This window comes from Silene latifolia, chromosome 10 (genome assembly GCF_048544455.1).
Source record: "Silene latifolia isolate original U9 population chromosome 10, ASM4854445v1, whole genome shotgun sequence".
NCBI lineage: Eukaryota > Viridiplantae > Streptophyta > Magnoliopsida > Caryophyllales > Caryophyllaceae > Silene > Silene latifolia.
Window position 1 is genome coordinate 31342316 of NC_133535.1, and position 72089 is coordinate 31414404.

Consider the following 72089-nt stretch of genomic DNA (forward strand, 5'->3'; position numbering starts at 1 on the left):
TCATGGTAATAGCCACGTCGATCTTCACGATATTCTGATGTCTTCGTAGGATTATCATCTATAGTTTTTTAAACTTGTAATTTAACTTTGTTGAAACTTATTTAGTAGTAGTTGTAGTCGTTTAATTCAGTGTGTTTGTTTCGTATGGACACAAATTCTATTAGTTTATGGTTGTATTTATGATGAGATTTAAAAGATGTGTCATAGTCATGGTTTATTGCAATTTAGCGTATTAAATTACCGAGCTCGAAATCTTTCTTACGCAGCTCAAATTCTTTCTTGCGGTCTTGCGGAGCTCGAAAAGTAGTCATGGTTTATGCAATCTAGCGTAAAAAATTACAGAGCTCGACATCTTTCTTAAGTAGCTCGAATAGTTACATACGTAGCTCGACATCTTTCTTAAGTAGCTCGAATAGTTACATACGTAGCTCGAAACCTTTCTTACAAAAATTTGTACGTAGTCATGTTTATTTCAATTTAGCGTATAAAATTACAGAGTTCAAACCTTTCTTTTTAGCTCTAATAGTTACATACGAAACCTTTCTTGCAAAAATTTATACATAGTCATGGTTTATTGCAATTTTTAACGTATAAAATTACAGAGTTCGAAACCTTACTTACGAAGCTCGAAACCTTTCTTTCGGAAATTTGTATATAGTTATTGTTTATTGCAATTTTAGCGTATAAAATTACAGAGCTCGAAACATTTCTTACGAAGCTCGAAACCTTTGTTACGGAGCTCGAAAAGAAAGCCCAAATTGTATCATATAAAACTCGAAATCTTAGAATATGCCCAAAAATACAAATCATGTAATTCCAATCTTGTACCTCAAACATGAAATAGTTATTATCTTAAAAAACAACATACATAGTTACGATCTATAAGAAAATTTCGTATAATAAATCACTTGGAGACTTTTTGAACTAGCTCATCGATCAAAGAACATGCTTTTGATTTAACTTCATTTCCCACATAGTTGACAATCTCGGAGGCGTATTTGATTCTAAAGTTATGCAGCGACTTGAACTTTCTTTTTGAGTGGGTGATAATTTGTTGATGAGTTTCACTACTTTTGCCGGAGACATCCTTGTCTCCAAGCGAGGAAACATTTTCAGATCATTGTCGTCGTCAGTGTCTTCTTCTTCATCATTTTTTGATCTTTTCAAAGGTCTAATAAAAAGAATAGACAAAACCAATTAGGAAATAAACTAAAACAAACCTAGTTTGTAGTATTAAATTGTGAACTCAAAATCTTTGCATGAAAACTCGTAATCTTTACACCATAGCTCTACATGTTTATGTAATTTCAACATTTTTACATAATAAATAAAAGATACTATACATTAAAGCTAATAGCTCAATAAATTGCACAGAAGAATGCGTGTGACCTGCAAACTCAATATGAGGAGCAAAAGAAACTCGAAGACCGAAACTCACATTAAATTTTAAACTCAAAATCTTTGTATGAAAACTCGTAATCTTTACACAACAGCTCTCTACATCTTTTATGTAATTGAACATTTTTACATACTAACTAAAAGATACTATATATTAAAACTAATAGGTCAATAATTGCACAAAAGAATGCGTGTGCCCAAAGAAACTCAGTATGAGGAGCAAAAGAAACTCGAAGACCGAAACGAGATTAATAGACAAAAATTCCATCCGCTAATGACGAAAAATTCCATGTGCTTAACAGATTTAAAAATTCAATCGTGCCCTGCAAACTCAAATTAACATGGTTGTGGAGTCATAAGTTCATATGTTTCAATGTCAATGTAGTTGCTTCATTTTTCATTATTGATTTCCTATGTAATTAACCCAATCAGACTAGAGTCGTAATCTTCATAACTAGCATATAGACATAAAGTATTGTGCAGCCAATATTCCACTTATACTATTTTAGTATTTCATTAAAGCCCTACCAATTTCTTTGCTCGTAATTAAAAACGATTATACGCAACATACTACCATTACTGACAACAACCATTCATTGTTTATGATTTTTAATACAACCTTCAACCATTATCACAAAATTAAAATGGACCAGATTCGAACAAGATGTGTTACTTGTACAATTTCAATTCGTTACTGATCATAAACATGAAAACAATCATGAAACATCAAACAAATATGAAAATTGGGGAAAACGGTATCAAACACAAAAATTAGGGTTCTAATAATTTGGGTAAAAATGATAAAATACATATCAATAGTACAAATTGATGAAGAACTTACCTTTGAATATTGTTACATGCATTCTTCCTTCTTGATGGAATTGTCAATTGGTCTTTTTTCTCCATTTTTAGGTTGAAGTTGAGAGGGTTTTTGAGTTTGATTTTGGGAGAGGTGTGTATCGTCTGATTTGTTTGAGGTTTAGTTGTTTTTTTTTTTAAAAAATAAGTATTAAATTGGGCTGTGAGATGTAAAGTGGGCCTGTTGTATACTATTATCATACAACAGGTTGTACAATGTTATTTGCGAATAAAATCTGAAAAATACAAAACAAAGACCCACAAAAAAAATAAACCCAAAACAAAGACAACAAACACAAAACAAAGACCCATTAAAAAAAAAACCAAAATAACAATGAAAGCAGCAAAGTAACAAAAAAAAGACAAAAAAACAAAACCAACGACATCAACACCAATGACAACACCAACGACAACGACAACACCAACGACAACGACAACACCAACGACAACACCAACAACATCAACACCAACGACAACACCAACGTCAACGACAACACCAACGACATCAACACCAATGACAACACCAACGAAAAAAGCAAACGAAATCTAAAATAAAAATTCAAAAACGAAAATGGTGGTGGTGAGTGTTGGTGCGTGCGGTTCAGAGGAGGCGGGATCGACCAAGGAGGAAAGGAGGTGCGGGACTGGAGGGAGAAAGGTGGTACGGGTGGCCGTGGGGTTGTCGGGTGTGCGAGTAAGTTGTGTTGTCGGGTAGAGGGAGGTGGCCGTGGGGTTGTCGGGTGAGGTAGTCGGGGGTAGTGGGGGTCGAACTGGTGCGGAGGTGGGGTGGTTGGCGGCAGGAGGTGGGGTGGTTGGCGGCAGGAGGAAGGACGGAGGGTATATTGGTGGTGTTTTGTTTTTGTTTGGTTTTTTTTGAATGGTTTTTTTTTTTTGGTTTATGAAATGAGAGAAGTGAGATAGAGAGGAGTGTGGTTGTGATAAAGAGAGGAGAGGAATGATTAATGAGGAGAATAATTGAGTTGAGGAGGAAATTAGAGTAATAAGCATTTTGTTTAGTGAGATTAGTTTGTAGCCTTTCATTTTGATTGAATCTCATCCCTCCATCCACTATATCCAAAGGCTTCTATAAAGATTTAGGGACTCATTATATATGAGGGCCTTACAAGAACCTCTCTCTCTCTCTCTCTCTCTCTCTCTCTCTATATATACATATATATATATATATATATATATATATATAGGATCCTATGAGAACCTCAGGTTCAGAACCTTTGTACCAAAGGTACAGAGGGTTGCACTATATTATACTCCATTGTCCATACTCATTTGTTTATCTTTGATTAAAGTATTTCTTATAAATAATAATAAAAAAAATGATTAAAACAAAGGGAGTACATATATATAGCGTAAAAATGAGCAATGCAATCCATAAATTTTTATGAATATTCTGTTTCACAAGATATGACTCCTCTGGATGCTCTAATTTGTACCCAACGAATAATTTTGCTTTATACATGGAACATTTATTGAGATAAAATATACATTTATGATTTTCAAATCCAAGTTAATCGTGTGTTAAGTGAATGAAAAGATAAAATAAAGATCAACCCTTTTGCAATTATCGTCAATTCTTAGAGGAAATAAATTGTTGCTTTTTAATGGAGTTGTCCACCACTGTTTCCCCTATTTAGAATGTGAAACAATGCAAACTTTCATAGTTATAGACATACTGTTGTGTAAAAATGACGAGATTTGCAACTATCTCTAGCATACTTGTATTTTTGTCAGCCTTCTAAGTCATGGTATCAAACTCGAAGTACATGATTTCATTGGTAATAGCTCAGATACAAGAAGTGGGTTGATAACGCAAAACTAGGTGTCGTAAAATATTAGAATTAACCTATCAAATTAACAATTTATAAACCAAACTCAACTCTACGCTATGCTATTAAGGATAGTAGTAAAGGGAGGTAAGGGTCGAACCCAAGAGAAGGGATTTAAGACTAAAAACTTGAATTGTTAACTATTGACTACTAAGTAGGTCTCTACTACTAATTAAGATCCTAATGACAATTTAAACTTAACAAAAGGCACTAATCACAAACAATGGGTATTAACAAAGATCAACTAGTAGGAAACATAGATGAAAAAGGATTGGTTTTGGGAAACAAACATGGGAATATGAGTAAAGATTGAAGATCTTCCTATTGAGACAATTCCACAAATAACTAGTATGCAAGATTCAATATAAAGGGGAAAACTTGATGTAATTCTCTCTTAGTAACCCAACAATGGTAAAGTTTGACTCTTTTTACTCTCTTACAAATTTCTACCCAATACTATCACCTCAAGATGTTGATACATGCAAATTAAACCATCTACACATATCCTTCAAACTTAGACAACAAGTCATTAAACCATGAAAAGAGACTAAGCATGAGCATTAAGAATTTACCAAAAGATGAAGCTAGGATCAATTCCTCATAAGATTAAACCATACAAATGAGCAAAAGACATGGACTTTCCTATTTGTTGTATGAATCCTTTAAACCAAATCAACAAACAACAAACTTGCTTCAACAATCCCAACTAAATTAAACCATTTCCTTAGGATTTGCACTAGTCAAGTAAATAACATGCAAGGATGGCCGACCCAAACATTCAATTACTCAACATAAGAAATTAAGCACAAGAAAAGAGCATTAGATAAATTAAGAGAGGTTTAAGAGTCTTACAATACCAAATTTGGATACTTTGATCAAATTACATCAAGTAAAGGGAAGATTAGTCTTCCATCTTCTTAGAAAAACCCAAGAAATGAGGAAAGATTAACATCCAAAGCTAAAAGATTACAACTTACCCAAAATAAAGTGTTCTTCCTACTACAAGTTTCTAGAGATTATTCAATAATTAGATGATAACTAGGTCTTCAAAATGAGGAGTATATATAGGGGTGCACTCCTTTCTAGGTTAAACCCTCCAAAAACAAGCCCAAAAACTGATTTGCTTAACAAAGCCCGTCTTTAAAACAACCTGGCGCAGGAAACTCTGAAAGCGGCGCAGGCTGCGCAGGAGTGTGGCGCAGGCTGCGCACTACCTCGGGACTCTTCTATCAACTTCCAAGTTTTGCTTGCTTCTTTACTTTCCAAACTTCACTCGTCATTGCTTGCTTGAGCCGGACTTCTTATCTTGGTTGAAACAACATGAAATCTTCACTTTGACTCTTTGATACGGTTGCTTCCTTTGCCTCAAAAGGTGATCAATTCAAGACTAAGTCCTTTGTGACCCAAACTACAAGGAAATAGAGTAAGCCGATATGTCCGAGATTAACGCAAAACTTGGCTCCAACATTTGAATAAACAACCTAATATTATCATACTAGACACGACATATTTGACACTATCAAATACTCCCACACTTAGACTTTTGCTCGTCCCGAGCAAAACCCGAAACAAGCAATTGCACAAGCCCAAAGGTGAGTACGAGGGTAAATGACTGCTCTTCCCTTACCACGGCCTTCTTATTTCTCCCTCATTGACAACCACTTATGAAAAGAAAAACAAAGACTCAAAGTTGACACACACTCTCTCTTCTCTCACACGCCCTCCTTATATCATCCCTCTAAACAAGACACAACACACCTCCTTCTCCGACTCATTACACAACTCCACCCTTCTTATATCACCCAAGTAGTAATGGTCGCCTTATCCCAAGGCCAAAGCAAAGTGACCTACACAATCCTCCAATTCATTCATGCTCCCCTTATATCACCCCCTTATCACTCCAAGCAATGCAAGTCATGCTACTAAGTTGGCCAAACACCAATAAAGATCAACAACTTAGTAGCCAACATGAAAACCACCAATTTGAAACAATTTTCATTTGACTCAAAAATAAATTAAATCCTAAATCTAGCCTCCTTCCTAAATCCTCCTTATCGCTCCCTTCTTATCCCTCCATCTTTTTGATGTTGCAATTTTTCAATTTTTCAATTTTTTTGGTGAAAATCCCTCATTTTGCCTAAGGTGCCCTTTCGGGTTTTCACCTTAGCTTTTCCTTTCCTCTCATCGGTGGCTCACAACTCGATTCTTCATTTTGCCCGGAATGCCCTTTCGGGTTTTCATTCCGTCCTCCGCCACCTTTCCCAATCTTGCCTAGGCGCCCACCCTTGTAGGTTTTCACCTAGCCGGGATTTTTGTTTTTTTTTTTAGCGCACATTAAATGGAAACGTAAAGAAATGTACATATATTACAACTTCAATCATCTTACTCCCCCACACTTAGATTCCACATTGTCCTCAATGTGGAGGAGTACTCTCATCCTCTCATGGTTGGTAGTTGGAGGGACCCGAGCCTTCCCCTTGCTCATATGTCCCTTGATTTCTCCTTCTCCTTTCTCTTGCTTGCCTCACTCTCTTGGCCCTCTCATAGGCCTCCTCAACTTGTGGCTCGGTGATGGTTGGTTCGTAGTGGGGGCCATTTTGGTGGAGGGTCATGCCGAAAAGGCCACGGATGCGCCCAAAAGAATCCTCTTGAGCTTGAGCATCTTCAAAAGAGTCTTCAACATATTGGTGGTGCCTCTCATTTTGCACCCCGAATTGTTGAGTTGCTTCCTCTCTCCATGCATTTTGGGCCTTCCACATGGCTTGTTGTTCTTCCATATACTTGGCTTGTTGTTGTTGCCAAGCATAGGCCTCATCTTGCCTTTTAGCCATCTCTTGAAGCATCTTCATTTGGGCCTTTTCGGCCTCCGCACTCAATCTTTGGTGCTCCATACTCGCTACCCTCCATTGATCCAAACTCTCAAGTCTTGGCGTTTGTTGTTGTTGCCAAGCATGAGAGCTATCAACTCTCCCACTAATTGCCTCTAAAGTCCCTCGGGTCTCCGTGAAGTATTCAAACATTTGTTGTTGCCATGGGGCAATTGGTGGATTAGAGCTTCCCCTCGCCTCAAACATCGGTGTGTCATGGATGGGCGGGTCGTGCTCTATGTTCCCTATCTCCCTCTCCTCTTCACTATCAAGATGGACAACCGAGGGTGATTCTAGCCTTCTCCTTTGTACCCCTCTTTGCTCCGGCGTGTCGGCCGGGCAAAAGAAATGAATGGCATGGGTACCATGAGGAATCGGGCCATCCTTTGGTAGAATCATGTAAGGAGCTTTCCCCACTCCCAACCAATTGCATCGAAAATTCACTTTATCTAGGACTTTGATCATGTGAGTCTCCTCAAGTCCTTGCTCATTATAAAAATGATTTCCCCAAACGGGGAGTTGGTCGTCCGAAGTCGAGCCCACAAAGTTTTCCACAAAAAGGGTGATTAAACCCCCACTATTGATGTTACCTCCCCTCCTCTTTTTATGCTTCAAACAAGAATCAACAAAAAGCCTTGCCCAATCCGGCACACCACTCCCTTCCGGGAGCATAGCCCAAATGCACTCCCTCACCGCATCGCTAACTTTTGTTGACTCGCCCATGGAGAAGAACCAACAAGCCAAACATCTTGTCAAAAGACGGATTGCGGGATTGGTGATGGCGGAAAGCTTGTCATTATGATCTTGTGCTCGTCTCCCCGTGAGATGACACCACACCTCATTAAGCTTGCCCTTGGGTGGGTTAACCGGGGAAGGCAATTTTGTGATCCGTAATATCTCTCTCACCTCATCAAAAGAAATAGAGTGCCACACTTTATGAAGACGGAAATTCACTCTCTCATTTGCCCCCTCCCCCGTTTTTGAGATGGTGGACAAGAATTCATAAGTGAAAGATCGGTAGGTGTCATCATGAAGGTCCATGTATTGCTCTAACCCTACCCGACTCAAAAGTTGAAAGGTGAGTTCCTCTATTCCTAGTTCTTGAAGGGTGTCACAGTGGAGAAATTTTGTGATGGGGACGGGGTTTTCTTTTTCAAGTTTTGCAAAAATTTTCTTTTGTTCGGCATTAAGCCCCTCGTTTCCATTAAACACTTTGGGGTTACTTCCCTCCCCTTGTTGATTTTTCCTCTTACCAAAAACCATGGTACCTAGCAAGCAAGAGTACAAATAGACCAACAAAAACACTCAAAACAGTTTTGCTCACTTTGAGGCAATTCAACAAACACCTTCTAGGTACAAACTCAAGAAGGTAGAATTAAGTGATGTTTGTTGAATACCTCTCCCCTTTCTCAGAAAATAAGTTTATCCCAGCAATTATAGACTACAATCAATCAAAAATATCCAAAAATTCAATGTAAAAACACCAAATTCCGGATTAAAGCAAAGTAAGTAAAGAGAAAGATTGGAAAAGTTGTTATACCTCCCCGAATCCACTTAAAATGCTAGGTGATCGAAGTATAATGCTAAAAACCCCTCCAAGAATGCTCCAATGGCCCAGAAATCTCTTGAAACGAACTTGAATCCAAAGCTTTGAAAGTTAGGGTTTGGGATGAAATTGGGGAAAATCAGAATTTTGAAGAGTAAAGTGAGTATTTGAGTTGTTGTGTTGGGTTGAGAGATGATTTTGATGAAAGAAGGGAGTTTGTTGAAGGTTTGATGGTGTATTTGATGAAGGTTGATGGAGTTTGAGATGGGTATTTGGGAGTTGAGAGTGGTGTGTGTCGACAATAATGAAGGGTAAGTGCATTTTGGGTTGTAAAAAGCCTTTTCTTTATCCAATGCATCGCTACTGCAGCAGTCGCGCAAGATTCAAATCGCGCAGTCGCGCTTTTTGGCGCAGGCTGCGCTTCCTGGCGGGTTGTCGTGTAAATTGCTAGCCTTCAACTTCTTTCTTGTCGGGATTTTTGGCCTTCCTTTGGTGCTTTTCCTTCATTTGACTCGTATAGATGGTGTCCCGAGTCATTTCACCTCCCATTACGACTTGGGGCACGCTTCCCAAGGAACTTCATCCTACTTCCTTCAAACACTTCAACAAACTATCAAAAGAATCCATAATGCATGCTTCTAAAACGCGTTAAGAGTAAATAAATTGACAAGAAAGCGGTAAATTCTATGCTATAAAGAGAGAATATTTACAAAAGTTGCCGTATGTTTAACGTCGATGGCTCGACTTAGTGCTTCTCATGATCAAGCTTGGTAAATGGGGTCTTCCAAATTGACTTGTTCAACGATTTATGCTTCCATGCCTTCATGATACTCTTTAAGTCGTTGTCCATTCACCTTGATTGTCTTTCCCGTGCTTGGGTTTTCAACTTCGACCGCTCCATGAGGGTGGACTTTGCTCACAATAAATGGTCCAACCCATCTTGATCGTAGCGTCCCGGATAACAACTTCAACCGGTTTTGAAAAACAAGAACCTTGGTGCCTTCCTTGAAAACCCGCCGACTTATCATTCGATCATGCCATATTCTAGCTTTCTCTTTGTATATGGCGGCATTATCATAAGAGTCAAGACGGATTTCTTCAATTTCTTGAAGTTGAAGCTTCCGATGGAGGCCCGCATCATCTATGCTTTGGTTGAAGGATTTGATGGCCCAATAGGCTCTATGCTCCACTTCCAAAGGGAGATGACATGCCTTCCCATAAATGAGTCGGTATGGGGACATACCAATTGGTGTCTTGTAAGCGGTGCGGTACGCCCAAAGAGCATCATTTAACCTTTGACTCCAATCTTTCCTATCGGGGTTCACTGTTTTTTGTAAGATGTTCTTGATCTCCCGATTGGATACTTCCGCTTGCCCATTGGTTTGTGGGTGGTAGGCGGTGGAGACTTTGTTCATGACCTCATACTTCTTCAACAACCCTTCCAAAATCCGATTGCAAAAATGAGTCCCCCGGTCACTTATCAACGCCCTAGAATAGCCAAACCTCGAGAAGATATTGTTGTGAACAAAGCTTAAGACCGTCCTTGCGTCATCATTCCTAGTTGGTATAGCCTCGACCCATTTTGAAACATAGTCCACCGCCAATAGGATATAGAGATACCCATCCGACTTGGGAAATGGACCCATGAAATCTATCCCCTACACATCAAAAACCTCCAAGTAAAGCATCGGTTGTTGGGGCATTTCGTTTCGTCGTGAGATGTTGCCAACCCGTTGGCATTTGTCACAAGTATTGACGAAAACGTGAGCATCTTTGAACAATTTGGGCCAATAGAACCCGCACTCAAGGATCTTACGTGCCGTTCTATGAGGCCCAAAGTGACCCCCACAAGCGTACTCATGGCAATGTTTGAGGATGGATGGGATTTCTACATCCGGTACACAACGTCGGATGACTTAATCTTGACACATTTTCCATAGATATGGGTCATCCCATATATAGAATCTAGAATCAGACTTGATCTTATTTCTTTGACTTGATGAGAGTGAGGTGGGAAACTTCTTGGTTACCATGTAGTTGGCAAGGTTAGCATACCAAGGCTCAACGACCTTCATGGAATATAGAGATTCATGGGGTAAGCTACCGTCCACTACTCCCATGGTCTTCACGAGATCCTCATTGATGTGAAGCCTACTCAAATAGTCGGCTACCACATTAGCACTTCCTTGCTTGTCCTTGATCTCGATGTCAAACTTGCTCAACAAAAGCACCCATCTCATTAGCCTTGCCTTGGTGTCTTTCTTGTCTACAAGTTGCCTTATAGACTTGTGATCGGTATAGATGATGACCTTGGCACCCAAGAGATAAGCCCGGAACTTTTCAATGGCATACATCACCGCTAAGAATTCCTTTTCCGTGACGGTGTAGTTCCGTTGAGCATCATTCAAGAGTGAAGAAGCATATTGTATCACATGAGCAATCTTCCCGTCCCTTTGGCCTAAAACCGTGCCAAGGGCATAATCACTAGCATCGGTCATGATTTCAAACGGGAGGTCCCATTTTGGAGCTTGAATTATCGGGGCCGTCACAAGCTTTTCCTTCAAAGAATCGAATGCCAACCTACAAGCATCATCAAAAACAAACTCCACATCCTTGTGCAAAAGCTTGCACAAAGGGTAAGCAATCTTGGAAAAGTCTTTAATAAATCGACGGTAGAAGCCCGCGTGTCCTAGGAACAACCGTATCTCCCGAGTATTAGTAGGATATGGCAAGGTTTTTATCACTTCAACCTTAACCACATCCACCTCAATCCCTCTCTTTGAGACTATGTGACCTAACACGATGCCGCTTTTAACCATAAAGTGACATTTTTCGGAATTCAACACAAGGTGTGACTCCGTGCATCGTGATAGGACCATAGTTAGGTGGTCCAAGCAAGCTTCAAAATTGTCTCCATGGACAGTGAAGTCGTCCATGAAGACCTCTAAGACTCTTTCTACAAGATCCGAGAAAAGACTCACCATGCAACGTTGAAATGTACCCGGAGCATTACATAGACCGAAAGGCATCCTTCGGTATGCATATGTTCTAAAAGGGCATGTGAATGTTGTCTTGGATTGATCCTCCGGACGTATGGGAATTTGAAAGTATCCGGAATATCCGTCCAAGAAACAATAAAATTCCTTTCCCCCTAGCCTCTCTAGCATTTGGTCTAGAAAGGGTAGAGGAAAATGATCTTTGAAAGTCACGGCATTTAGGCGGCGATAATCGATGCAAACTCTCCATCCGGTTTGAATCCGGGTGGGAATTAAAGATCCTTCTTTGCCCTCGATTACCGTCACACCACCCTTTTTAGGTACACATTGAGTGGGACTTACCCATTGAGAGTCGCTAGTGGGGTAAATGATTCCCATTTGGAGTAGTTTGATGATCTCTTCCTTCACCACTTCCATCATTGGTGGGTTCAATCTTCTTTGTGGTTGCCGAACCGGCTTTGCTTCCCCTTCCAACCGGATCTTGTGCATGCAAACGCTTGGGCTTATCCCTTTTAGATCCGCAATGCTCCACCCAAAAGCTTCCTTGTACTTGTGCAAAACCTCCACCAATCTCCTTTCTTGATCACCCTCAAGTTGGTCGGGGAGTGGTTTTAGATTGGGGGTGGGTGGCTTAATGATGGATGGAAGTGGTATTTCAAGGGAGGCCTCTAGAGGAAGAAATTTAGCTTGATAATCATAAGAGGAAGAAGAAAAACAATCTTGGGTGGCGCTGGGAACTACGCAGGCTGCGCTGGAGGGCTGCGCCGTTCTGCGCAGGCTGCGCCCTAGCTCGGGATTTCCTCCTCAATTTCCCTCATTTATTCCCCCCCCCCCCCCAGATTCTTCTAAGGGTTCTTCCTTCTCCAATTCCTCTATACTTTCCTGCACATCATGAGACAACAAAAACCGCAACCCTTCTTTCTCGACATTGTTAGTGAGGGCCACTTCAAGTGGGTCCCTATTATGCAATTGGTAAACTCGATTTGCCAAAGGTTCAATTTTATCAAGAAAGTAGCAAAAGCTAAAATCATCGTTCTTCTTCATTGTCTCATACACATTATACTTCAAGGTTTTTCCTTTAAATTCCATGGTCAAATTTCCATCATACATGTCAAGTTTGGTTTTGGAGGTTCTCATGAAAGGCCTCCCTAGTAAAAGGGGTGTAGCCTTGGAGTCCGGTTCCATGTCCAAAACATAAAAGTCGGCCGGGAAAATGAATTTATCAACCTCTACCAACATATCTTCTACAAGACCTTTTGGGTGAATCGTAGAGCGATCCGCCAATTGGATCACAACATTGGTCTTAGACAAGGGAGGCAATTCTAAGGTCTCATAAATGGAATAAGGCATGACATTAATAGAGGACCCCAAATCTAGCATAGCTCTAGCAAAAGCTTTGCCTCCAATTGAGCACGGTATAGTTAGCATGCCCGAATCATCGCACTTTTTGGGAAGATTTTGTTTGAAAATTGCCGAGACATGCCTACTAACCGTGACTCTTTCAACTCCTTTCCTTGGCTTCCGTTTAGGGGTGCAAAGTTCTTTGAGGAACTTTGCATACCTAGGAATGGTGTTAATGATAGTAAAAAGAGGAATGTTGACCTCACATTTCCTAAAAGTCTCATAAAGATCGGAGTCTTTATCAAACTTCTTGGGACTTGTGAGAGCACTAGGAAATGGTACCTGCGGTTCATATTCTTTTTCAATCTCTTCGAGTTGATCCTTTGTGTTGGTGCTTCCTTCCTTTCCTTTGTCAATGCTCAAAGGACTCTTTTCTTTTTCCTCATTAGCTTTTGAAGATGATCTTTTCTCTTGTTCAACCACAAGCTCTTCTTCAATTTGCTCCTCAATCTCAATAACCCTTTCTTGTGACTTGCCCCTTCTCTTCTTCTTGGGAGGGGATTCTAAAGTTCTCCCCTTCCTCAATGTCATAGCACTAGCATTCTCTCTAGGAGGAAATGTAGTGGAGGGAATGGAAGTTGAGTTCCTTTGATTTTTCTTGGCAAGTTCTTGGGCAATTTGGCTAAGTTGGACTTCAAGGTTGGCAACCTTGGCATCACTAACACTCTTGTCGGCATCAATCTTATCAAACCTCTTGTTCGTTTTGACTTGATCTTGCAAAATGTTTTTGAGCAAGTCTTGAACACTTGGTTCCTTTTGAGAATTGTTGTTGTTATCTTGATTGCCAAATTGAGATGATTGACCTTGGTTTTGGTTTCTACCTTGGTTGTTGAAATTCCCATTCCTATTTCCTTGAGAATTTGAACCTTGACCTTGTCGGGAATTTTGGTCCCTCAAGTGGTTGAATTGGCCATTCACAAAGCTCTTTAAGGTGTCACCACCCCAACCAAGTCGAGGGTTGTCTCTACTCCTAACATTGTAAGTGTTGCCACTAGGATCATAGTTGTAATATCCTCCCTCGGAAGGATTCCTAGCATTGTAATTCCCATAGCCCATAGCACTCACATTTTCCACACCAATTCTTTCCTCAATCATAATGGGGCGAGCTTCCTCCAAATCAGGACCTTGGCAATAGTTGCACTCCACTTGATTCCCTTTTCCCCCATCTTTGTTTGGATTGTTCACCAACATATTCTTCACTAAGTGAGTCAAATCATTCACACTTTGCTCAAGGTTTTGAGTAGATGAGGAAGAGGTTCCCATTGAAGAAGTATTCCTTGTTCCTCTTTGAGTTCTTCCATAGTTCCTCGTAGTTGAGGCAAGTCTCTCTATGATTTCCTTGGCATCCACTATGGAGAAATTCTCCAATCCTCCTCCGGTAGCGGAATTGGCCATTCTTTGATCATCTTGCCCCAACCCTTCATAAAAGTTCACAAGGAGATCATCATCACTCAACCCATGGTATGGGCAATGGGCTACCAACTTCTTGAACCTCTCCCAATACTCATACATGGTTTCACCATTGAGGTCTTGTTCTATGGTGGTAATGGCCTTCTTAGCACGGTTGTGGCGTGAATCGGGGTAGTACTTCTCAAGGAAAGCCGCCTTCATTTCCTTCCAAGTTCTTATAGATCCCGGAGCAAGATAAAAGAGCAAATCTTTGGCCGAATCCAACAAAGAAAATGGGAAGGCTCGTAGTTTGAATTGATCCTCCGTCACCCAATTCGGAATGGCACCTTCACACATCATGTGAAATTCCGAAAGGTGGCGGTTTGGGTCATTCCCCACATGGCCTTGGAACTTAGGCAAGTTATGAATAAAGAAGCCTTTGAGTTCGAAATTTGCATTGGCTCCTAAAGGGGGATAGGTGATACACAAGGATTGCTCATCATAATTCCTTGCTCGTATTTCCCGGATGGTTCTTGTGTCATTCGCCATAGCGGGATACTCTACTTCAATCGGATTTACTTCAATAGGATCTTCCGAAATTGCTTCTTCTACTAGATGTTCCCTTTGTGCTCTTTGGTACCAAGGATTGGTAAATAACCACGAATATGCACCAAAAGAGTCCTCTTCAACGGGGGTTGATTCACCGTTGTGTGGAGAACTATACATAAACCTTTGCACTACACACACAAGTTAGAACTTCCACTTACTTTCAAAAACAAAGAGAAGAAAAATAACTAACATGCAATTAACAATCAAGCCTTTAACTATGTTGCCCTTCCCCGGCAACGGCGCCAAAATTTGATAACGCAAAACTAGGTGTCGTAAAATACTAGAATTAACCTATCAAATTAACAATTTATAAACCAAACTCAACTCTACACTATGCTATTAAGGATAGTAGTAAAGGGAGGTAAGGGTTGAATCCAAGAGAAGGGATTTAAGACTAAAAACTTGAATTGTAAACTATTGACTACTAAGTAGGTCTCTACTACTAATTAAGATCCTAATGACAATTTAAACTTAACAAAAGGCACTAATCACAAACAATGGGTATTAACAAAGATCAACTAGTAGGAAACATAGATGTAAAAGGATTTGTTTTGGGAAACAAACATGGGAATATGAGTAAAGATTGAAGATCTTCCTATTGAGACAATTCCACAAACAACTAGTATGCAAGATTCAATATAAAGGGGAAAACTTGATATAATTCTCTCTTAGTAACCCAACAATGGTAAAGCTTGACTCTTTTTATTCTCTTACAAATTTCTACCCAATACTATCACCTCAAGATGTTGATACATACATGCAAATTAAACCATCTACACATATCCTTCAAACTTAGACAACTAGTCATTAAACCATGAAAAGAGACTAAGCATGAGCATTAAGAATTTACCAAAAGATGAAGCTAGGATCAATTCCTCATAAGATTAAACCATACAAATGAGCAAAAGACATGGACTTTCCTATTTGTTGTATGAATCCTTTAAACCAAATCAACAAACAACAAACTTGCTTCAACAATCCCAACTAAATTAAACCATTTCCTTAGGATTTGCACTAGTCAAGTAAATAACATGCAAGGATGGCCGACCCAAACATTCAATTACTCAACATAAGAAATTAAGCACAAGAAAAGAGCATTAGATAAATTAAGAGAGGTTTAAGAGTCTTACAATACCAAAGTTGGATACTTTGATCAAATTACATCAAGTAAAGGGAAGATTAGTCTTCCATCTTCTTAGAAAAACCCAAGAAATGAGGAAAGATTAACATCCAAAGCTAAAAGATTACAACTTTTACCCAAAATAAAGTGTTCTTCCTACTACAAGTTTCTAGAGATTATTCAATAATTAGATGATAACTAGGTCTTCAAAATGAGGACTATATATAGGAGTGCACTCCTTTCTAGGTTAAACCCTCCAAAAACAAGCCCAAAAACTGATTTACTTAACAAAGCCCGTCTTTAAAACAACCTAGCGTAGGAAACTCTGAAAGCGGCGCAGGCTGCGCAGGAGTGGCGCAGGCTGCGCACCAGCTCGGGACTTTTCTATCAACTTCCAAGTTTTGCTTGCTTCTTTACTTTCCAAACTTCCCTCGTCATTACTTGCTTGAGCCGGACTTCTTATCTTGGTTGAAACAACATGAAATCTTCACCTTGACTCTTTGATACGGTTGCTTCCTTTGCCTCAAAAGGTGATCAATTCAAGATTAAGTCCTTTGTGACCCAAACTACAAGGAAATAGAGTAAGCTGATATGTCCGAGATTAACGCAAAACTTGGCTCCAACATTTGAATAAAAAACCTAATATTATCATACTAGACACGACATATTTGACACTATCATGGGTGATCAATGATATTTGCTTATTAAGTTTGATTTTAATTTCTAAGACCAATTAACAGCGGAACAGAGGAACTTTCGTTTCTAAGACCATATAAAGCCAAAGAGGCACGCGGTCAGTTCCAAGTACCTTTGCTATAAAGGTTCTGAACCTTTAATATAATATTGTTGTACTTTTAGTTTAAAAGTTCTAAACTCAAGGTTCTCATGCTAAAGAGGTTCTCATAGGATCTCAACTCTATATATATATATATATATATATATATATATATAGAGAGAGAGAGAGAGAGTCCGGATCCGGTGAGGCCGTTAATTATGGCGAGGCGGCTCACCAAATTACTTCATGGTTTTGTGAACCCTGGACTTAATTTCGTGAATCCTAGACCCGATTTTGTGAATCTGACACATAAACAAGTGACATTAGGCATATATTAACATTGATAAATATATTATAATCGTATATTTATATTTGTTCATCTATGTGGGACTCGAACCCACACCTTGCGCAATAGCACAATGCGCTACTTTTTGAGCTAATAGATGATAAGTACAAACAGTGCATCAAAAAATAACAAACACATGAAACATGATACATCAACCTCATATAGTTATTTATTACTAGGAAATTAACCAATTTAAGTCCTAAGTTCACATAACCGGGTCCAAGCTTCATAAAGTCAGGTCTAGATTTCACAAAATCAAGCCTATGTTTGACAAAATCAAGTCTCACAAAATCAGGTCTAGGGTTTACATAATCTAGTCCAAGCTTCACAAAATCAAGTCCAGGTTTCACAAAATCAGGTCTATGTTTGCCAAAATCAAGTTTCACATAATCAGGTCTAGGGTTCACATAATATACTCCAAGCTTCACAAAATCAAGTCTGGATTTCACAAAATCGGGTCTATGTGTGAACTTTATTTTGTGAACCTTGGACCTAATCTTGTGAATCTCGGGCCTGATCTTGTGAACTCTAAACCCAATTTTGTGAATCTTAGACCTAATCTTGTGAATCTTGGAGCTAATCTTATAAATCCTGAACCTAATTTTGTGAACCCTGGACCTAATCTTGCGAATCTTGGACCTGATTATGTGACTTGGGGATTATCTTGTGAATTCTGTGACGTAAGCTCTTTTTTTGATAATTAATGGGTGTACTCAAGTAAGATCGGGATAAATCAAACAACTATCATTGATGTCATATAATACCTCGAGTAAAAAGGATATGTGGAAACAAACTGAACGTACAATAGCATGCTGGATCAAGAATAACAGGCTCCCCATTCTTATCATAGGTTATATTTCCACTCCATAAGTCTCCATGTAGCAAACACGGCTCTATCACAAGATCCTCAAATAGTGGTGTCAAGTTCTTTGCCAGCCTTTGTTCTGTCAAAAATTATGCATCAACGCCAATCCTTTGCATAAGAAGCATAGCTAAAAATTTTGGGAGAATGATCACCTTTTTCATAAATAGATGAATCCCCATATCGATCTTGTGCCAATTTAAGTTGATAACCCAGCCTATGCTCAGTGTAAAACGAAATCCAATCTGAGGTCCATGTATTGATCTGTGGAGTACGGTCGAACAATTGGAGCAGAGGGTAACATCAATTAGTGACAAGATGTAGACATTCAATTATGATTACATTCCATTAACGACACCACTCCTGAGACCAAATCACCTCGGGAAAGCAATATCAAAACTCTAACACCAATTGGAGCAACTAGTTTCATTTCCACAGGGTAATATTTTGTTCCTACAGCTTTAGGCTTCCAGAATATGGTCAACCAGCCAAGCAATATCACGACTCTAACACCAACAGTCAAAATAGCAAAATAACTTATTTACACAAATTACAACTAACAATAGAAGATGCTATCTCTTCATCTTCAACTCCATTTCAAGTTTCAACTCTACCTAAAACCCACTTTACACAGAAATCCATTCCTTATACCAGTTACCGCAACATTGTCGTGATACACAGGCAAAAAAATTAAATGCTTTGTTAGGGACATTTTACATTTTTTGCTCTGCACACACCGTTTCATCATCCAGACCAGCCTCGATCACACCTGCCCTTGGATCATGCTCAAGATTTGTGCCTTGAGCTCTTGCAACATCATCAATGCCACTTGAGTAGGCCTCTCAAAGCCTAAAACACTCACCCGAGCCTGGTTCCTAGCAACAATATATGATAATACATCGCCACTATGTTTCCACACCAAGAACATAAATCTACAGCCATCTTAGAACAACATAAACACAGTCTCAAGACAGAATGCAAAAAAGATGCTAGTGTGAGCATAAATCAATGCTAAGCAAAAATCACAGGTGGGCGTGTTAATCATCGCATATTAAAATTTTAATATAACACAGCAACTATTTGATATAAATACCCAAATAAAAGACTTACCTAATCATCAATGTTATACATTCGGAGGTCTGCAATTGAGTATATCATTCTTATCGACATTTTTCCTAAAATATAGTTAGACAAAAGAATCGAACATTGCCGGCTACACTATTTAAGCACAAGTATAACAATGATATAAAAAACACAAGTAGTTATAATTTGAAAGTACCTCTAAAGAAAAAAGACAACAAAGAGACTAAAAGTATCGCCAATTTGCCAAGAATTAGCTTGTAAATATTTTTACATCAGAAACATATTTGAAGTCCTATGACATAGAGCATGTGCAACAACCCACAAAGATGAATCCTTTGTAATGACATCCTATTAGAAATTAAGAAATTCAACATCATAAACATTAAGCTAAATATAACTGCTAGCTGAAGAGAATATTTTCACAAACGAAAACCATCCTACAGGTAGCATAAAGCTTCTTGATCCATGATAAAAAGAAAATAAAAAAGTAGTAATTAATTATACAAACAAGAAAATAAAAATAAAAATAAATGAGTTGGTCACAATAAGCTCTGAATAATCATGTGGTTCACTAATCCAAACATTCCTCTAATGTTTGAGGTGATATTTTGGCAATATAGAGAGGTAACTAATTACATTAAACACTATCAAGGCTCTTCTGAATCAATTATAAGCATTTATGTCATGATGAAACGAAAGAGTATACAGCGTATGAAATAATCCCAAAACCAAAACCTCCTACCGTCCCATGCACAAGAATGAGACATTAATTCAAACACAACAGAGCTTCAATATGAACATGATGCAACAAGCCTATACATAATAATTAAATAACAAAACAACTAAAATGACGACAACTCAATAGGAAATGAATAAAAACTAAGACGATTTATAGAAGAAATTGATCCCTCATTGTTATCTTAGGAGAAATCAGCATGATAACGGAATGCCTAAATTGAATCCCTTGTTGACTGTTGGGTTTATAATTTTGGGAAAATCGGAGAACTTTACTTTGAAAATATGAAGTTAGAAGAGATGCATGCACGAAACTCATGTTCTGGTGGGAAACATATTCCAACAAGACTCATCTAACTGCATAAAACTCATCCTTTACTAAGACGAACATGAGTTATACCTTTCGCTTCAATCACAACCTTAATTTTGACCAATTCGTCATGAAAATCGCAAGAGATGGCAACAATCCTACTGTTTTTTTCATCTTTAAATAACAATTCACATCATTACTCATGATTAACCACCAATCCATATCAGTCCTGCTAGTTAATTTAACTGCTTAAACTCCAGACCTCGCAGTAGAATTAAAAGCAAAAGCGTAATAACCAGAAAGAGGAAATAAAAGATGATGCTTAATTTAGTACTCCATAATAGAAAATGTACATTACGCTTAATCAAAGAAAATTGTAAAATATAATAACTAGGCTTATGTACAGACATCCAACGACTATACTTCTTCTATTACATCAACAAGAACAACCAAAACCAGAAGATAACATTCTATTACATCCAAATAACAAACAAATTTAGGGTTATACCTCTTCTCGTTTTTGTTATAAGCCCAGTTCTCCTAATATTCCAGCACACTGATGCATAAAATTTCAAAGCATTGCCTTCGTTAAATACCTTGCTCGTGCAAATACTCAACCTCATTTAAGACCGTCCTAAACTTATCCGACTCATTTTCACCTACATGATTTGTGTTACACATTTACCGAAAATCTAAACAATGTTCGATCCGTAATAAAGCAACAAAGGCATGCGAAGTTAAAATAAATTGACATCGAAAATCAAATCAAAATCAGTAAAAATGACGAGATTTGCGAAATTAAAGCGAAGGAAGGAGAGAATCACCTGCACATCTGAGCGAAAACAGCGGAAAATTAACAAGAAATCGAAAGATAATGCGCTATAACGACGATTGATAGAGAGATAATCGATCTTCCATGGAATTTTCTTCGCTTGGAAAAATCGACTTCAATTGATTTTATGCGTTCCTACTGTGCTCGATTATGCTCAGAAAACGATTAAAACTTGGATAAGAACATGATAATTTAACGAATTAAATAAGTCGAATGAAAATTAGTGTGAAAAATACGGAATGAAAGCGGGATGAAACGAAATTAAAATTAGTTGATCGAAAATACGTAATTTGCGGATGATAATGGCGGTCGAAAAGCTCTGTGATAATGGCGGTCTAAAAGCTCTGTGATAATGGCGAAGATGTAGCTCAGCTGAATGTTGAAGAAAGAGATAGTGGACGAGGTAAATGAACGGAGTTAATGATTGAGTACGAGGGGAAATGTGTGTTAGTTAGAATTATATAGGGACATGTGGCATCATCTGGTGAGTCTATAGTTATTAGATCCAACGGTTTAGGATTGTTACAGCTGCCTCACCCTAAGAAGGGTGCCTCACATGATTCAATTTATATATATATATATATATATATATATATATATATATATATATATATATATATATATATATATATATATATATATATAGAGAGAGAGAGAGAGAGAGAGAGAGTAAAGTTCAAATGAGTCCCTTGTATCTTTTGAGTCCATAAGTCCCTCCCACAACCCTTGGATCATGCATGGTGGAAGGTTGAGATTGAAAGCAAGAAACACACTTAACACTAATTAATTGACTTCTCTCTCTAGTTTTAGTAATACAAACACTAATTCATTATCATACACAATTAACACCACCTTTTGTCTTATATTTCAAAGTTTGTGAAAATTTTGTTAACATTTTTCCTTGTTCGGTTTTTTCATTTTTTTTTTTCGAGACAAGTTTTCGACATTTTAGGATTTTACGAGTGTAATTCTAACAGCAAAAAGTGTAATTTTAAGGAATATTTTCGAGAATTTTGCGTTTTACAAGTTTAACTTCAATCTTTTCCGAGTGATTTTAACGAATAATATTTTGAATTTTTGTAATTTTATCACAAGTTATTGAAATTTAGCATTTTACGAGTGTTATTTTAATGACAAAAAGTGTTATTTTAGTCCAGATAAGTGTAATTTCAGTCCAATGAGATTGTTATTTTTAGTCAAGGAGAATGTAATTTTAGTCCAGAAAAGTGTAATTTTAGTCCAGAAAAGTATAATTTCAGTCCAATGAGAATGTAATTTTAGTCCATTGAGAGTGTAACATTAGTCCAATAGAAGTAAGTGTAATTCTAGCAGAAAAAGTGTAATTTTAGCCGAAAAAAGTGTTATTCTAGCAGAAAAAATTGTAATTTTACTAGAAAAAAGTGTAATTTTAGCGGAGAAAAGTGTAATTTTAACAGAAAAAAGTGTAATTTTAACAACAACAAAAAGTGTAATTTTAGCAGAAAAAGTGTAATTTTAGCCGAAAAAAATGTTATTCTAGCAGAAAAAAGTACTCCCTCCACTTTTTTTTGTTCACCCCATTTCTTTTTACACGGATATTAAGAAAAGTTATTAAAGAATGAAAAAGTAATAAAAGAGTTGTAAGTGGGGTGAAAAGAATGATTAAATAATGAAAAAAGTAATAAAAGAGTTGTAAGTGGGGTGAAAAGAATGATTAAATAATGAAAAAAGTAATAAAAGAGATGTAGATAGGGTGAAAAGAATGATTAAATAATGAAAAAGGTAGTCCAAATAAGGAAAGAAGAGAAATGGGGTGAAAATAGATAATTTGCCAAAAAGGGGAAATGGGGTGAAAATAAGAAAGTGGAGGGAGTATAATTTTAACAGAAAAAGTGTAATTTTAACGAAGAAAAGTGTAATTTTAAAAGAAAAAAGTGTAATTCTAACAACAACAAAAAGTGTAATTTTAGCAGAAAAAGTGTAATTTTAGCCGAAAAAAGTGTTATTCTAGCAGAAAAAAAGTATAATTTTAACAGAAAAAAGTGTAATTTTAATGGAGAAAAGTGTAATTTTAACAGAAAAAAGTGTAATTCTAACAACCCTTAGCCCAATTTCATAACCCACTCGAAATATAATCTGCATGGCGAAGGCGCGAAGCTAAGATTATAACAGAAAAGTAGATTATATATGTTGAATACCACATGCTCAAGAGTCAAAAGTGAAAAAATAAATGGTTCGGAGAAAAGACTTAGTAAGGCCAAGTACTAGATCTTCGTCATTGTTTTCCTGATATGAAAAAAGGACAATGTCAAGTCTATTTTTTGAAAATTTGATATTACAGTTTACAAAATGTAAAAGCAAAAGGAAGAATATGCAACAATCAAAATCTTTGAAATAGACGCATATTCTTATGGACACAGATATTCATGGAGTTTTTAATGGTTCTACTGTTGGGAGATTATGCAACTCTCCCTCTCGATTTCTAATATCTACACTACTTCTACTGTCCTTGTCGTTTACTCAATACCCATTTAAACACCAAAAACAACCAACAACACAAACGAAAAAAAAAAAAGACCAAAAAAAAAACTAGATCTGGAAAATATTACCAACTCAAAATTTATTTTATTTTTTTAAAAAAAAAAAAAAAAAAAAAAAAAAAAAAAAAAAAAAAAAAAAAGCCCAGATCTGGAAAACGGGGAAAGGGAAAGGGAAGAAGGGGAAGGAGGAGCATGCGGCGGCGTGAAGGAGGAGCCAGGCGTGAGGGTTGTTGGCTATATGCGGCTGGGGTCGTGGATCTTTGGTGGTGGTGGAAGTGGAGGCGTGGTGGTGGAAGTGGAGGCGTGGTGGTGGGAGGGTTGGTGACGGTTGTGGTGGGTGGTGTGGTGGTGGTGTCGGGTGGAGAGGAGAGGAGAGGTGGTCCTGTGGGGGTGCGGGTGCGGCTGGTGGGTGGCGGGGTGGTGGGTGGTGGTGAGTGGGAGAGGGTGAATTATTTGGGGTGATTTTTTTGGTTTTTTTGGATTGTAGATTTTTGTAGGGTATTTGATTTAATTGGGATTTTAGAGAGATGAATGGATGAAATTGTGAGGGATGAGTGAGAAGTTATTGTGAGAAAAAATCTTATATAGCTGATTAGTATTTAATTAATGTTGATTAGTAAAGTAGAGAGGGAGAGTGTTTAGTTAGGCATTAATCCTCTTATTTTTGCTTTTAATCTCAGCCCTTTAACTCCCTCATCCAAAGGCTCACAATGAGACTTATGGACTCACATGTAAGAGGATGACTTACATGATCCTAATACTATATATATATAGAATTAGGATCACATGAGTCCACCCTATCTTTTTGAGTCCGTGAGTCCATGATACAATATCACACTTTATATTAAACAATATCACAGCTTATATTCAAAAAAAAAAAATCGAAAAAAAAAATTTGAAAAAAAAAAATCCAAAAAAAGTCAAACAATATCACACGTTACACTAAACAATATCACAGCTTACATAAAAAAAAAAAAAAAAAAAAAAAAAAAACCTTTTTCAAAAAAAAAATTGAAACAAAAAATCGTGATATTGTTTTGTAATACAATATCAGACGTTATACTAAACAATATCACATCTTACATAAAAAAAAAAAAAAAAAAAAAAAAAAAAAAAAAAAAACTTTTTGAAAAAAAAATTCGGAAAAAAATCGTGATATTGTTTTGTAATACAATATCACACGTTATACTAAACAATATCACAGCTTAAAAAAAAAAAAAAAAAAAAAAAAAAAACCTTTTTCGAAAAAAAAATCGAAAAAAAAATTTTGAAAAAAAAAATTTCGAAAAAAAATTTGAAAAAAAAAATTCGTGATATTGTTTTGTATAGTGCGTGATATTGTTTTATGGACTCATGGACTCAAATATATAGGTGGACTCACCGGATCTTGCCTCTATATATATATATATATATATATATATATATATATATATATATATATATATATATATATATATATATATATATATATATATATATATATATATAGAAGAGATCAACTAAGGTCCACATTTATATTGAGTTCATAAGTTCTATTATGAGCCATTGGATGGAGGAAAATGGAGGGATGAGATCAACCCCAAAAAGTGTGTTTATAAGCTAATCTCACCATCTCTCTCCTCCTTCACTAATCCACTCTAATTAATCACTAATTTACTATATATTTGTTTTTCACTCATCCATTTCTCTTTCATCTTACACATTTCATTTCTCTCTTCTCTCAAACTCTAAAAAAAAAAAAACCCAAATAAATAAAAAAAACCCAAAAATCCAAATAAATAAAAAACCCAAAAATCCAAATAAATCAAAAAACCCAAATAAATCACCCACTCCTCTCATCTTCATTCACCACCACCCACCACCACCCCACCCGACACCAACTAACCACCCACCACCCCCCCCGCCGCCGCCTCACCGCCGCTGCATTTTTTTTTTTTTTTTCAACTCGTTTTTTTTTTTTTTTTTTTTTTTTTTTCTCGTTTTGTGTTAATTTGTATGTTTTGAGTTGTTTTTTCCATTCATTATTTTTTTTGTCTTTTATTTTATTTTAGTTGTCTTTTATTTTGTTAGTTCTCATTTTTTATTCATTTTCTTAAATCGATTTCTTGTTTTAAATCTTGTTTTTTTTTTGTGAGATACTTTTTTTCATCTAAGACAAAAATGGTCTAAAGTTATACAAAAATGAACCAAAGTTATACAAAAACAGACTAAAGTTATACAAAAATTGGACTAAAGTTATACAAAAATTGGACTAAAGTTATACAAAAATGAACCAAAGTTATACAAAAATGAACCAAAGTTATACAGAAATGGACCAAAGTTATGCAAATATGGATTAAAGTTATACAAATATGGACCAAAGTTATACAAAGAAAGACTAAAGTTATACAAAAATTGGACGAAAGTCATACAACAATGGACTAAAGTTATACAAAAATGAACCAAAATTATACAAAAATGAACCAAAGTTATACAAAAAATTGGACTAAAGTTATACAAAAATGCACCAAAGTTATACAAAAATGAACCAAAGTTATACAAAAATAGACCAGAGTTATACAAAAATGCACCAAAGTTATACAAAAAATGCAGTAAAGTTATACAAAAAATTGGACTAAAGTTATACAAAAATTGGACTAAAGTTATACAAAAATGAACCAAAGTTATACAAAAATGAACCAAAGTTATACAAAAATTGACTAAAGTTAGTCCATATTTGTATAACTTTATTCCATATTTGTACAACTTTAGTCCATTTTTGTATAACTTTGGTTCATTTTTGTATAACTTTGGTTCATTTTTGTATAACTTTGGTTCATTTTTGTATAACTTTAGTCCAATTTTTTGTATAACTTTAGTCCAATTTTTGTATAACTTTAGTCCAATTTTTGTATAACTTTAGTCAATTTTTGTATAACTTTGGTTCATTTTTGTATAACTTTAGTCCAATTTTTGTATAACTTTAGTCCAATTTTTTGTATAACTTTAGTCCATTTTTTGTATAACTTTTGTGCATTTTTGTATAACTCTGGTCTATTTTTGTATAACTTTGGTTCATTTTTGTATAACTTTGGTGCATTTTTGTATAACTCTGGTCTATTTTTGTATAACTTTGGCTCATTTTTGTATAACTTTAGTCCATTGTTGTATGACTTTAGTCCAATTTTTGTATAACTTTAGTCTTTTTTTTGTATAACTTTGATCTATTTTTGTATAACTTCAGTCCTTTTTTGTATAACTTTAGTCCATTTTTGTATAACTTTAGTCCTTATTTGAATAACTTTTGTCCTTATTTGTATAACTTCAATCATTTTTTGTATAATTGTAGTCCAAAATTGTATAACTTTAGTCCAAAATTGTATAACTTTAATGCACGCAGTGTATAACTTTAATAGACAAGATGTATAACTTTAATGCACCCAGTGTATAACTTTAATGTTTTAAGTGTATAACTTTAGTCGTAAATAGTATAACTTTTATAAAAACCAAATAAATATGAAAAATCGTAATTAATCAACAAATATTAAATCTGAAAAAAAATTAAATAATAACAAAAACCAAAAAAACTCATAATAACAAAAACAAAAAACCAAATAACAATAATAAAACCAAAAAACCAACAACCCAACCCAACCCGAAATCTGAAATAAACCAAATAACAATAAAAAAAACCAAATTTAAATATCGTGTGTATAACTCTAATGCACGCAGTGTATAACTTTAATAGACAAGATGTATAACTTTAGTCCAAAAAATCAAATAACAATAACAACCAAATAAAAAAATAACAACCAAATAAAACCAAATATGTAACACTAACAAAAAAAATACCAACAATAATAAATAACATTAAAATACCAAATCAGAAAAAAAAAAATTAAAAAAAATAGATCTAAAAAAAACACCACACAAAATTAATACCAAATCTCAAATAATAACAAAATAACAAAAACCAAAAAACAAAGAACAAAATCTGGAAAAAAAGACAAAACTAAAACTATAATAATCAATAAACAAAATCAAACAACAAAATTTATAGATCTAAAACCGAAACAAAACAATATAAGTAACAAAAAAAAACCAGATCTACAAGATACTTGTACAAACAAAAAAACAAAAAAAGAAGAAGAATAAGGTAGAGGATCGAGAAGGGAGGACGGACAAACAAAAAAAGAAAAAAAAAGGAGAAGAACAAGGTAGAGGAGCGAGAAGGGAGGACGGAGGAGGGAGGTGGCGGCATGAGGGGAGGTGTGAGGGCGGCAGATCTGGAGTGGCGGATGATTTGGTGAATGTCGTGTTGGCGTGAGGGTGATATGGTGGTGGTGTCGGGTTGTAGGTGTGGGTTTTTATTTAATAACAACATCCACCACGCACCACCGTGATAATGGTGGTATAGGCGGCTTTCACAGATGGTGGTATTGGCGACGGTGGTGGCGGATCTCGAGGCGTTCGTGGAGTAAGGTGGTGTCGGGTTGTTGGTGGTTGTGTGTGGCGGGTTGTTGTCGGGTGCGTGGTGGGAGGCGTTTATGGGGGGAGGATGACGGTGGTGGGCGTAGTGTGGTGGTGTAGTGGAAAGAGGTCGGGGGAGGAGGTGGGTGGTGGTTTCGGGTGAGGGGTGGTGGTGGGAGATGAGAGAGATTGGTTTATTTTATTGGTTTTTTGTTTGTGTTTTGGTTTTTTTTAGTTTGTGTTTTATTTGGTTTTTTTTTTTTTTGAGAGAATGAGAGGAAAAATGAGAGAGAAAGAAGGATGAGAGAAGTGTGAGAGAGTGAATAATGAGTGAGTGAGTTGGGAGAATTAGAATGAGGATGGAGTTATACAAATTAGGATGGAGTTGTACAAGATTAGTGAGGGAGATTAGTGAGGGAGATTTATGGCCCTCCATCAAGATGAAATCTCATCCCTCCATCCCTTCCATCCAAAGGCCCTTATAAGGACTTAGGGACTCAATGGATGTAAGGACCTTAGAAGAACCCCTCTCTCTCTCTCTCTCTCTCTCTCTCTCTCTATATATATATATATATATATATATATATATATATATATATATATATATATATATATATATATATATATATATATATATATATATATATATATATAGAGAGAGAGAGAGAGAGATTGGATTTGGTGATTTTGGTTCTTATGGTGAGTTGTGAGTTGGGGAATCTCAACCATTAGATTAAATTAGAGATGAGTGGCCAAGATTAATCTTAGTTGTCATATAAAAGCATTGTTATTTAGTTTATTTTCTCTATTTTCTAGTGCTACTTTTTTTTTTTTTTACTTTAATTTTTTTATCTCTTTTTTTTTTACCTCGTGTTATTATGCTTTTATTTACAACTTTGATTTTTTTTCTCTTATGTTTTTCTTTAATTTTCTCATTATGTTACCTTTTTTTCTTTTTCTTTTTGTACCAAATTTTTTTTTGCTTGAATTTTTTTTCACTCTTATTTTTTTTTACCTCGTGTTATTATCTTCATTATTGTGCTTTTTTAACTTGATTTTTTAACGACTTTGATTTTTTTCTCTTTTTTTTTACCACATGTTATTGTCTTTGTTATTGTTATTCCGCCGTCATTGTGATGCTATTCTCATTACTTACTTTGATTTTTTTACGACTTTGATTTTTTTCTTTTTTTACCACGTGTTATTGTGTTGTTATTGTTACTCTTATTGTTTATTGTGATGTTATTCTCATTTGTCACTTTAATTTTTTTTACGAATTTGATTTTTTTTTTCTTTACCACGTGTTATTGTGCTGTTATTCTACTATTATTCTGCTACTATTGTGATGTTATTCCGGTTTCACTTTTGATTTTTTTTACTACTTTGATTTTTTTACTTTTTTTTACCGCATGTTATTGTGCTGTTATTCTTGTGTTATTGTGATGCTATTCCAGTGTCACTTTGATTTTTTTTACTACTTTTGATTTTTTTACTTTTTTCTACCACATGTTATTATGCTGTTATTCTGGTGTTATTGTGATGTTATTCCGATGTCACTTACATTTTTTTACTACTTTGATTTTTTTACCCTTTCTTTTACCACATGTTATTGTGCTATTATTTTGGTGTCATTGTTATTCTGGTGTTATTGTGATGTTAATCCGATGTTACTTTGATTTGTTTGCTACTTTGATATTTTTACTCTTTTTTAACACGTGCTATTGTGCTGTTATTCTGGTGTTATTGTGATGTTATTCCGGTGTCAACTTCAATAGTAACTCCAGTCCAATTCTTTTGAAGTCCATATCCCTTTGGAATTATTTGAAGTCCATATCCCTTCGGAATTGATCTGAATCATTTCATAAACCACATAACAATTAACTCCACCAATTCGAGCACCATCAATTTATAATCAAGAATAGTAATACTAAACAATCAAGCCCATCTCCTTTCCTCGCTAAATCACCACGCTCGACCAAATCAAAGTCGCACTGACAATAATAGACCACCATAAGGCCAATTTTGAGCACCACCAAAGACTGCAAAACTTACGAAAGATGATAGTATGTAATGACGCATAAACAACGATAGTATGTCATGACGCATAAACAAAGAATAGTATGTACGAAAGATGATTATAATCCAAATTTAATCATTTCACCAATACTTGAAAGGTCAGAATAAAAGCGTCATGAGCTAATAGAAGCACCGACAAGAACTTTACTTAGCTTAGCCAAGACAGTAACAATGCCTCAAAAATGGCCTAGACCTCTTATAGACACAAACAGACACTTGGATAATCATTGCAAAAGATGCAATGTTCAATTGTCGAATTCGACAATGCTAGATAGATCATATCGATAAATTTATTGTCCTGCACCATACACAATAAAACTCGATTGAGAAGAACAACATTTGTCTCGGCACCTTTGGCTAATCAAGCATGAAGTAAGGGCGATAAAACAAAAAGCATGTGTACAAATACGAGAAATTGAACTTGAGATAAGAACAATAAAAAGCTTGCACAGATAAATTCAACAAGTTCGAGCACAGATCACCACAGCCGAGCTAAGACCACAAGTAATAATTGAACTTGAACAATTATTACTGTACTTGAACAGCCGAGCACAGTTCGAACAATAAATTGAACTTGAGATAAGAACAATTTCCGATGAACTTACCAAAACTAGTAATAATTGATTGCCGAGCTCAGACCACCGCAGCCATTCACCACAAGTCCAGAGCGACGCCGAGCTTCTGCCACGGTCACTACTCTCCTCCTTTCTTCAAGTTCGAGCACAGATCCGACCACCACCAAATTTGCATCGACTCAGGTTGACATCCGCTCAATTTCAGTCACCAAATCGGTGAAATTAAGATGATATAAATGTTCGAATTTGAGCATCGAATTTGTGAAAGTGCGATGATATCAATGTTGCAGTGTTTTTTTGCGAGAATTTCTTGATTTTAATTGAATTTTTGGGTTTAGAGGGAGGTTAAAGGGATGATTATAAAGTGTGTTTGAGTTTGATATTCAAATGGCGTATGTTTTTATTGTGTTAGCTGTTATTATATGGTTCAATCCCAGCCATTTATTTTCTTATATTTAATGGTTGAGATTTTTCAAACTCACAACTCACCGTAAGAACCAAACTCACGAGATCCCGCCTCTATATATATATATATATATATATATATATATATATATATATATATATATATATATATATATATATATATATATATATATATAGAAATAGGATCCTGTGCGAACTTACGAACTAACTTAACACCCAAACACACGCGCATACAACCATTCCCGTACTCCCCTTTCACATTATCCCTATACAAAGTATTATTCCCCACATTAATACTTTGTATCATCCTCACCCACCAACCACCACCACCTTTCGCCGGTGGCCTCACCGTTGATTGTTCTGCCGGCGTTTCGTCGGAACTACTCTTGTCTACCCAATCTGCCTTTATTTCTCCATTTGTCCTCTCATTCACCGACGATCAAATCGTAGGTTTTCCGGCGATGCCAACTTTGGCCTGTGATCGATTCTCAATAATCTGACAACATCTTTGGTGCAGTTGATTTTTAGGTATTTTACCTTGAATTTTGCGGATCTATCATTTAAATCTGAAATGAGAACAACAAATTAAAAACAATAGCCTTAATATTTTTGGTTGGGAACTTTGCGGGAGCCACTACCATGTGCATTTGCTCCATGATTATAAGGAATTGTGGGGAAACACGAGCACTGGTACAACGAAACTATTGGGAATGAGGGTTGAAGTAGATACAGAAGGAACTCCAGAATGCAAAGCGTTTTGCAAATTTAACAAGTTATATTTCCGTCAATATTCCAGTACTTAGCATATCCACTTTCATACGAGCTGTTTGCAAATTATTTCTCTGTTTGAAAGATCATAATTTGCTTCTGGAGCTTGTCAATCTCCGTAAGGGCTTCGGATTTGGACAAACCAGATTTGGGCACTTTGTTAGCATGAGCCGTTGACTTAGGCGCTGACATTGTATGACGTGCCTCAATGGTATGGTATTCTTTGTGCATTGTACTTGCTTTCCGTTATATGTAAGCATTCATTTTTTCGAGCTGTGCTGACATTGTTATCGATCATTTTTATTGTGAATATTCAGTTAATAGCAGAACCCAAAAATGTGCCGACAAAAGCACATCCGAAATTAACCCGAAACGAAATGTATAACGTGCCTCAGATGGACCGATCTAGACCCGACTCAATTGACCCTTTTACCTTGCTAGATACACTCCTTTACCTTGTTAGATACACATATTTAACAAGTTAGATACACTCTTTTTGCCTTGTAGATACACTCCTTTAACAAGCTAGATACACTCCTTTACCTTGCTAGATACAAAACTTTGCTAAGCTAGATATACTCATTTACCTTGTTAGATACACATATTTGACAAGCTAGATACACTTTTTAACCTTTGCTATATACACTCATTTGACAAGCAAGATACACTCTTTTACCTTGCTAGATACACAACTTTGCCAAGCTAGATACACTCTTTTACCTTACTAGATACACTTATTTACCTTGTTAGATACGCATCTTAGGCAAGCTAGATACACTCATTTGCTAAATACACTCATGTACCTTGCTAGATACACATCTCTGGCAAGCTAGATACATTTGACTCACCTACAAAATCATTGTTTTGATTTGTCTGATTTATCTGAATGTTGTTTTGATTTGTCGATCGGTGGTTTTTCAAGATATGAGGATGATGTGGATAGAGATAGCAAAGTACTTAGACGGAAAGTCACTGGTGAAGCTCGCATGTACCTGCAAATGGTTCTACAAAGTTTTCACAGAAGAATGCGTCTGGAAATACGCTTGCCTACGTTATCTTGGCATGCCTGATCCAGGGGATGTGTCTTTCAAGTGGAAAAACATCTATGCATCAGCTTTTGGTAAATGATCAGAATTCTATTGGATTTCGCTCGTGTTGTTATACAGTGTTTTACTATGCCGTGAATATAATTGTGTTACTGACTGCATCTGCGGTGTTTGATAAGTTCGATTTATAATTCTATTGCAGATGGTACTCACTCATACCTTTTTCGCCAGCACTAGAAACACATTGGTATGTATGACATTCGTCCTTCATCAACATCCTGTCAGTCCATCAAATTCATTATGTGCTAACTGCTATTCCACTCTAAAAGTTATGTTATGGCTTACTGTATGATTTAATGAATGTCTCTAAAATTAATTCGGTTGCAAGTTCAGTAGTGAATGAAAATTTGATCGCCAAGTCTTGGTAGAAGGGTAAAAAATCGTAACTAGTTCTCTTATCAAAAATTTAATTACAATACTAATACCCGATATGTCTCTTTGCTTGAAAACCATAGAACGGATGCGTATTGGTGCCTTTTTCCTGGAGTCACCTGCAGCACTCTTAACCGGAAAGCTGATGTTTCCAAGAAGAATTGAGGATACTATCGAAAAGATGCTGGAATCCAGTGGCTTATGTGAGATCACCAACATCAAAACTGAATCGGATTGCTTTGGTAGTTCATCTTCAATACCATATTAGATACGGCTATTTTGGGAGACTTATCCTGGTATATAAGCTTCAGTAAAATAACTATAAGCATGAATTTTGCAGATCTGCAGCTCCTTCATTGCCCTGTGTGTGGCCTCAACTCATGTGATGGTGAGTACCCTTAGATTATTTGCCACCAGATAATACTCGTATTGTTAATGATTTAATACTTCGCTACTGATGATCATGATCACAGGTTTCATTATGTCATGAATGTGCTCTGCAACCAGTCCGTGATAGAAATCTTTTTCTGTAGAATACGTATGTGTCGATATTAATACATGATTGTGTCGTAAAGTTATGGTTGAGAAAGAATGATTCGAGTTCAGAACTAGGACTTGGTTGTTGAGAAATTACACTTATGCAGGGACGATGCTAGTGTTAGATACAAGGCACTTCGAGCTCTTTCTAACAGGGTTACCAAAATGGAAGTGGGAACTTCGGACAAGTCGGTTCACACGAGATCGAAGGAGTTGTTGATGTAGCTTCCAGGGCAATCATATTGATTCAGAGCACCTAAAGGACGCTGCAACTGCAGGTAAAAACTAGAGATTTTCCGCAACAGCTGCTGAGTATTCTTTCTTATTCATAAATTTGTTAGTAGACCAAACAATACTAATGGTGATGTGCAGAAATGCAATAGAACTGTTGGGAGATGGCTGAGTAGAGATTTTAAAATTTTCCGGTCTACAAATGTGTGCGCCACAGTGAACTGCTAAACCTACGATTTCCCAAACTTGAGATAGTGAAGGTTACCAGAAAACGTAGTAGGTTTCGGGAATTTTGATTAGGAGGGGAGAAATATTGTCTGATGCCCTTAATTCTGATTAGGAGGGTAGAAATAAAACTGCAAGCATAGAAATATTATCTGATGCTTGGTATATTGCAGAGATATTCAAGACTGAAACATGGTTCAGGAAAGATAAAGACTTGAAACCAAAGGCCAATACCACCCTTCATCCTCAATTTTTATCTTTTCTTTTTTAAACTTCAGCGTTTAATTTCGCTCGTATTTGTACTCTAGGCAAAAGATACATTTATTTAAGTTGCTACATACACTCCTTTAAATTACTAGATACATATCTACTAGATATATTTATTTAAGTGAAAATACCCTCACTTGTACAGGTTGATGTTTCAATTTATGTTTGTTATCAGGGGATTACATGTTTGATTATCAGATAATAAATTGACCTTCCATTGCTGTCTCCCATCTGTCGAAAATTCTGCAACACATTCAAGTTGTGGGTTTATTCTACCCTCTTAATTTTGGATCAAGTAATTTCATTAATTCTGCAACACATTCAAGTTATGGGTTTATTCTGTTGCTTGGTAATAGAAGTAAAAATGTACATGCTTCAATGCTAATTGGTTTAGTATTTACTTGAGCTATTGTATCAAGTATCAACCACGGGAGTGATGTTCTCCCGTTAGGTGTTTGCACTTCTCTTGCTGTTTCGGATAGATTTATCAATCTTCTCTGATGTTTGATTTCAACTCGCTCTCGTCTATAGTGTCTTTACCTACTCGTCTCTATAACACCATAATATTTCTCAACTATCGTGTTAAGGGAATGCAAAGGGTGCGATTGCGATTGTAGTCTCATTTTTTATCTTCGAAACCCGCTCGATTCTTGGCATGCTTGGGTATTCACTCACGCTTTTGGGAGTCATCCTCTATAGTGAAGCAAAGAAAAGAAGCAAGTGATACTAGAAGCCCGCTTAAAGTACTGTGAACCGGTTTTTCTTTTACTTTTGCCACCTGTGACTCTGCAAGGAAGAACGCCGACTTGAATAGAGTAAACGGTTGATAATGCACTTTGAAATCAGTGCCTTATTTTGCTCTCCATTTCTCTCTCTGATTCCCTCCTTGTAACCCTGAGGACGGTTTTTTTTTTATCTACCGGCAGCTTAACCAATGAGTTAAAAAATGTTGGAAATTTAAGAGAAAAACAATAACCGACTGCTGCTGTTTTTATATAATTTTTTAGATGAGGTAAATTTGGGGAAGTATTTGAATTCTTTTAGTAAAAAAGGTTGTAGATTTGAATCTCCTATTACAATTTTTCTTTTCAACAGTTGAAAGATAGACTAATCATTGACCATATTGATAAAATTTATGGAAGATTTTGCCTTTTGTTTACACACTGCAGTCTGTTGAATTTGTGTGAATGTTGATAGTGCATTCACAATGTGTTTGCATCCCCTCGGATTTTTTTCAACTTCCATTTGTTCTAATAGAACAATATTTCGATATTAAATTATTACTCCTCAACTGCTGGAGCACCTTGGAACAAAATCGAGGGTTGAGAGAAAATGGTGATGATCACAATTTTGTCACAATGTATGCTGCAGATCTAAATTATGGCTACTGATGCATCACAATTTGATATCTTTATGTTCTTATTTAGTTGGAACCTTTTCTTTCTTTTCTCGGTGTTACCTGTTGACTATACTAATTACTAAGCTTGTGCAAAATAGAGTTTCTACCAACGAACTTGATAACAAATTCCTGAACAAGACTAAAAATAAACCATCACAACTTTGAGCAAGCCAAAAGTGGAGGGTACACTCGTTCAAAAAAGCCCTAAACCGTTACTAAACTAACTAATACTCCGTACCAATCTACATAAAAATGATTCCAGGACCCCAAACAGTTTCCATGCCAGTCAAAAATGGCTCTAATAATGTACCCCAAACAAGATAAGAAGGGTGGCTATGTCTCAATCAAGATTTACTAGTAATTTCAAGGTGCTACTGAATTTCCATGACTTCAATTTCAGCCTTTGGTTCTGTTGCATCCACTTCCGGCTTTATTTCCTCTCCGAACTCAGTTTCCATCATACATTCATCTTCCTCTGCTATTACTTCTGCTTTCACGGACTTTTTCTCTACTTTAGGTTTCATCTCAGCTTCAGTCTCGGTTTCCATCTTGACCTGGGAATCTTCGACAACTTCATCTTCAACCCCATTTTCCTCCTTTGTGCCTGTAATAGCCAAAGGCATTGCTTCTTCCTGTGGTTCAGCCCGGGTTTCAGTTCTAGTTTCACGTCTAGTGGTGGTTTCAGGCTGAGTGTTGGTCTCCAAGTCCTCTTCCTCTATCTTGGGAGCAAGGTAGTACCTGATGTGGCCCATTTCAGCAATCTTTTATTCCACACAACGGGCATATCCGAGGATAAGCTTATGGTCACTTGGCTAGAGAGAGACGTCGCTTTAGCGAATGTAGTCATGTACTTCAAGGCAAAGGTCAATACCACTGGTTCCTTCATCTCAACAATAACAACATCCTCTGGCTGCAAAATTATCAACTAAATTGTCAAAACTCCTAACATCATGAGAAAACTGTAAAGCCCCTCCCATTAACATCAATGACTGAGACTGAACGATGATTAAGTACCCCAAAGAGAAATTCAATCATATAGTACCTTTTCGATGGAGGTGTTCTGTCAAAGGTAGTGTTTCCAGATCCAATGTCACCTCTGGTAGAGAAAGTCACACCTTCCTTTCATACGGTAATGGTAATCGTCACAAAACATTAGCTCGATTATTCTCACTATTTTGGTTTCGATATAAGAGTGTTAACTGCAGGTAGTATGAGTATATACACAGTTCTATAGTGAGTGAAACAACTCACCAGTATCCCCAATTGTGACAAAGTGTGAACATAGAGTAGCGAAATCAGATGATGGCATTTTAACAATGGCATCATATTCAGCCTCTGGAATACCCAAATGATCACTGTCAATGTCCATTAGCTTCATCTCGATATCCGATATCTTATTTTGAGCTACACATCAATCGATACATACATACATACATACATACATACATACATACATACATACATACATACATACATACATACATACATACATACATCAGTCACACCTCGATATCCACAGTTCACCCAAATATAACATGCATTCTCATTACAAGAACCACAAAGCCAGTCATATAATCATATGGACATAACAAATGCAATTAGTTCCTATATTCAGTCAATCCAAATTATAACCCATCAAAAATTCTTGAAAGACGCTGAAGAGAAAACCCAGGGATAAAGGATGGATATATAAATCAGTTTTTAAAATCTTCGATTACAGATACAGCAAATACATATGTTATTACCAGATACACATGGTATTACCCTGATAATTTCAATACGAGGTTGGCTTGTCATGAGAGTCTTAAGACGTGCCAACTTGGGGTACTCTCGGAGATTTAAAACTCACATTTTGTGGCTTACATGACATTTAGATAGTCTACCAGCGGCACTGTAGTCTTCCATTGAACTACTCATACATAGTCCCATAGCAAAGAAAATCCCTTGTTCTCACAATCTCCGACTTCTCACAATCTCCGACATTTGCTGTTTGCTAGTCGTATGGCAGCAACATGATGAAGGAAAAATTGAAGGATAAACGCCAAAGCATCAGTTAAAGCCAAAAAGAAACACATCGACACATTCATTTCGTAGCTTCCACCTGCATTAAAAACCATAAGACTTCCCTTCTTCTCACGATGATCGACATTGAAGCAACATGATCTAGACAAAAATTAATGCAGGTGGAAGCAACATGATCTAGACAAAAATTAAAGGATAAACCGCCAAAGGGCTAGTTAAAGGCTAGTAGAAAAGCATAAACTCATTCATATCATAGCTTTTACCTGCATAAAAAAACCACCAACGATATATTTACGAGAAAATTACTAAAAGGTAAAACCCACGAAGCGTGAAACAATTTTCAGTGGTACGTGAACTTAGATACGAAAAGGTAACTATAACAAATATATTAAGAGGCTATAAGTAAACAAAGCAATGAAAGCAAGATATAAGGCAACCAGATGACAACCAACTCAATGAAAGGGTAAGGGTATTGTAAGACTTCACCAGAAGACCCTTATATAAATTAGTCTCTCAAATAAGGGGTGGGTCGGGATAAGGCTTCACTAGATACATATCTTTGGGTAGCTATATAGAGTTCTTTAAATTACTAGATACATATCCTTAACTAGCTAGATACACTCCTTTAAGTTACTAGATACATTCCTTTAAGTAGCTAGATACACTTCTTTAAATTACTAGATACATATCTTTGGGTAGCTAGATACACTTCTTTAAATTACTAGATACATATCCTTAACTAGCTTTATACACTCCTTTAACTTACTAGATACATTCCTTTAAGTAGCTAGATACACTTCTTTAAATTACTAGATACATATCTTTGGGTAGCTAGATACACTTCTTTAAATTACTAGATACATATCCTTAACTAGCTAGATACACTCCTTTATGTTACTAGATACATTTCTTTAAGTGGCTAGATACACTTCTGTATATTACTAGATACATATCTTTGGGTAGCTAGATACACTTCTTTAAATTACTAGATACATATCTTTGGCTAGCTAGATACACTACTTTCAGTTAGTAGATACGTTACTTTAAGTTGCTAGATACACTTTTTTAAATTACTATATACATACCTTTAACTAGCTAGATACACTCATAATGACATAACTTATACCTTTAGTCCGTGACACGAGTCAACGATAAATACAAGCACACATAATGACATAACTGTAATTCAATCTACTTTGGTTTCCTTATACCCTTATCCTAAAAAAAGTCAACCGAAAAGATCCTTGTATGTGCAGTTATCGACACAATCAGAGAACTCTCCCTTATGAAGATGAATATTTTATACAAATCTCCTACGAGCTCCTCGGTTAGTTAAAACTTACTTGTGCCAAATCCTAAGAAATTCCTACCTAGAATCAAAGGGAACAAACGAACAAATGGGAATCTTTTGCTACTACTACTACTACTAGTCAGATGAATGGAACGACTTTGGTATAGATTGGATGGACCAACTTTTTCTGTGAAATAAGATAGAATTACAAATGAACGAGATTTCTAGAGATAACCCATATCAAAGACCTAACTTATCGACCACAACAAGTCTTAACCAAAATTAATAAACCTCAATTACAGTTATCGTATTTATCAAATCTAATCTATTTAGAATCACACATAAAGCACAATAGCAATTATGTCCTATTTATCATCAAACGACATCAATAAGTTCATTCAATGACCTGAAGCACTAATCTAACACGAATATGAATAAACAAACTGGTTTAAATAACTAAAATCAAACAATTCAATAGAAAAATTGATGATGAAATATTGCAATATGCGGCGAGCACTGTTATACCATTAACTAAGAAACAAAATCCAAGCATTTTGGATAAAAATGACACGATTGCATCAACAGAGAACAAGAACAAACAAATAGCATATCAGATATATAGCTTGATTGAATCAATCAAAGCAAACAAAGAAAACCCCCAATTCTAATCAAGTTAACAAAATAATGCAAGAAATTACAATTAATCCAAATAGAAGATCTTACTTGAAACGGAAATGCAGCCATGTTTATCGTCATCGCCACTTTTCTTTTTGTACCAATCGATCCCATGGCTAATTTAGAGCCGAAAACTACCATTAATAGAAGTTCTCAGAAAATCCATAACTTGGTTGCTGGCAATAGAAGCGACAAAAGAAGAACGGCGGCTTGCTAGCTTGGTCAACGTGGCCGGTGAAGGATAACACCATCTACGGCGGGTGGTGGATGAGGGAGATGGGAAAGTCAGCTGGGGGTGTGGATGAACATAAAGGATAAGGGAGACGCTAGATATGCGATGGGTTTGGTTTTGCTTTTTTTTTTTTTTTAATTAGTTAGATACAGTTCAGATTAACTTTAGTTAAATCTTTTATTTCATATATATATATATATATATATATATATATATATATATATATATATATATATATATATATATATATATATATATATATATAGAAATCGAGATCCTGGTGAACTAACACTTTTCAGGTGAATCGGTGAAACGACCCTCCTCCCTTGGATAAGAATAAGATGAACGGCTGATATAAATTCTCTATTAAACCCATTAATTAAATGCTATAAATCCCCCTCTTCCTTCGTTATACTGGAACTCCAAACCCAACTTTTACCAACTTTAAAAGTTGTAAATCATCAGTCGTCCAATTTTTACAACTTTTACAGCTTTTACGCCAATTTTAATTTTCTTCACCATTGTTAATCATTTAAATCAGCCATACATTAACACCATCACCATTTCCTTGCGACGAAGCCCATCATCAGTCGTCCCTCCTTGCGTTCCCCTCCTCATCGTCGTAGTTGTAACAACCGTGCTACAGTCCTCGTCGTTACACCGACGACAATATCATCGGCAGATAATCACAATTTTCGAAGCGGATTTTGCCGAAATAGGTGATTGGTGGTATAAATCTCATTGACCACGTAGTAATATCCATTAATGGTTGGTTGATTCTGTGATTTTTTGTACCAAATATAAGCTATTTATCATCCAATCGTAATACTAGCTTAGTCGGAGGAATCTAGTCCGAAAATATTGCCACTGTGAGCTACACGAAATTAGTGTATCTGGGTTATTTATCGATGTATCTCAACCCAATTTTCATGTACCTAGTGATTAATTTTCTTTATCTATGTTAGATACATTAAAAAATTGGTTAGATACATAAAACATTAGTGTAGATGTATTAAAATTGACGGGAAATAAACTGAGGGGAGGAGGTGTGGTAGTTGTCGTCGGCGACTTGCCGTCTGCTGTTCACCAATTCGAGAAGAAACCAGTGGTTGCCGCCGTCATCTGGATTGTTGGCGAGAGGATAGCACCGTCGACGGGGAGTATTAACGTAGCCTGCGGTTCGCCGGCAGCACCGTCGCCAGTACCGTGGTTCTTGAGTTGTCATCGGGTTTGTGATATGATGGGTCGTCCTCATGAGATACTCCGGCAAGTTCTGATCTGAAGAGTGTGCATGATTTCACCGACGTTACCGGAAGGTAGAAGCAATGGTGGTGTTGATGGTTAATCAGGATGAGGGAGTTGAAAATTATACAAAGATAAGGATAAGGGAAAATGTGTGGATTTTGATTTTTTGGGGCAGTACAACACGTGAGTGTTTATTGAGTTGTGGTACAATTAGTTCGTTCTCTCCGTTCTCACCGAATGATCGTTCTCACCGGATCCTAAGTCTATATATATATATATATATATATATATATATATATATATATACACGTGGTAGAAAGTCCTTTCTTGGGTTCAGTAGAATTGTAATCTCTATCAACCTTAATGCTCCTGCTTACATTCATTATGCTCGATATATGATTTTTTTTTCTTTCTTACGTTGTACTACTCTTCTATGTGATTATCTCATGGTTTCAAATTCTTCCAACGGTGGAACTTTCGGGGGATTGGTTGGGAAATAATGGTTTACCTTATCTTCGTTTGCCCCCTAGAATGCCACTTCCTATAGGGCCTAGGACTTGTCTTTTTATTGCCACAAAGATGATACTATTGAGAGTGAGAAAGATCAAGGGGCAAGGGGCAAGGAGGAGTGTATCAAGAAGGGGTGAAGTGAGGCAAAGGAGGGAGAGTGAAAGAGAAGAGGAAGAGAGGGAAATAGAAAGGATTGAGGAGCCGACTTTCCAACAACCGGGTGCGTACTCCACTTTTGTATACGATACTCCTATGCAAGAAGTCGGAGGTTCCACTAACCCACCTTTGGAACCTTGGCAACATCAAATGTACAAGTATTTTCAGGACACCCGGGGAACTTTGCAGGCTATTAGTGGAAGGGTTGAGAACTCACACACTTGGCAATAACAACATGGGCCAAGATTGGAGAGCTTGGAACAATGAAAAAATGTTTTTGATGATCACAAACGGTTGGGGATGAAGCCGAAGCGGCCTAAATGAGAATGCTTGAGGGAATTGCTAAAAGACAAGAAGAATCCCTTGCTTGGCAACAACAACAAGTCAAGTAATGGGAAGCCAAACAAGCCTTATGGAACGCGCAAAATAAATGGCGAGAGCAAGTGAGTCAATAATTCGGAGTCCAAAATGAAAGACACCATCAATACATTGACTCCTATCAAGATGCTCAAACACAAGAGGATTCCTTTGGCATAATCCGAGGCCTTTTTGGCATGACACTCCACCAAAATAATCTCGACTACCAACCCACCATTAATGAGCAACAAGTGGAAGATGGCTATGCTAGAGCAAGAAGGATAATAGAAGAAAGGGAGAGGAGAAGAAGGAACCAAGGGACATATGAGCAAGAGGTGGCTCGGGTCCCTACAACAATTAAAGGTGAGAAAGTGATGGTGCTCCTCCACATTGGGGACAATGTGTGGTCTAAGTGTGGGGGATTGAAATAGTTGTAATATATGTACAATACTTAGGCTTTGATGCATGGAAAAAAACGAAAATCCCAGCTAGGTGAAAACCCAGCAGGGTGGGCGCTTAAGGCACATTGGGAAGGTGACCGAGAATAGAATGAAAACCCGAAAGGGCATTCCGGGCAAAATGAAAGAGAGAGAGAGAGAGAGAGAGAGAGAGAGAGAGAGAGAGAGAGAGAGAGAGAGAGAGAGAGAGAGAGAGAGAGAGAGAGAGAGAGAGAGCCACCATGAGAGGAAAGGAAAGCTAAGGTGAAAACCCGAAAGGGCACCTTAGGCAAAATGAGGGATTTTCAACAAAAACGTCAAAAAATTGAGAAAATGCAACACCAAAAAGATTGAGGGATAAGAAGGGAGCCATAAGGAGGGTCTTGGAATGAGGCTAGTTTTAGGACGTAATTTCTTTTTTATGTCACAAAAATTTGTTTCAAATTGGTGGTTTTTCCAATTGGCTAATTTTGTTGTTAATTCTTAAGGGTGTTTGGCCAACCAAGTAGCATGATCCTACTTTGCGTGGAGTGATAAGGGGGTGGTATAAGTGGGGTAATGTGACAATTTATGAGGATGTCTAGGCCACTTTGCTATCACCTTGAGATAAGGTAAAAGTGGCCATCTCTTGCTTAGTGATATAAGAAGGGTGGAGTTGGAATGAGTCGGAGTTGGAAGTGTGTTGTGTCTTTGTGTGAAGGAGATATGAGGAGGAAGTGTGAGGGAAGAGCGAGTGTCAAAAATTTGAGTTTAGATTTTTATTTAATTGGTGGATTGTTTATGAGGGAGACATAAGATGGATGTGGTAAGGGAAGAGTGATCATTCACCCCTATACTCACCTATAGACTTGCCCAAGTGCCTTCCTTGAGTTTTACTCGGGACGAGCAAAAGTCTAAGTGTGGGGGAGTTTGATAGAGTCAAACTTGGCGAGTCAATAAGGCATTCTTAAGCTTAATTTGGTTTTATATAAGGGTCTTTTGTCGATATAATGAACTAGTCTTTCCGTCCCATTGGTTGTTGTGTTTAACGTGTTTTAATGCATATATAGAGCATGGTTTTGAGAGGAGAGTTTGGAGTCCCGAGCAAGTACCTCTAACCACGCCCCCGGAACAAGCAATCAAATGAAGACAGATTTCAAACGAGCTAGCATAGAAGTTGTCACCCCTTGGTGAACGAGCACGAAGGCCAAATGGTGAAAGAAGCTAAACAAGAAGAAGAATGCAGGCCTGCGGTGGATGACGTAGCTTGCGTTCTCCTCAGCCTTCGAGAATTGATCAACCATCTTAAACCATTTCGTGGAAGCCCAAATGAGGTTTATCCTAGAAGGGAGTGCATCCATATATATAGTTCATGGTTTAAAGACCTAGTTTATCATATCATTATTGAATAGTCAAAAACTTGTATGTTGAGTAAGAACATGGTATTTGGAGAACAAAGTTGTAATCTTTGGTTTGGTGTTATGTCAATCTTTCCATCAATCTTAGATTCATCTATGGTTATGAAAGGCTAGACCTTTTGCTTGGTGTAATTTGGTAGACACTACTTTCCTTAAACTTTGTAAGAATCTTTCAATCTTTCCTCAATAATTATTGCATATTCCTTGAAATTTATGTTTATGTTGGATGTTATTGTGTTAGGAGTAGCTAACCTTGCATGTTAATCATCTTATTATTTCAATCCTTGTAGCAAGCTTGCATCTTTATGAATTTGGTTTAAAGTTTGTAACTTTGTGAGTGGAATTCGCATGTTGGTCCTTGGTTAGTTAGATTAAGCCTCATAAAGGATTAATCTTGACTTCTTTTGTTTGGAATTGATCTTAATGCTCTTGTGTGTAAGCCCTTTTGTGGTTTTCAATTGGGTGATCATATAGGTAGGATTAACTACTCTAACTTAGGAGCAAGTAATCACCATCTTATGAAGGTTGTTGAGTAATTGTTGAGGGAAGAAAAGAGAGGATCTTTATAAATAGGAAGTAGTTGTTGAACCAAGTTACATCAAGTTTTTCACTTATATTGATTATTGTATACTACTTGTTTATTGAATTGTCTCAATAGGAAAGTCTCCATTTTTACTCTTTTTCATGATATTTCCAACCAAATGCTTTCTCCATTTATGTTTCCTACAAGTTAAACATTGTAAATACCCATTATTTGTGATTAGTTTAAGTTGTTGAATCTAAATTGTTATTAATGTCTTAATTAATTAGAGGAGTCTTAGTTAGTGATTGTTGGTCAATAGTTTACAATTCGAGTTTTTAGTTAAAGGTCATTCCCTTGGGTTCGACCCTAGCTTACCATATTACTACCTTATTGTTAGAAGTTAGTAGAGTCTAGTTAGGTTTATAAATTGTTAGTTTGATAGTTAATCAATACTATATATTAAATCCAGAAACCAAGGGACTTCAATGTAATTAAAGAAAGTTATACAAATTAATTATACTATATAGTTTTAAATCAATAGCACCGTGTGATGGACCCAATTGAGGGATCTCAATGCAAATATTACATAATTTAGGTTAAAATTAAATTATATAGAAGCTTGATAATTTTCTTAAACATGGAAATTTCCTTAAAATAAAATAATTAATTAAGATGGTCAATTTCCTTAAAATAAATTATACTATGTTGCATAATTCTTTCGATTTGATTTAATACATATATGTAATATATTTATATAAATATATAATCCTCTTAAAATTGCATGCCTAAGTAGTAAAAGTAATTTTGTAAGTAAAGAAAAGAATTGTAGTAACATTGGATATAATTATATGATAGTAATCACTCATTTGAATAGTAAAAGTAACAATATTATCAGCGAGATTAGTAAAAGTGGTAAAAACAACAACAGGAGTAGTTAAATAATCAATATTAATGCGGCAATAGTGAAAGTAACAATAATTACGGCGGGAGTACTGAAATTATCAATATTAATGCGGTAGTAATTACAGTAACGATAATTACAGCGGGAGTAGGGAAAGTAACAATAATTACGGGCAAGTAGTGAAATGTTATTACTATTGTTTTATTAATAAGAGTAAAATATTAATAGCGAGAGTAGTGAATTTGTCTCAAAATTTATTTCATCGTAATTTTAGGATATGTCATAGAAAAATATATTAATGATAAATTTATGGGTTATGCAACTTTAAATAATTTTATTTAATAAAAAAAAATTAATGGTAAGTAGAGGTAGCCCGGGCGAAGCCGGGCACCAATACTAGTTCTAGTAATAATGACAACCGGTATTTCTTTATCATAGACTATCTCGAATAGAAGGTGCATCCTCGAAAATCATTTGTTGTACAAAGAGCGTCATGGAAAACTAATTTCACAAGTCCATATAGTACATTTGAGCATGCTAGTATACGAACCTAAATCACTTTCCATGTTGCATGCGAGCCGAGCCGCACCATATAATGATGCTCACAAACGTGCTCCACCATAGTTCTCCTTTACATAATGTTCATCACAATTAATCATAGGTATTGATTTTCGCAGTTACGCATTTTACTCATTAGAGTACATGTTTGACCGTTTTACTCTTCTCACTCCATCCCCAATTTACAAATCAACTGTACTACGTCCAAAACAAAAAGAAGGAAAAAAACCTCAAAGTAACCATAACCACCACTACCACCATTGACCACCTGCCCCCACCGTCGGCGACCACTCTATTCCACTCCCTTCGCGCAATAGCCCTTTCCCTTCACCTTTCTTCTACCGGTGACGACTGCTCCTTTCTCACTCACCAACTCCTAAAGGCAAACCTAGACCGCACTCTTCCACTCTCCCTGCTAGCCACCTGAACCCGCCCCATCGTTGCCGACGACACCATCTGCCGCGCAAACCTCTACCTGCGCCGTTATCTCTTGCCGCCCTCCACCCACGCCACCATCCTACCACCAGTACCGCAAACAACCCATAAACATTAATTTGTAATTAACACAAACCTTAAACTAATAAAATGGTCAATAAATTGAAGGGAAAAGAAGTAATTTGATTTATAGTTATGCAATAAACGAATTAAAACTTGTTTTAATCTATATTATCATCATAATTAAATAAATCTGTTTACTATTTACTTTGATTCTTTGCGATGCGCCAGGAAGGAGGTAGGCTAGCTATTGAAAGAGAATTAGGTTGGTTTTTTGTTAAAGGGTATGCAAATGGAAAATTGTGGGTAAAAAATACTGAATTGAGTAAAAATTGTACTGCGAAAATAAATTACGTTAATCATTACTCAAACAATAACTATAGCACAAATCCGTTATAAAATTGAAACCTTTTTTTTGGCAACTACTAAAATTGAAACTTGATATATCATATATGTATATATCTTACCTCGTAATAAACCCTAAACTTTATTCGCTAAGATAACAATAATATCTTATATGGTACGGAGTATATTTTAATATACCATATCTCTTATTCCTTTCTAATATATCAATATCAATATCAATCAATACATATATATATATATATATATATATATATATATATATATATATATATATATATATATATATATAAAGCAGAAACTTTTCGAGCGATATTAAAGAGTCCAATTTTTCTAGAAATCCTAATAAGTATAGATCTAACTTTTTGCTCTTAATAATTTATGAAAAAATTATCCTAATTAAAGTAGATTTAATAATTTATGAGAAAGTAATCCTAATAGAAGTAAATCTAATAATTTATAAGAAAAATAATACTATAGAAGTGGATCTAATAATTTATCGATTATTCTTTACTAAAATAATAAGAGAAAAATAACTTTATAAAGAATATTTATTTTAGAAATATTTATAACGCAAAAAAAAATCATATAATAAACGTATACAAATGTGCAAATTGTATATTTTATAAACATACAATTAATCTTTGTAAGGAAAAAAAAAAGAGAGAGAGATCCTAATTTCTTACAAATATTAAATATTATCAAAATTATAAGTTGTTCGATTTTAACTACTTAGTGAAACTCGTGTAGTAACAAAGATAATTTTATTTAAAAAATTTTTGAATATTTAAAAGATTTACAAAAGATTCGAGTTGTTCATTATAACCAAACCCGTAATTGTCTTACAAAAACCTTAGGAAAAAACTAATTTTTATTTTTAAAAAAATATTTCAGGAAAAAGTAGCATGTCATAATAGGAAAAAGAAGTAAAGATTAATATTTACTTAGCATTTGGCAGAGAAAAATGTTTACAGTGACAATATTAAAAATAAACAACTTCTTCAACAATGGCATGAAATAGTATTAACTCTGACTTTCTATAACCTATCAAATGTGTATGATTAGATTACCATTAATATTCACATAAGATTAAAAAAATTTGAGCTACCATTTTAAAAATATTAAATGAGTCTCGTATTGATTTTGTCAAATGAGCCAAAAAATTAAATACAAATGAACAAAGTCAATAATTCCGATTTTATGCGGGACTAATAATCCAAGAACCAGCTAACTATGAATAAATCAGTGTACGATAAATATATAGAAAAATTGTGAGAATTATATATAATCTATTATTATAGGGTTTTGATTTTCGCAGTACGCATTTTACTCGTCGCAGTACATTTTTGACATTTCTACCCCTTTCATTTTTCATGTACTACATCCAGATGAAAGGGAAAAAAACCACAAGTAATCGCAGTACACACCAACCCCACCACCAAATTCAATCACCGCCAATAGACCCACCGTTAGATCTTCGGCAGCCAGCTGCCACACCAGCCCTTTCATCCCCTTGTCAGGCCAACCTGTTCTTGTCCCTACTTGCTCACAACCAGCACCACCGAACAACCTTACTCGCCCTCCAAACCCCCCGGCCTGCACCGACGGCACAATCGAACCAATTATTTTCCGTAGTATTACCTCTACGCTGCGCGCCTCCGCCTGCGCCTCCATTCTCCCGCTTGCTCCACCTCCCTTCCCTCGTCGTTCCCTACCCAGGCCGTTATTTCACAACCGCAAACAAGCAATGTCTCATTAACAATAGTTTTTCAATAAAAACTAGCCCAAAATCAAACAAGAAAATTCTAACAAAACATTAATTTGGTTCATAAGTTTGTAATCAACAAAATAAATCAATTTTAATTCAATTTTTGTTTACACTATAAGAGATTTGATTAATTGAATAGGTTGTACTACGCGAGGGAGGGAGGGTTATTTTTTTTACAAGGGTATGTAAATGGAAAATATCGCGTAAAATGTATTGTAATGAGTAAAAAATGTATTGCGAAAATAAATTACGTTATTATATCATCGAATATTTTCTTCAAACTGGTTTCAAATTCAAATCAAATCCATAATAGACGTTAAACATGTATTGAACAGCCAAATATACAAAAATTATGCGGTTACATCCATTTTTGCTTTCTAAATTCCAATTCATCTATGTGTTTTTATTCACTTAATTATTTACCGCGGTTTGCGCATGACTGGTTATTACACTTATTACTTTGTCATGTACTGATTGTATATTTAAAAGTGCAATAGTTTTTATAGTAGTTTTTCATAGTTTTTTTTTTGGAAAATTTCCATTTTGGTCCCTGAGGTTTGGGTTATTTCCACTTTAATGCCCTGAGTTTTCCATAATTGCACTTTGGTGTCTTCAGGTTTCGACTACTTCCCACTTTGGTAACCTAAGGTTTGAATAAAATTTCATTTTGTTGAACTAAAACATTTAATAGTCAACGTTTATCTAATTACATTTTAAGTAAAATAAAGTGCAAAATTGGATATTAAACTACATACAAAATAGTATAATCAACATAATATTGCAAAAAAAAAAAAATGGCTTTATGTTCAAAATATTTTTTTAGTACTCCCTCCATTCATCTTTTATATTCCCATTTCAATAAAATATTCCCGACATATATTAGAGAAGTGGGAAGATAAAAGATGAAAAGTTTGACCGTTAATTCACTCAAAAATATATTTCACATCTAAAAAATTAGATTTCGTATTATATATTTCACATGAAATTCAAAGGGAACAATCAGTCTTAATGGTAGATAGGCAAAAACAATTTGTTATTGTTTAGAGATCTAACAAAAATCCTCCAAACATGCTACATATATAATTGAGATTCATGTTGTTTTACATACCACCATTCACCATTTAAACTGTCGTATGCTTACAAAATGGAATATTGCTAGATGTTGTATGTTAATCTAATTTGTGAATCTTATAAAACCAGTCTCAGTTATCACGTGTTCATTTTATGGAATTAAACAACATTTTTGGGAATGACGTTTTAAATTAACTAAAATCGGTGGCGGTGTGTACAACAATAAAATTAGGTAATTACATAATACAACTGTGTCTTCGGATCCTATACAACTGATATAATTAATACAAATAAAAGTAGCTTTTATGATAAAAGGACTGATGATCCATCAACAATCAACTAAATCAACCCAAAAATTTTCTGTGTTCTGATTTTCAACATAGTTGGACTTTTTTTTTATCAACTTAGTTGACTTCTACTACGAAACCATGACAATGTAAACCAACATTTGAATTCTTAGAACATTCAACATGCATATTCTTAAAGATGATCCTAATGGGAGCCTCATGCATTACTATACTCGAAATTAAGAATTCTCGCTTGTCATTATGAAGTGCGGAAGAAGTGTTAAATACCGTTAAGTAAGATGTTAATACCTATGTAAGCAATATGAAGATGAATACCATAATTGAAATATTTGTTTTCTCTCCAACAAACATCATTTTTCCCTTTAAATTCATTTTATATGACTCCACTTTATCTTCAACATTCAATTTTTACCCTTCTTCTCAATTTCATCGTCAACATTCATCATTTACTATACTTAAGGAGTATAAGTGAGAATGAATAGGAAGTTAAAGGGTATAAGTGGGCTTTCTTGAAAAGTAGAGGTACAAGTCGGATTAGCCCAAAACAGAGGGGTACAAGTGGGAATTTCCCTTAATTTTATTGGAATTCGGTATTGATTTGATTTTACGAGAAGTATATAAAGAGCAAAATACTCTCTTAATTGTAGATAGTCAAGATAAACTTATGCTATAGGAGATCTAACATTTTCTATAAACATACTAAATATTGATAATTATGATACCTGTTGCTTTACGTAACACCATTTAGTTTTACGTAGTTGTTATAGGTTAAAATAATTTGCAAAACTCATTAAGGTATGTCTCAGTTATTAAAGGCGGTTCATTTGGTGAGTTGCACTATGTTTATGGAGATAACTATTAAATTTAATTAAAACCAGTAATACCTATAACAATAATGGGAAAACTAATTACATACTCTTACTATGTTACTTGTTGTTTCACAATGTTTGGGCTAAAATCCACACAATAAGGAAAGCCCACTTGGTAAGTAATGGATCATAAAGGAAGGAGTGGAGGAAGGGGAGCCCACGATTTGGAGCAAGGGCGCTGAAAGGGGTAATGGGCCAGCAGGCGCGTAAAGAAGGAGGCCAAAGCCCACTGAAGGAAGCATACGTGTTTAGAGAAGATAAGTCAGGGAGAAGCCAGGGAGCATTCAGGGAGATCAAGGATAATTGAGGGAGATAGTGAGATATGGAAAGAGTTATTATGAAAGTTATATTCCTATCCATAAACATGGTAGGATACACCTAGGGTTCCTACCCTATAAATAGCAAGGGAAGCAATCGAAGAAGGACATTCAAGATCACACATACACAATACCTCGTGCTAGCAAGATTTACATTACGCATCAATTGTATTCATCCTCCCATTCAAAGATAGTGCAATATTTGGCAGGGTACCGTCCTTCCCGCGGTTGTTCCCACATTGGGTTTTCCGCGTCACCAAATATTACGTGTCAATTTACATTCAGTACTTTATTTCCTTATTTAAACATCAAACACAAACGATCAATCAAGCAACCAACGAGTAAGACCGCATTGACCTAATACAATTAACTTGGAAAAAATCACTTAAACAATTTGGCGCCCACCGTGGGGCATTGTGGTCGTCAATCGTTGATAATCTAAATACACCATGGATAAGCAACTATCAGAAGCCGTGTCAGGGAGTATTCGAACGTCGTTGCCACCAAATTCTACTGAAAACTCGGCATCAACGGTGTCAACGCAAGCTCCTGGGCACACCTCAAGAACCATACCTATGGCAAAAACTTCTTTGCCTCCTAAAACCCCTGCTGTTACAACCCAAGCCAGATCAGATAAAGGAACAACGAGCTCAGGCCTCACACCACCGCCCAGTCCAACACAAATCTTGCTCGCTGGCGTAGAGAACCTTCAAAAAGCCATGGAAAACATGAGAGAAGACTGAAGAAAGTCAAGTCCGAAACAAGGAAAAGAGACAGAGAGCTCTGGGCACAGATAGACATTCTGAAGGAGCAATCTGCCACATCAGCAAGCAAGGTAGGTGAAGGAAGAGCTCCAATAGTGGATCTAACACAGAGGGCATCAGGCAGCAGGAATCCGCCTCGACAGGTACCAGCTAAACTATTAACGAGGCTGGATCTAGCTACAGTATCATCAGATGAAAGAATAACCCAACAAGGGCTGGGATATCTTACACCAGATAATTGGCCGCCATCCAGCCACGTGGAAGCACGAATAGGTGGCACCCATGTTGATAATTTCGTAGCAACCGGCCAGACACCCGGAGCAGGGTCCGCTGTAAACCCGCAGGTGAAATGGCAGCAAGGAACAATCGTAACCTCAAACCCCCTAACTGCCGGAACACATCAGAACCTTCAAGAGTTTGGGTCAGGAGGTAGCGCATTGAATCAGCAAGCGGCTAACAGGCGGACCCCAGATTCACCCACTTGAAAAAGCAGCACCTGGCAGTTATGCCGACTCGCCATTCGTGGACGCCATATCCATCACAGCCATGCCAAAGGGATTCACAAATCCAAATATGCCTCTCTTTGACGGCACAGCAGATCCCTTTGACCATATAAGCCAGTACAAGTAGAAGATGATGACAGTAATAGCCGTAGGGCAGGTCAAGGAAGCTTGCATGTGTAAAGGATTCGGATCCACCTTAACGGGGCCGGCACTTCGATGGTTTGTGAGTCTACCCAACAGGTCGATCTCCACATTTGCTGAGTTGGTAAACGTATTTACCCAGCAGTTTGCAAGCAGCCAGAAGCCACAAAAGCATGCAGGAGATTTATACAGAATCGTCCAGGGAACAGGAGAAACCATTGGAGAATACAATACTAGATTCAACAATGAGAAGGTGGTAGTACGGGAATATGATGTTTCAACGGCAGTAGAAGCTTTCAGGAGAGGCCTCCACCATGACTCTGACCTGTACAAGTAGCTAACTATTCACCCTTGTCATAGCTTTGAAGCGGTACAAGAAAAGGCAGCAGCCGCTATCAGATTGGAGGAAGACATTCTAGCCAAAACTAGCCTGCCTAATACACCAAGCGTCTCCAGCACCTCAGCCATAGAAAAGTCAGGAAGAAAACAATCTACAAGTAAAAGGGACGAAAGGTATAGGCCATATGGAAAGGGAGTCAACAGAATCGAAGAAAATCAGCTACTCCCTACTCTGGCAGAGTATGGATTCACTACAGGCATCGGAGGAATCCTGAAAGCACTCAGGGAGATGAGAGATGGAGTAAGATGGCACAAGCCACCAGTAGAAGGACAGGCATGGCGAAAAGATAGCAAAGGAGTTAAAGCAAAAATTCAAAACTTGCAAGCACAAGCAGATTCCCAGAGATCAGAATGTGGAAGCAGATGCCTTAGCAACTCTGAGGGCAACGTTCAAGCCGACAAAACTATCCAGCATTCCCATCGCCCACATGCTGGAACCTTCTATCCAGAAGACAGATGAAATAGACAGAGGAGAACTGGGGGATCAGCAGGACGAAGTGGGAGTTCAGACAGCTACGGAGGTCGGGGAAGACTCCCAGCCGCCTGACCAATTAGCTATACAGGCAGATGACTGGGATTGGCGCACATCCCACCTAGACTGGTTGTGTCATAGCAAGCTGTCAGATGATAAGAAGGAAGTAAGAGCTTTCAGAGTAAAGGCCTCCAGATTTATACTAATTTATGATACACTCTTCAGGAAGTCACTGGCAGGTCCCTACTTACGATGCCTGGACAAGGAGGAAGCACAGACCGTGTTACATGCTCTCCATAGTGGAGAATGTGGAAACCATGCAGGGGGCAGGAGTCTGTCAAATAAAGCTCTCAGACAAGGATACTTCTGGCCCATAATGAGGGCGGATGCAGCAGAATACGCATGCAAGTGTGACGCTTGCCAGCGCTCAGCACCAATGATCCATCAGCCAGCAGAGCCCTTACACCCTATCATTTCTCCCTGGCCGTTCATGACATGGGGTATGGACATAATAGGACCCCTACCAAGAGCCACAGGGAACAGGATATGGATGCTGGCGATGACAGATTACTTCTCCAAGTGGATAGAGGCAGAAGCATTCACAGAAGTGAAGGACAAACAAGTCATCTCTTTCATAAAATGCAATATCATCCGCAGGTTCGGTATCCCGTCAGAGATCATATGTGACAATGGCTCACAATTCATCTCCAACGATGCTGAGGGATACTGCGCCAGATGGAACATCACCTTGAAAAAATCAGCACCCAGGACTCCAAAGTCTAATGGGCAAGCTGAGTCCAGCAACAAAATTATCATGGATAATCTGAGAAGGAGGTTACAGGAGTTAGGAGGAAAGTGGGCAGATGAATTGCCACCGGTGTTATGGTCGAGATAGAATGACGCCAAAGATAGCAATGGCCAAACACCCTTCACTGGTGTTTGGTGCGGAAGCGATCATTCCGTCGATGATTTCGGTTCCCACCCACAGGTATGGATGTATGACAGGGGAACTGAACAAAGCATAGATGGTCAGGAGCCTGGACACAGTAGACGAGCTGCGAGCAAGTGCAAAAATACGTCTAGCTGCCTACAAGCAGTCAGTGGCCAGGAGTTACAACAAGAATGTGAAAGTCAGGCTCCTGGAGGTAGGAGACCTGGTTCTCTGTGAAGTGTTCCAGAACACTAAAAATCGAAAGGCAGACAAATTCGCCTATAAATGAGAAGGACCATACCATGTAGAAGGAGTTGTTGGCCATGGTGCATACAGACTGATGACTATGGACGGTCAAATCATACAACGCCCATGGAACATACTTCACCTGAAGAGATATTACTTTTAATAATAAGTAGATTTTAGCCTATAGGGTAATGTACTATGGAAATCCAAATTATTTTAAAATAAAAGAAAGTCCGATAGTAGGCATACTACCAATTTCATTCCCATTTCCGGTGTCTCTGACTCTTTCAAATTTTAAATTGTTATTGGATGGTGTGGTCTGACAGCGTCTTGGGACCACAATTGCTCTGGTACCCCGTCAGAAGGTTAAGGTACTTCACATCATTCTAATAGGCTTTTTCTGTTTTCAGGCTTCTCTAAGTACATCACTCTGAATCCTAATGTCTATGGTACTTTGGAAGTGTATCTAGCACGACTGTCAACTGCCAACGCGGGGTGACAAGGCACATGGCACTCCAACATGCCTAACCTACTTTCTCCACTAGGAGCACCCTCACCAGGCGGATTGTGGAACATACGAAAGGGAGCCTAATTTACAGCTAAAATGTGGGATTTATCTGTATGCATCCCTTTAAATTTAAGGATTATAACGAATAATAAAGTGATGATTACGAGTCATAAAACTAAATTGCAAAACAAAAGCATAAAGGATTAAGAAATAACCTTCGGTCATAGCAAATACGGCCTAAGAACAATATCAAAGTTGATATTCGCCTATCAGTTGCACCCAAGACGATATGAGATATGCCCTTTGATTTTTGCTAGAATCGATCCAAAAATCACTGATTAAGTTTTAGGTTTTGTGTTTTGTTGAGATGAGAGGCAAGAATGGGAAAAGAATTAGGTTAAAGAAAAATTCACTCCCCTTCCCCTTTAACCGTGTATGAGGAGGAGATTAGGGTAGAATTTTTCTTCCTAATATTCTCGGCCCATTAACCGAAATTAGGAGAGTTAATTTCTCTTTTTTTCGGTTATTCCAAAAATGTATAAAATGTGTTAAATATAAATTGTCATCTAGTGAGGATCGAACCCATGACCTCTTGGTTTGAGTACCCTCATTATTACCACTATGACACATTCATCTTGTTGATATTAAATATAACCGATTACATTTAATTACGAATTAACATATTAATTCGTCCAAGCTAACATTACATACATTTAATAAAATATAACTTATTATATTCAGTTTACGAATTGACAGTTAATTCGTCTCAACTAATATTATTTAATCTTCATTAAATAATTATCTCATCAACACATTGACTAATTGTTTAGTCATATAAGGCATCAATGTGATTATATTTCTATAACCACATGTAACACTACGGATTTTCTTTGGCGACTACTCGACCGAGTAGAGCCTACTCGGCCGAGTAGTGCTGTTGTTGTGAGTTGTTTTGGTTCTGCCGATGAATACTCGGCCGAGTATAGTGAATACTCGACCGAGTAGAGGATACTCGGCCGAGTATAACGATACTCGACCGAGTATTCGGTCTGGCGAGTATTATTTTGACGGTTTGATTAGGGAATGTTTAAGATGATTTTATATCCCGCGTCAGTTTTCAAAACATCATTTCAACTTCATCATTTTCTACGTTACCCTAATTACACCCTAATCATTCTCTAATCTTTCCCTTAATCATTCCGTAGCATCGTCGTGTGGGTAATCTTCGTGACTCTTGCGTATAAGTTCTCGTTGCACTGTTGGTAAGTCCTATCTTTATGATTATTTGTACTCTTTGGGGTTACTGTATATATATATATGGAAATGGGATTTTGGGAATTGTGCAATGTGTAATTGTGTTACATGATTATTGTATAGGAGAAGACTTCGTAGAGGAGCCTTTTTGATTGTCCGTGTTGCATACTACTGTTGGTTGCTAAGGTAGGGTTTCCTACTCGGTTCTTCGTTATTGTAAGACATGTTGTTATGATTATTGTTATCTGTTGATCATCGGAGTATGGAGATTGTTGTAACGATGTTGAGGTAAGGGTGTTGAGATGGCTGTGTTGTATTGTGATTGTGATTGTGGTGGAGTCACTTGCGGGAGTGGCTTCACACCCTAGTTCGCCCTCCGTGGAACCCGCCACGGGAGGGGATGTGCACATTAAGGGACGGGGATTATTGTCGCTCGTTGAGGAGCCGGACTAGGTGGGATCGGGCTGCGGTCACCCATCGGCGAGGATTACCTTGCGATGGGTAATCTGGCAGGGCTACACACTTCAGTGTGTAGTCGGTTACTGTGTGTGAATGGAGGATTGGGGATTGGCGATGATCAGTTGACTTCTCCGTTTGTTTATCTTAATTGTTTGATTAATACTGACCCCGTGTTGTTTGTGGAATCTGCGGTGATCCATTCGGGGATGGTGAGCAGACTTGACAGGTATTGCTAGTGTGAGCTTGGGGACTGTCTTGGGAGAAGTGCCATCACGAGTCATAGCATCACCGTCTGAGTCTTAGTTGGATTTCTTTTATTATCAGACTTTGAAGTTGTATTTTGTTAAAACAAGATTTTTGAGTTTGGTTGATGTAAACTTTACATTTTACAAAGACTTTAATAAATGTGCTCAGTTCAGACGCTTTTTGATATGTACTAACCTCGGGCAACCGAGATGGTAACACACTTTCATGGTAGGGTGGTCCTGGTAAGGCACCTTGGTATGAGGGGGTGTTACAAAGTGGTATCAGAGCGAAGATTCCGGCACCTAAACAAATGAATATAATGCACCTAGGGAGTCTAAATAAAATGAACCCGGGGAGAGTTGTTTGGAGCTACCGCAAAGACTCGGGAGACGTCCCGGAGTCGCAAATTGGCCCTCACTAACTCGAGCCGGTAACATGGGGAAGTGTGATGAGAGCTAGGTTTTGTATGTACATGTATGTGAAGATGCATGTTGGTAAAAGTTGATAGTTGAAAGTATGTGTGTTGAAGTTCCTAAATGTTGTAATGGGAGGAATGGTGGATGTGACGGGTTGTGAATGTTGGTCATGTTGGATTTAGCATATGTATGAATTGTATGCTGAAATGATTCTAATGTGGCATTAAAGTTCTTGATATATGAATTGCATGCTGATGTGATTATAACATGGCATTTAAACTCGTAATATTATGCGTTTGTCATGGGGAATAGTGAACATGATAGGGAACTTTATACTCGTATACCCGTCTATTTTGTAACTCGGCCGAGCGGGCGGTGCACTCGACCGAGTAGGGAGGACTCGGCCGAGTAACCAAGAGCTCGACCGAGTATTGATTTACATGAGTAGCGGTAGCTCTACGTTTGTGACAACTCGACCGAGTAAGAGGTATACTCGACCGAGTAGTGGCTACTCGGCCGAGTGTTGTTTTACTCGACCGAGTGTTGTTTTTGAGTTTTTGAAGTTCGCACGGGTCGAAATACTCGACCGAGTATCTAGGATACTCGACCGAGTAGTCGTTACTCGACCGAGTATGTTTGTATACTCGGCCGAGTGTTCTTTTGGCGGAGGTTACTACGTTTTGAGTGGTAGACTTTTGTGTTTAAATTTCCGTGTTTCTTGTCAGTTCAGTATGCCCACCAAAAGAACTCCCACGCAGATCCAAGCTTCAGAGATGACTCTTGATGAGGTTGCTCGCATGATTGAGCAATAAGAGGCTCTCCTTGAAGCTCTCAAAAATGTGGGAAAAGGGAACGAGAAGTCGATGGATGCAACACAGCTTAGCATCAACATTGCTCGTTTCAACCCTCCCACATATGACGGGGTAGGTGAACCAAAGCTACTTGAGAAGTGGCACCGTGAGATTGAAGCTCTCATGGAAATGGTTAAGTGCCCCGAGGACATGATTGTTGAACAGGTAGTGTACTACTTAAGAGGTGAAGCTGCAGTTTGGTGGCAAAATGTCAAGGATGATGCTAGAGCATACTACCAGGCAGAAGGAGTTATTCCTTGGTCTGGGTTGAAGAGTGCTATGAGAGAGCAGTTTGTGCCGAAGCATATCCGACACAAGATGAGATCAGACTTCGATTCCTTCACTATGACCGAGGAGATCACAGTCACTGATTACTATCATCGGTTTTTGGAGCTATCTCGTTATGTGGAAGACATGCAGCTAGGACAGAGAGGTTTGGCTCTCCATTTTGAGAGGGGTTTATCTGCTAAGATAGTGAGTCGTATGCCAGCTGGGGTTGCTACTGACCTCAAGGAAGTGTACCTGAGAGCGGGTCAAGCTGAGAGAATGGTAGATCTCTCAAGAGAGATCGATGAGAGGACTGCTGCAGAAAAGAGGAAGGCTGAGGGTGGAAACAACAGTCAGCCGACCAACAAGAAAGGGAACTTCAACCATGCTAAGGCTTTTTCTGGTGGAGCTGGTTTCTCTGGAGGATCTCGTGGCTGGGGAAAGAATGGGGGTCGGGCTGTGAGTGACAACACCAACCTTACTTGCTTCAACTGTAGTGGGATAGGCCACAAAAGACGGGGAATGCACGAGCTACAAGCCCGGGCAATGGTTCAGGAGCTCGGTCAGGGAATTTTTCTCAGGGGCCGACTCGGAGTTTTGCTAGTAACCGACCGGGAGGTTCATGGGGAAACAGAGGTGGACAGGGCAACCAGGGCGGTTACAACCGCGGTGGTGGTGGATCTTATCAGCGCCAGAACAATAGCGTCACTCAGGATTCGGCAGCCAAGCCAAGTACCTCCAATGCTTCAGTTCAGGGTGGAGGACAGAAAAACAGTGGGAAGCTCTTCATGATGGACAAGCGGAAGCACAGAATGATGCTCATGTAGTTACCGGTACCTTTCTTGTTCATAATGTACCGTCCTTTGTTTTGTTTGATTCCGGGGCTACACATTCTTTTGTGTCTAAGAGTCATGCTGTGTCTATGGGTTTGGGAAAGTTTGAGGTTGTAAAAGATGATGTATTCATACCTTCAGGGGAGTCTGTGTCGTGTCTCAAGCTGTATAAGGGGGTATCCATGGTAGTTGGAGGGGTCGATTTACCAGTAGACCTGTTAGAGTTTCCTATGGATGGGTTCGAGGTGATTGTCGGGATGGATTGGCTGGGTAAGTATGATGCCAGGATAGATTGTCGGCAAAAGAGGGTGTCCTTAAAGGGTCCCAAGGGTGTTAGAGTGTCCTATAGAGGGTTTGTGGTAAAGCCTAAGTGTAGGTTCATAGCTGTGATGACTTTAAAGTCATGTTTGAGGAAGAAGTGTCCCTTGATTCTTTGTCATGTGAGAGATCACCGAGTAGAGCCACCGACAGCCTTCCGAGATATCTGTGGTGAGAGAGTCCGAAGATGTTTTTCCCGAGGAAATACCGAGTTTGCCTCCCAAGAGGGATGTTGATTTCAGCGTGGAGCTTAAGCCGAACCGGGTCCTATATCTAAAGCACCTTAGCGTATGGCGCCTAAGGAGTTGGCCGAGTTGAAAAAGCAGATACATGAGCTGCTAGGCAAGGGTTACATTAGGCCTAGTGTGTCACCGTGGGGAGCTCCGCTCTTTTTGTAAAGAAGAAAGATGGAAGTATGCGATTGTGCATTGATTACCGAGAGCTCAATCGTGTCACAATGAAGAACAAGTATCCGTTGCCGAGGATTGATGACTTGTTTGATCAGCTTAGTGGAGCAGGTGTGTTCTCCAAGATTGATCTGAGGTCGGGGTACCACCAGCTGAGGATAGCAGATGAGGATATTCCTAAGACAGCGTTCCGATCTCGATATGGTCATTATGAGTATGTAGTGATGCCTTTTGGGTTGACCAATGCGCCAGCAGCTTTTATGGATTTGATGAATCGGATCTTCGCACCGTTTTTGGATAGGTTTGTGGTTGTTTTCATCGACGATATCTTAGTCTATTCTAAGACTAAGGAAGAGCATGAGGAGCACTTGAGGATAGTTCTCCAGACCTTAAGGGATAATCAGCTTTATGCCAAGCTATCCAAGTGTGAGTTCTGGTTAGAGGAAGTGGCTTTTCTGGGCCATGTAATATCTAAGAAGGGGGTAGCCGTGGATCCTAGTAAGGTTGAGGCCGTTACCAAGTGGGAATCACCGAAGAATGTTGCTGAGATTCGAAGTTTCTTAGATCTTGCCGGCTACTACAAAAGATTTGTGAAAGATTTCTCTACCATAGCGCGGCCTATGACATCCTTGATGAGAAAGGAAGTCAGATTTGTTTGGGATGAGAGTTGTGAGACGGCGTTTCAGACCCTAAAGGAACGCTTGACCACAGCTCCTATCCTAGCCTTGCCAGAGGGTTGTGAGAAATTTGAGGTATATACCGACGCTTCAAATAATGGTCTTGGTTGTGTTTTGATGCAGGGAGGGAAAGTCATAGCCTATGCTTCGAGACAGCTGAAGCAATATGAGGAGAATTACCCTACTCACGATCCGGAGTCGGTGCGATTGTGTTCGCTCTTAAGATATGGAGACACTACCTTTATGGGGCAACTTTTAAGGTGTTCTCTGATCATAAGAGTCTAAAGTATATCTACACTCAGAAGGAGCTTAATATGCGACAGAGACGGTGGATGGAGCTGATTGAAGATTATGATATGGAGATCATCTATCACGAGGGTAAGGCTAATGTCGTTGCAGATGCATTGAGTAGGAAGAGCGTTCATTCGCTATGTACAGCTATGTCCTTGCTGAAGTTGAGGGATGAGATGTCTAGTTTGGGGATCTTTATGATTCGAGAGGGGGACACCATCGGGGATTTGACGGTCGAGCCAGAGTTGTATGAGAACATCAAAAGTAAACAAGAGCTTGATCCTAAGATTCAAGGGTGGAAGTCAAAAGTAGAGAGTGGAACGGCTTCCAGGTTTTCTATCCATCTAGATGGGAGTGTTCGTTTTGATGGGAGATGGTGTGTTCCTGAGGATGCAGGGTTGCGGAGAGTGATCTTGACGAAGGCTCATTGCACTCCCTATTCAGTTCACCCAGGTGGTGACAAGCTTTATAGAGACCTTAAGAAGACTTTTTGGTGGCCAAACATGAAGAGAGATGTAGCTGAGTTTATAGCCAGATGTTTGACCTGTCAAAAGGTCAAGGGTGAACAAAGGAGACCACAAGGTAAGATCCAGTCTTTGGATGTACCAGAGTGGAAGTGGGAGTCGATCTCCATGGACTTCATTGTGGGGTTACCTAGGTCACAACAAGGTAACAACATGATTTGGGTGATTGTTGATAGGTTAACCAAGTCAGCCCATTTCGTTCCCATGAAGGATACTTGGTCTAAGATGCAGCTGGCAATGGGTTACAGGAGGCATGTGGTTCGGTTACATGGTATACCTAAGGATATCGTTTCTGATCGTGATGCGAGGTTCATATCCAAGTTTTGGCAAGAGCTGCAAGAGTTGATGGGTACGACTTTAAAAATGAGTACACGACTTTCATCCGAACCGATGGTCGAGACAGAGCGGACCATCAAGACCTTAGAAGACATGCTTTGAGGGCATGTGTTATGGACTTTGGGGGCGATTGGGAAGACAGGCTTGATCTGATCGAGTTTTCATACAATAACAGTTATCATACAAGCATTGGGATGGCACCTTTTGAAGCTTTGTATGGCCGGAAATGCCGAAGTCCAGTTTGTTGGGATGATAGTTCTGAGATGGTGGTTTTAGGGCCACAGCTGGTTCAAGATATGGTTGAGCAAATCCAGTTGATTCGGCAAAAGATGAGAGCAGCTCAAGATCGTCAGAAGAGCTATGCCGACTTGCACCGCAAGGACATTGAGTTTATGGTAGGTGACAAGGTTCTTTTAAAAGTGTCACCTATGCGAGGTGTTATGAGGTTTGGGAAAAAGGGTAAGTTAAGCCAAAAGTTTATAGGTCCTTATGAGGTTTTAGACCGTGTTGACGAGGTGGCCTATAGATTAGCATTACCACCAGCTTTGGATAGAGTACACAATGTTTTTCATGTATCTCAACTTCGAAAGTATGTGAGCGATCCGTCGCATATCCTTGAGATGGAGAACATCGAGCTTGATGAATCCTTGTCCTACGCCGAGATTCCTAAGGAGATTCTTGATCGCAAGGTTCGTAAGACCCGGAATGGTGAAACGGTCTTACTCAAGGTCCTTTGGTCTAATCATAATATGGAGGAGGTCACATGGGAACCCGAGGAAGCTATGCGAGAACGTTTTCCTAACCTTTTTGATCAGGTATGTTTGGTTACGGGGACGTAACCGTTGTCTTTTTAGGGGGGTAGGAGATGGTCGCGGTCGTGTTTTGTTTTGTTTGTTGTTTTGCTCTGAGTCGGGGTAATGACTTTTGTGGTGACTTATATAGTTCCTTGGTGTTGTTATATGTGGTTAGTATAGTCTTGTGGTGTAGCGTGGTGTTTTGTTTTATAGTACAGTGTGAACTTCGGGACGAAGTTCTTTTTAAGGGGGGAAGATTGTAACACTACGGATTTTCTTTGGCGACTACTCGACCGAGTAGAGCCTACTCGGCCGAGTAGTGCTGTTGTTGTGAGTTGTTTTGGTTCTGCCGATGAATACTCGGCCGATTATAGTGAATACTCGACAGAGTAGAAGATACTCGGCCAAGTATAACGATACTCGACCGAGTATTCGGTCTGGCGAGTATTATTTTGACGGTTTGATTAGGGAATGTTTAAGATGATTTTATATCCCGCGTCAGTTTTCAAAACATCATTTCAACTTCGTCATTTTCTACGTTACCCTAATTACACCCTAATCATTCCCTAATCTTTCCCTTAATCATTCTGTAGCATCGTCGTGTGGGTAATCTTCGTGACTCTTGCGTATAAGTTCTCGTTGCACTGTTGGTAAGTCCTATCTTTATGATTATTTGTACTCTTTGGGGTTACTGTATATATATATATATATATGGAAATGGGATTTTGGGAATTGTGCAATGTGTAATTGTGTTACATGATTATTGTATAGGAGAAGACTTCGTAGAGGAGCCTTTTTTATTGTCCGTGTTGCATACTACTGTTGGTTGCTAAGGTAGGGTTTCCTACTCAGTTTACTGTTATTGTAAGACATGTTGTTGTGATTATTGTTATCTGTTGATCATCGGAGTATGGAGATTGTTGTAACGATGTTGAGGTAAGGGTGTTGAGATGGCTGTGTTGTATTGTGATTGTGATTGTGGTGGAGTCACTTGCGGGGGTGGCTTCACACCCTAGTTCGCCCTCCGTGGAACCCGCCACGGGAGGGGATGTGCACATTAAGGGACAGGGATTATTGTCGCTCGTTGAGGAGCTGGACTAGGTGGGATCGGTTGCGGTCACCCACTGGCGGTGAGGATTACCTGTTGCGATGGGTAATCTGGCAGGGCTACACACTTCAGTGTGTAGTCGGTTACTGTGTGTGAATGGAGGATTGGGGATTGGCGATGATCAGTTGACTTCTCCGTTTGTTTATCTTAATTGTTTGAGTAATACTGACCCCGTATTGTTTGTGGAATCTGCGGTGATCCATTCGGGGATGGTGAGCAGACTTGACAGGTATTGCTAGTGTGAGCTTGGGGACTGTCTTGGGAGAAGTGCCATCACGAGTCATAGCATCACCGTCTGAGTCTTAGTTGGATTTCTTTTATTATCAGACTTTGAAGTTGTATTTTGTTAAAACAGTATTTGAGTTTGGTTGATGTAAACTTTACATTTTACAGTACTTTAATAAATGTGCTCAGTTCAGACGCTTTTTGATATGTACTAACCTCGGGCAACCGAGATGGTAACACACTTTCATGGTAGGGTGGTCCTGGTAAGGCACCTTGGTATGAGGGGGTGTTACACCACATCTCTCAAACACATCCTATAGATGTGACCTTTAGGGACCAGTTGATCACCGCCATCTGTATGATAATAACGTCAAACTTTCTAGCAAGCCAACCGTTATTAGGTAATCGTTAATCAACTGATTAAAATACGAAGTATACCCTTGTGAACCTGTAAGAGATTTACAAATGTTATCACACTAATTTGTGGAGGACACAAGCTCCAACAAACTCCCACTTGTCCTCACAAGTGTATGTGCGATAACCGATTCTCATATCCTAAAATTTCTCCCACTCAATATAAAACAATTTGCAAATTCCGTATTCACAAAGGTCGTATTTTACAAGTGATCTGTATCAAGAGTGGTTTCCCCGAGTAGAGAGTAACTTAACTGATAAACGAATCAACATTCGAGCATGGCCATGCATTTCAGTTACAACTCCTCGAGTGGCCGTGAGAAATAACTATACCTGATAAAGGTTGGATATTTTCCTCAACTCGAATCCTGCAGATGTAAGCACAGTATGAAATGACCCAGGAAAAATCTACTTAGCCTCCATTTACGGCAGACCGTGAGAAAGAAACCAAAGTCACCCAAAAACTGCCTTAATCTCAAGAGACAGTCGATAGTCAAAAAAATCGACTCTAGGAACACAATGGACGTCCAATCCACGACCCGGCACCGAATGTTTTTAAACATTTAGGACTCCATTACGTTGTCACAAAAATTTTGTCCTACGAGGTATCGTTATAATCTCGTATTTGTGAACGATCAGTCAACCGTTTGACTTATGGCTCGTTGAACCCACCGTCAATCGACTGCACAATATAATAGCCAGAGTTATCAGCTCTTGGAGGCGATTACGGACCAAAACTAGTATAATGTAATTCAGTTCACTTTGTGGCGTTCAATGTTGTCAGTACAATCCATATGAAAAACAAAATATTGTATATAAAAACGTTGAGGTTATAAATAGTATATGAAAAAGATAATGTATCAAATCCATAATCAACTACTACAACTCAGGAACACGTTTAATTCCCATGGAAATAACGTGCCCTACATGCTTATCATAATTCAACGGTTTTGTGAGAGGATCCGCGATGTTATCATCCGTCGCAATCTTGTCTATCACTATCTCCTCTTGCTCCACATAATCACGGATCAGGTGCGCTTTCTGATGTACATGTCTAGACTTGTTGCTAGACTTTGGCTCCTTAGCCTGGAAGATGGCACCTCTATTGTCACAATAGATGGTGATCGGGTCATTCAAACTCGGAACTTTCGTAAGTCCTTGTAAGAATTGACGCATCCATATCGCTTCCTTAGTTGCCTCCGAAGCGGCATAGTACTCGGATTCAGTAGTAGAATCTGCTACAACACTCTGTTTGGAACTCTTTCAGCTGACTGCAGCACCATTAAGAGTGAAGACGAACCCGGACTGAGATTTTGAATCATCTCGATCCGTTTGGAAGCTAGCATCTGCGTAACCGATTGCGCATAGCTTAGTATCTCCTTCATAAGTCAATACCCAATCCTTAGTCCTCCGTAGGTACTTGAGGATATTCTTAACAGCAATCCAGTATGTTTCACCTGGATTGCCTTGGTACCGACTCGTCATACTCAATGCATATGCCACGTCTGGACGTGTGCATATCATGGCATACATGATCGATCCTATTGCAGATGTATAAGGAATACGACTCATGCGTTCAACCCTTTCAGGCGTCGTGGATGACTGAGACTTGCTCAACTGCATCCCAGACGTCATTGGAAGGTTCCCCTTCTTGGAGTTGGTCATGCTGAACCTCTCAAGAATCTTATCCAAATAAGACTCCTAACTAAGTGATAACGTCCGTCGTGATCTATCTCGGTAGATACGGATTCCCAAAATGCGTTGTGCCTCACCCAGATCTTTCATCTGGAAATGGTTCTTCAACCATCCTTTAATTGAAGATAGGAGAGGAATGTCATTCCCAATCAAGAGTATGTCATCGACATACAATATTAAGAATAAAATCTTGCTCCCACTCGACTTGATATATAAGCATGGTTCCTCGACCGATCGAGTGAAACCATACTCTTTTATCACCTGGTCGAAACGATGATTCCAACTCCGAGAAGCTTGCTTAAGTCCATAAATGGAACGCTTAAGCTTGCATACTTTCTTAGGATGTTCAGGATCTATGAAACCTTCGGGTTGCACCATGTACAACTCTTCCTCCAAATAACCGTTTAAGAAGGCGGTTTTCACATCCATTTGCCAAATTTCATAATCATGAAAAGCGGCAATCGCTAAGATTATCCGAATGGAACGTAACATGACTACAGGTGCAAAAATTTCATCATAATGCAATCCGTGCACTTGAGTGAAACCTTTTGCCACAAGTCGTGCCTTATAGGTATCTGGTTGCGTCTTTACAGAATGCTTTATTTTGTAAATCCATTTGCACTGTAGAGGTTTTACCTTATTAGGTAAATCAACTAGATCCCATACGTTATTCTCATACATGGAGTCCATCTCGGATTGCATGGCTTCGAGCCATAGCTTTGAGTCGGAACAGGCCATAGCACCTTTATAGGTAGCGGGTTCCTTACTCTCAAGGAGTAAAACGTCATTCTCCTCGACCATACCAATGTATCTGTCCGGAGGATTAGAGACTCTACCCGACCTTCTAGGTTCCTCGGGAATATTAACCGTATCTGCAGTTGGAGGAACAACTTCCTCCATCCGTTCCTCGGTTGTTGGTTCTGGAATCTCCGACAGCTCAAAGATTCTATTACTCGTCTTGTTCTCGAGAAATTCTTTCTCTAAGAACGTCGCACTAGCCGCAACAAAAACTCGATGTTCGGTAGGCGAATAGAAGTAATGACCAAAAGTTCCTTTTGGATAACCTATAAAGTATGTCTTGACCGATCGCGGGCCGAGCTTATCCTCGTGTCTCCACTTGACATAAGCCTCGCAGCCCCAAACCCGAATAAAGGACAAGTTAGGGACCATTCCCTTCCACATTTCATATGGAGTCTTGTCGACAGCTTTAGTCGGACTTCGGTTAAGTATAAGAGCAAACACAAAGAGCAAAACCCCATAATGAATCAGGCACTACCGTGTGACTCATCATGGATCGAACCATATCAAGTAAGGTTCGATTTCTCCGTTCGAACACACCATTTAATTGAGGTGTTCCAGGTGGAGTTAATTGTAGAACGATTCCACAGTCTTTAAGGTGTTGATCAAACTCATTTGAAAGATATTCGCCACCCCGATCTGAACGGAGTGCTTTAACCTTTCTACCCATTTGGTTCTGTACCCTGTTCTGGTATTCCTTGAATTTCTCAAAGGACTCACTTTTAAGCTTCATTAAGTAGACATATCCGTATCTACTTAAATCGTCCGTGAAAGTGATAAAATATCTATAGCCATCTCTAGCGGTAATTGACATAGGTCCACAAACATCAGTATGTATGAGTCCTAATAGGTCACTAGCGCGCATTCCAACACCTTTGAAGAAAATTCAAGTCATTTTGCCAATGAGACATGATTCACACGTGCCATTTGTAGAAAAATCGAATGTGGGAATAGTCCCATTATCGACGAGTTTCTTTACGCGTTTCTCATTTATGTGTCCCATTCGACAATGCCATAGATAGGTTTGATCTTTGTCACCAACCTTTAATTTCTTATTATTCATGTGTAATACTTCCGTGGTTTGATCTAAGATGTAAATTCCATTCATGGAAACTGCTTTGCCATAAATCATTTCATTGAAAGAGAAAATACAGCTATTATCCTTTATTGAAAATGCAAAACCGTCTTTAGCAAGTACGGAAACAGAAATAATGTTCTTAGATAAACTGGGTACATAGTAACAGTTATATAAAAATAACTCAAAACCACTAGGGAGTTGGATTACGTATGTTCCCTTCGAGACAGCAGCAACTTGTGCTCCATTCCCGACTCGCAGGTCCACATCACCTTTTTCGAGAGGTATGATGTTCTTTAGGCCCTGCAAATGATTACACAGATGAGAACCACAACCAGTATCTAGTACCCAAGTTCCGAAACTTACATGGTTAATCTCAATCATATGAATATAAGAAGACATACCAACAGGAACGACGCGGCCTGCTTTGATGTCCTCACGGTACACGGGACAGTTCCTCCTCCAATGTCCAGTCTTGTGACAATGGTGGCACTCAATGTCACCGCCCTTGCTCTTTGCCTTGCCCTGTGAGCCACTAGTCTCACCAGGCGCACTCTTACCATTTCCTGGCTTCTTAAACTTTGGCTTACCTACAGCTAGGTCGCCATGAGTCTTGCCCTTACCTTTACCCTTGTTGAAAATCGTGAGAACATCCTGCTTCATGCTCCCACTCAATTTCATATCCTTCTCGGTCTGTACAAGAAGGGAGTGTAGCTCATGAAGACTCTTTTTCAAGTCATTCATGTAGTAGTTCGCCCTGAAAAGGGCAAAACCATCGTGAAGAGAATGAAGCATTCGGTCTATGACAATGCTCTCACTGATTTTACAATCAAGTGCCTCCAGCTTCTCGACATTCTCAATCATGTGAAGAATGTGTGGGCTAACCGGTTGGCCCTTCTGGAGTTTCTCATCAAAGAAGCGACAGGTATGCTCATAAGTAACGATTCTCGGTGCCTTTGAGAACTCGTTAGTGAGCGTGGTGAAAATCTTGTTTTCACCCTGAGCAATAAAGCGTCTCTGCAAATTGGTTTCCATTGCAAAGATGAGTACGTTCTTTATCGCACCCGCTTCCATAACGAAGTCACTATAAGCAATTGACTCGTTGACTCCTGCATTGGGACCTGGGTTGACCGGTATTGGCTCAGTTAAGTACTTGAGCTTACCGTCGAAATGGCAAAGATTCCGTCATCGCCGCCTCCCGGTCCAAAAAGTTGGACCCATCATTTTTCATCGAGTGGACCGATTCATGTGGTCCATGAAAGCTTTCAGCCAAGACTCGCGTCCAAGTGTGGCACTAGGCATTGGGATTGCATTATTTCCAGCCATTTAGTTGTAACAAAGATATTATGAAAATATACGTGTTCTACATCATGAGAAGAAGAATAAAAATAATAAGCATGTGCATCGTTTATAATTTTTAAGTCTAATGAACTACTGTCATAACGCGAAGACTCAAAACATTTATACAATTGACCTCCCTCAAGAATGATATAAATGATCCCAAGACTCAATTATCTGCAAATTGATAAGCTAACCTTTTAGCTAATTCTACCGTTAGAATTATTGGTCGATAAATTTCTGTAAATACTATCTTTAGTCCATCATAATCTCGAGAAACTCTTCGGACTCTGATGTTGAGGTAAACTAAGTCAACACAACTACTTACCCAACGTAGAAGGGGTCGTATTATGCCTACCGACGAAGAAGGGATTCATAGTTGTTTGCCCTTATAAAGACTAGTCTCAATTTCCGTTTTAGAGGAAGATCCCATCAACTTGATTTTAATTCATTTTAAGTGAACTAATATCTAGCATGCGAGAATGAATAAACTAAGGTGATGGCTTAATAAGTCTGTGACATCTGTATGTCCATGAAAACTAACATACAACCTATATGAGTCAATTTTCATGCATTTTAGTAGTAGGTGGTTTGGTTTTAGGCGGAATATGATGCATAAACTATCATGTGAATGAAAAGCAATATGCATGAAAACGTAAAACAGTAAAAGTCCTAATGTGGCCTATCCTATCAAAATGAACATTAAATACAAGTTTGGAATCCATTCTTGGACCCGAGAAGCTTGTCTTGATGTTCCATCTTGATCCATGTAGCGGGAGTGAGCTCCAATCTCCATCTTTAGTCTTCTTTTGAAAAAAACAATAAATAAAATTTACATAATAAACCTATTTATTACATTCTAATTTTAAAACCCAAAACTAAAGAAAAATAAAGAAGATTCGAGATCTCATAATTACATAAAAATTATGTTTACTTCATTACGAAAACATAATTAACTAAGGCCACACTAAGTATTACAAATTACAACCGATTGCAAAAAAACTTAAATTAAACCATTCAATCGATTCATTCAACTAAAATAAAATGCATCAACTAAAATAAATTAAACATGCAAGACATAATTCTTTAATTATGTAGATTAATTTTTCCAAACCACCTATTTAAAAATAAATTAAGTGACAATTCCTCAATTAATCACATTAATTTCAATCTTAATTCATATTAAACTTGTAATATGAATTTAATCCATCAATATTTTAAACTGCTTTAAAATAATTAGGTATCTCAAAATTGTGAACTGTTTCACAACAATTAATCATACATTGTAAAGGTAATGTATAATTAATATTGGCCAAAACAAACAAAAACAAAATCCTTTTATTTTTTATATGTCTCGGCTAAACCAAGGAAAAAAAAAACAAAACAAGCCCTTTTTTTTTTTCTTTTTCGGCAAGAACAGCAAAAACAAAAAAAACAATCCGTTTCTTATATTGTACACGGTTTTATCTGTAAAAACCGAAACAAGACAAAAATTTTTTTTTTTTAAACTGTCCTCTGTGAACAGTAACGTGACATGAACAGAAACAGGAAAAAAAATTTATTTTCTCGGATGCTTTTCAAATCGGCATAAACAAAAACAGCCGCAAAAAACTTTAATCGGTTTTTCAGGAAAAACCGAAAGAAAAAAACAGAATTTTTTTTTTAATAATACTGTTCATCCGTGAACAGTAACAGAAACAGAAGGAAAAAAAAATCCACGGCTAAAAAAAAAAATCCAGCCGATTATATATTTTTTTCGCAAACCCTAATTATTGTTTACAAACAATTTTATGAAAATCATCAAAATTAAAATTCGTGGCCTTGGCTCTGATACCACTTGTGGGATTTATCTGTATGCATCCCTTTAAATTTAAGGATTATAATGAATAATAAAGTGATGATTACGAGTCATAAAACTAAATTGCAAAACAAAATCATAAAGGATTAAGAAATAACCTTCGGTCATAGCAAATACGGCCTAAGAACAATATCAAAGTTGATATTCGCCTATCAGTTGCACCCAAGACGATATGAGATATGCCCTTTGATTTTTGCTAGAATCGATCCAAAAATCACTGATTAATTTTTAGGTTTTGTGTTTTGTTGAGATGAGAGGCAGGAATGGGAAAAGAATTAGGTAAAAGAAAAATTCACTCCCCTTCCCCTTTAACCGTGTATGAGGAGGAGATTAGGGTAGAATTTTTCTTCCTAATATTCTCGGCCCATTTACCGAAATTAGGAGAGTTAATTTCTCTTTTTTTCGGTTATTCCAAAAATGTATAAAATGTGTTAAATATAAATTGTCATCTAGTGATGATCGAACCCATAACCTCTTGGTTTGAGTACCCTCATTATTACCACTATGACACATTCATCTTGTTGA

The 72089-nt window shown here is 37.8% G+C and overlaps 1 protein-coding gene and 1 pseudogene across 1 annotated transcript; one reads left to right on the forward strand and one right to left on the reverse strand.

Moving 5' to 3' along the window:
- The first annotated feature begins 32708 nt into the window (after positions 1-32708).
- Positions 32709-34059, forward strand: LOC141607380 (putative F-box protein At3g61730; annotated as a pseudogene).
- A 2233-nt stretch (positions 34060-36292) lies between these two features.
- LOC141607381 (uncharacterized) lies at positions 36293-36840 on the reverse strand. Its single transcript, XM_074426732.1, has one exon. It carries the CDS (start codon positions 36671-36673, stop codon positions 36293-36295), a length of 381 nt encoding a protein of 126 aa, XP_074282833.1. The 5' UTR covers positions 36674-36840.
- Positions 36841-72089: the final 35249 nt, after the last annotated feature.

What these genes read in the sequence shown, in the direction of transcription:
- LOC141607381 (XM_074426732.1), bottom strand. Translation starts at nt 36,673, where the DNA reads ATGGGCCACATCAGGTACTACCTTGCTCCCAAGATAGAGGAAGAGGAC.